At 44.9% G+C, this 72,089-nt stretch overlaps 1 protein-coding gene across 11 annotated transcripts; it reads left to right on the plus strand.

The window, feature by feature from the left end:
- The first annotated feature begins 15,314 nt into the window (after positions 1-15,314).
- SRRM1 (serine and arginine repetitive matrix 1) lies at positions 15,315-46,697 on the plus strand. 11 transcript variants are annotated; one of them, XM_040424483.1, is made up of 19 exons: positions 15,371-15,416; positions 20,371-20,460; positions 21,929-22,051; positions 22,269-22,393; positions 23,798-24,582; positions 31,105-31,208; positions 31,303-31,533; positions 32,567-32,746; positions 33,316-33,435; positions 33,589-33,860; positions 33,978-34,058; positions 35,063-35,149; positions 35,803-35,944; positions 38,349-38,390; positions 42,022-42,138; positions 44,226-44,729; positions 44,812-44,998; positions 45,243-45,410; positions 46,214-46,697. In XM_040424483.1, the coding sequence occupies exons 5-19, from the start codon at positions 24,427-24,429 to the stop codon at positions 46,316-46,318; spliced, it is 2,496 nt and encodes an 831-aa protein (XP_040280417.1). In that variant the 5' UTR covers positions 15,371-15,416; positions 20,371-20,460; positions 21,929-22,051; positions 22,269-22,393; positions 23,798-24,426; the 3' UTR covers positions 46,319-46,697. The 11 variants fall into 11 exon arrangements, with proteins under 11 accessions (XP_040280408.1, XP_040280410.1, XP_040280409.1 ...); XM_040424484.1 differs by having other exon boundaries at positions 24,412-24,582; XM_040424474.1 differs by lacking the exon at positions 22,269-22,393 and having other exon boundaries at positions 15,315-15,416; positions 24,412-24,582.
- Positions 46,698-72,089: the final 25,392 nt, after the last annotated feature.

The raw sequence follows: 72,089 nt of genomic DNA on the forward strand, positions 1-72,089 counted from the left end.
CGCATGCGCCGTGTCCCCACACCCACAGGGGGAGGGATCCTAAGGCAGCCAATAGAAAAATCGGGCGTCTGTGACATCCGATGTTGCCGAGGTCAGGGGGCAGATCCTGGCTATGGGAACGCCTCCCGCCCGAAGCACCAATCCAGGGCACAGGCGCCGGTAAGGTCTATCATTGCTGGGGAGAAGGGGCAATCGCCAGGAGAGCGAGGATCGCGTCCCCTCCGCAGCAACTGTGTAAACCATATGTTCCAGCAGCTAGAGAAAGGACCGGGGTGGTGATATAGAGCTGGCCAAGGTATATGAGGATTTCAACTGGCTGGCATCGTTGGTCAGGCGATTCCAGTTGTAACATGAGTCCCCATGTTGGGCTGTGGCCCCTACCCCAGCCCGCCCATTCCCCCCCAGCACCGCCTGCACTTCCCCCACCGCACAGCCCGCCGGCACATAAGAATGAGGGCTTCAGGGGGGGGGGTTAAAAATGAATAGTTAGGTCATTTTGAAGTTTCTGATCCCCGCGGTCCGTAACTTCCGAAAGCGCTGCAAACCGCAGGTCTGAATTGACCTGCGGTTTGCAGCAATCGCCGATACGGGATTATCACAGAGTGCCTGCTGAATGATTTCAGCAGGCACTCTGTTCCAATCACTGCCCGCCGCACGCCGGTGATCGGAAATACACAGGGCGTACAGGTACGCCCTGTGTCCTTAAGTACCGGGACATCAGGGCATACCTGTACACCCTATGTCCCTAAGAGGTTAAGCTTAAAATTTGTTACAAAGAGGTTAAAATTTACTTCAGGCACCCAAGTTGTGCGCCAACATTTACTTCAGAAACATATTCAAAATCTACAATAAAAAAGTGACATGAATGAGTGCGCAGAATACCAAATGGCGCGAGATTTCCCCAGGACACAGAGCAGGCAGAAGGATGCGAACGATGCCTGGCCCTGTCAATCAACACTTGGAAGGCGTGACTTGAGGTGGGAGATGGGAGCCTCTAGGTGCGGGAGCAATGCCCCCTCTGCTCCTAGAGGCTCATTTACATATTATAAAAGTAGGAATTCTACAGTAATGGTGGCACGGATAATCATTAGAAAAGCAGAGTTAGGTGCAGCTGACATTAGCACATCACTAATGTCAGCCAGTTTAATACTGAAAATTCTAGTGACAGAAATCCTTTAAAGCCCTGTAGCAGTAGGCAAGGGCTACACGGCAACACAGGTCAAGCGAAAACTGTCGCAGCCAGGATTGCTGAGTAGCGGTGATCCCATAGAAATGGCTGGATTTCTTGCGACTCCCGCTGTGATCCCATCCATTTCTATGGGATCACGGCTTCTCAGCGATTCTGGCCACGACAGGTGTAATGTGACCAGTGTCGCCGTGTAGCCCTTGCCTTAGGCCTCATTCACATGTCCATACAAGATTTTCAGTGTTATCTTCATAAAGATGTCTGTGAAGGGTCCGATATTGGTCTATGTGTCATCTCTATTCCACCCACAATGCTAGGCTGAAAACTGGGGTCATTTATCAAACTGGTGTAAAGTAGAACTGGCTTAGTTGTCCATAGCAACCAGATTCCACCTTTCATTTTCCAAAAAAGCTGTCAAAAATGAAAGGTGGAATCTGATTGGTTGCTATAGGCACCTAAGCCAGTTCTACTTTACACCAGTTTGATAAATGACCCCAATGATTTACAGAACATCTCTTACCAATGGTCAGTGACAAAACACAGGTGCCATAGACTTCTAAGGGCATGTTTTCTCCTCACCATGGGCTAGAGTAGTGCATGTCTCCTTTGTTTTTCCATTGACTCATAGTGAGTGGAAAGACATGGATGTGTGAATACACACGTGTGTAGTCCATGGAGAACACAGATTCACTGACATGTGAATAAGGCTTAGTTCACACTTCAGTGAATTGCTCAGTGATTTCCATCAGGATTTGGGAGTGCAAATCTTTCCATTATTTCCAGGATAACATTGGTATCATACTCAGCTCTCTGGGATCTAATCCCCCCCCCCCTCAAAACAAAAATGTAAAAAATACAATCCTATTTGCAAGCTAATAAATGAAAAAGTGTGGCACCACCATGTTAACAAGTAGAAAAGTAGTTTAGTGCTATTATTAAGAGAAAAAAGTGACACCGGTGGCGGGGAGCAGGTAAGTAATGTAATGTACACGAGGGGCCTTGGCATTGGGGGGACTTTGGATAACCCCTTTTATTGAAGTAGGATAATGGACCCGATTTAAAGAGGACCTTTCACCTCTCCTGATATGCCTGTTTTAATAGCTTCATGTATTCCCCATGTACTAACAATTCTGGAGCATCTATTCTTATGGCTGAACTGGTTACCACCCCCATATACCCTTACTGCAGACTGCTAGCAATTCACTCATAACTTCTAGTAGAAATAATAAAGGAGCGGCACATCATTGAGCCATAAGAATAGATGTTCCAGAATTGTTATAACATGGGGAATGCATGAAACTATTAAACCTGGCATGTCAGGAGCGGTGAAAGGTCCTCTTTAAAAATGTCCTTTTCAAATGTTGTAAATGCGCATCCCTGTCTGATGGGCTGGAACAGATACGATTATACCTGGTGGCGGGACTGTAGATGATGGATATTTTAATGTGCTTAGGGTGGAAGCTGTCCCCTTTGAGGTATGTAGGCCACTCAATAGGTTTACCATACAGGGATGTCTGTATTGAGCTGGTTTGAAGCTTTATGGTGGTGTCCATAAAGCCGATTTCTGTATTTGAATAGTTAAAGGGGTTGTGTCACTTCAGCAAGTTGCATTAATTATGTAGAGAAAGTTAATACAAGGCTCTTACTAATGCATTATGATTGTCGATATTGCTTCCATTGCTGGCTGGATTCATTTTTCCACCACATTATACACTGCTCATTTCCATGGTTACGACCACCTGTAACCCAGCAGCGGTGGCCGTGCTTGCATACTATAGAAAAAAGAGCTAGCCTGTGTGCGCTCCCGGCCACCAAAGAGGCTGGATTACAAGGTGGTCGTAACCATGGAAACAAGCAGTGTATAATGTGATGGGAAAAAAAATCAAGCCGGCAAAGGAAGAAATATGGGTAATAATACATTAGTAAGTGCCTTGTATTAACTTTCTCTACATGATAAATGCCACTTGCTGAAGTGACAAAACCCCTTTAAGGGTCAGTTTCATGGTGGGATGAAATGTATTGAATTGTTAATAGAATTGTATTAGTTGATGTGAAGAGTCAGTCCAGATTGTCAGGATGTCATCAATGAAACGGAAGTAGGCCAAGGGTTTGATGAGCAGGATAACAAGATGATACTTTCTAGCTTTGCCAAAAAAGTGTGGTGCCATTTTTCTGCCCATGGCAGTTCCAGTGCCTTGTAGATACACAGTTGCAAGAAAAAGTATGTGAACCCTTTGGAATGATATGGATTTCTGCACAAATTGGTCATAAAATGTGATCTGATCTTCATCTGTCACAACAATAGACAATCACAGTCTGCTTAAACTAATAACACACAAAGAATTAAATGTTACCATGTTTTTATTGAACTCAGCATGTGAACATTCACAGTGCAGGTGGAAAAAGTATGTGAACCCCTAGACTAATGACATCTCCAAGAGCTAATTGGAGTGAGGCGTCAGCCAACTGGAGTCCAATCAATGAGATGAGATTGGAGGTGTTGGTTACAGCTGCCCTATAAAAACACACACCAGTTCTGGGTTTGCTTTTCACAAGAAGCATTGCTCCAGTTAAGCTACGGCGGTTGTGGAGTGTGCGGTGGATGTGGTGTCCAGTGCGGTGTGGTCCTCGGCGCAAGCTAGGAAGCGTCCATTAACGGAAGCGGATCCGTTACAGTACCTATGACACTGGCTGACCTGTTACATGTGCGCTTGGCAGCTGAAGGCATCTGTGTTGGTCCCATGTTCATATGTGCCCGCATTGCAGTAATCTCTGCACTTTTATTGACAGGGCCAGGCAGTGAAAATGTCGTCACATCTGGCCCTGTCACTCAAAGTGGAGAGGGAGTGGCAGATGCAACCAATCAGATTCCACCTTTCATTTTCCAAAGGAGCTCTGAAAAATGAAATGAGGAATCTGATTGGCAAAAAAAGAACTGACTCCGACTCCTACTAGATTTAACCACCTCAGCCCCCCTAGCTTAAACCCCCTTAATGACCAGACCACTTTTTACAATTCTGCACTACACTACTTTCACGGTTTATTGCTCGATCATACAACTTACCACCCAAATGAATTTTACCTCCTTTTCTTCTCACTAATAGAGCTTTCATTTGGTGGTATTTCATTGCTGCTGACATTTTTACCTTTTTTGTTATTAATCGAAATTGACCGAAATTTTTCACTTTCAGTTGTAATTTTTTTTAAATAAAACTACATTTCTATATAAATTTTTCTCTAAATGTATTGTTCTACATGTCTTTGATAAAAAAAATGCAAAAGTGTATATTTATTGGTTTGCGCAAAAGTTATAGCGTTTACAACTTATGGTACAAAAATGTGAATTTCCACATTTTGAAGCAGCTCTGACTTTCTGAGCACCTGTCATGTTTCCTGAGGTTCTACAATGCCCAGACAGTAGAAACACCCCACAAATTACCCCATTTCGGAAAGTAGACACCCTAAGGTATTCGCTGATGGGCATAGTGAGTTCATGGAAGTTTTTATTTTTTGTCACAAGTTAGCGGAAAAAGATATATATATTTTTTTTTCTTACAAAGTCTCATATTCCACTAACTTGTGACAAAAAATAAAATTTTACATGAACTCGCCATGCCCCTCACGAAATACCTTGGGGTGTCTTCTTTCCAAAATGGGGTTACATGTGGGGTATTTATACTGCCCTGGCAGGGGGGTGATCAGAGAGTCTATATGGGGTGATCACCCCCCTGTCATTGATCACCCCCCTGTAAGGCTCCATTCAGACGTCCGTATGTGTTTTGCGGATCCGTGGATCCGCGAAACACATACGGACGTCTGAATGGAGCCTTACAGGGGGGTGATCAATTACAGAGGGGTGATCAGGGAGTCTATATGGGGTGATCACCCCCCTGTTATTGATCCCCCCCTGTAAGGCTCCATTCAGACGTTCGTATGTGTCACTACCAGAGCTTTGGGACGTTCTCACAGCTCTGTTTCTCCACCCCTGTGATGATGTCACTACTAGAGCTGGGAGGAGTTTTCTGTTTCCTTCCTCCCAGCTGTTTCTCCTCCGTTTGATTTCCCTGCCTTTATATTCCCCCTCCTCCTATTGTAGGTGTGGATTATATTTCTCATTTGGGTTGTAGCTCTTGCTTGAGTATCTTCCCTTGTATGCTATCCTTTCACTGGACCTGTGTTCTGCTGCAGCAAGTACTCCGGATATTGCCAGCCTGTCTTTGGATCCGTCTTCACTGCGGCTGCAGCCCTTCAGCTAAGTGTGCAGACATTGCTGTGTATCTATGTGTTTTCTGACTGGATCCGAGGCGACCACGGTTCCCTCCATATACTGAGCAGGGCACCGGTGGCCGTGCCCCTTCCACTATTGTAGGGGTTACAGTGGCCATCAGTCTTAGGTACGCGGGCATGCCGCCTTCCACCATTTGGATCCGGGCATGGGCTTAGCAGCATAGGGAGAGCTTTTGAGGGTCGGACAGGGGTCACCCTTTATCCTCCCTAGTTTGGGTCCGGTCAGTAGCTCTATTTTCTGTGCATGCTCTTGTTGCTCACACACAGCCGTGACAGTATGTGTTTTGCGGATCCGTGGATCCGCAAAACATATACAGACGTCTGAATGGAGCCTTACAGGGGGGTGATCAATGACGGGGGGGTGATCAGGGAGTCTATATGGGGTGATCACCCCCCTGTCATTGATCACCCCCCTGTAAGGCTTCATTCAGACGTCCGTATGTGTTTTGCGGATGCGCGGTGATCAATGACAGGGGGGTGATCAGGGAGTCTATATGAGGTGATCAGGGGTTAATAAGTGACAGGGGGGGTGTAGTGTAGTGGTGTTTGGTGCTACTTACAGAGCTGCCTGTGTCCTCTGGTGGTCGATCCAAGCAAAAGGGACCACCAGAGGACCAGGTAGCAGGTATATTAGACGCTATTAACAAAACAGCGTCTAATATATCTTTTTGGGGTTAAAAAAATCGTATCTACAGCCTGCCAGCGCTGGCAGGCTGTAGATCCACTCGTTTACCTCCGGTTCCTGTGAACGCGCGCTCCTGTGTGCGCGCGTTCACAGGAAATCTTGCGTCTCGCGAGAGGACACATCGGCGCGTCCAGGAGGAATAACAGGGCCGCCGCTAGGACGCAATCCTGCGTTCGGCGGTCCTGAGGTGGTTAAATTGGAATAAAAAATTTTAAAAGCAAGTTTAAATGTCCCAATTCACAAAAAGTTATAATTAATTACCGTATTTTTCGCACCTGCCCATAAGACGCACCTAGGTTTTTGAGGAGGAAAATAAGAAAAAAAATATGGGTGGGTTTTGAACTAATGGTGGTCTGTGGATGGCACTGTTATGGGGGCATCTGTGGATGGCACTTTTATGGGGGCATCTGTGAGACGGATCAGTTTTGCCCTAATGCATTCTGAATGGAAAAGGATCCGCTCAGTTTGCCTCCGTTCAGTCTCCATTCCGCTTTGCAGGCAGCGTTTTGCTGTCCGTCTGATGAAACTGAGCCAAACGGATCCGTCCTGGCACACAATGTAAGTCAACGGGGACGGATCCGTTTTCTCTGACACAATCTGGCACAATAGAAAACAGATCCGTCCTCCATTGACTTTCAATGGTGTTCAAGACGGATCCGTCTTGGCTATGTTACAGATAATACAAATGGATCCGCACCAAACGCAAGTGTGAAAGTAGCCTAAGCCAGTTTTCCTTTACACTAGTTGATAAATCCCCCACATTGTGTATTTATATGCAGAAAAGCCTCATGAAATCTGCAACAAAACTGCATAATAAAACGTACATAAATCCACACTATCTGGCCTCATGCACATGACTACAGTCAGGTCTATAAATATTGTGACATCGACACAATTCTAACAATTTTGGCTCTATACACCACAATGGATTTGAAATAAAACGAACAAGATGTGCTTAAGGCTACTTTCACACTTGAGTTCGGTGCGGATTCGTCTGGTATCTGCACAGACGGATCCGCACCTATAATGCAAACGCTTGCATCCGTTCAGAACGGATCCGTCTGCATAAACAGCTTTTTCAGATCTGAGTTTTCACATCGTGAAAACTCAGATCCGACAGTATATTCTAACACAGAGGCGTTCCCATCGTGATGGGGAAGCTTCAAGTTAGAATATACTAAGAACTGTGTACATAACTGCCCCCTGCTGCCTGGCAGCACCCGATCTCTTACAGGGGGCTGTGATCCGCACAATTAACCCCTCAGGTGCCGCACCCGAGGGGTTAATTGTGCATATCATAGCCCCCTGTAAGAGATCAGGTGCTGCCAGGCAGCAGGGGCCAGACCCCCCTCCCTCCCCAGTTTTTAATTCATTGGTGGCCAGTGCGGCGCCCCCCCCAATATTAAATTCATTGGTGGCCAGTGCGGCCCCCCCTCCCTCCCCAATATTAAATTCATTGGTGGCCAGTGCGGCCCCCCCCTCCCTCCCCAGTAGTAAATTAATTGGTGGCCAGTGCGGCCCCCCTCTCCCCCCCTAATCAAAATCACCCCCGCCTTCATCATTGGTGGCAGCGGAGAGTTCCGATCGGAGTCCCAGTTTAATCGCTGGGGCACCGATCGGTTACCATGGCAGCCAAGACGCTACTGCAGTCCTGGCTGCCATTGTTACTTAGCAATTTTAGAAGCATTATACTTACCTGCGCTGTCTGTGGCCGGCCGGTCGCTCCTCTTACTGGTAAGTGAAAGGTCTGTGCTATAAGCAATGTGCCGCACAGACCTTTCACTTACCAGTAGAAGTAGCGACCGGCCGGCCACAGACAGCGCAGGTAAGTATAATGCTTCTAAAATTGCTAAGTAACAATGGCAGCCAGGACTGCAGTAGCGTCTTGGCTGCCATGGTAACCGATCGGAGCCCCAGCGATTAAACTGGGACTCCGATCGGAACTCTCCGCTGCCACCAATGATGGGTGGGGGGTGATTTTAATTAGGGGGGGAGAGGGGGAGCCGCACTAGCCACCAATGAATTTAATATTGGGGAGGGAGGGGGGGCTGCACTGGCCACCAATGAATTTAATATTGGGGAGGGAGGGGGGGCCGCACTGGCCACCAATAAATGTAATATTGGAGAGGGAGGGGGGCTGCACTGGCCACCAATGAATTTAAAACTGGGGAGGGAGGGGGGTCTGCGGCACCTGAGGGGTTAATTGTGCGGATCACATCCCCCTGTAAGAGATCGGGTGCTGCCAGGAAGCAGGGGGCCGTTATGTCCACAGTTCTTAGTATATTCTAACTTGAAGCGTCCCCATCACTATGGGAACGCCTCTGTGTTAGAATATACTGTCGGATCTGAGTTTTCACGATCTAACTCAAATCCGATGGTATATTCTAACATAGAGGCGTTCCCATGGTGATGGGGACGCTTCAAGTTAAAATATACCATCGGATTGGAGAAAACTCCGATCCGATGGTATATTAATAGGGACTCCTGACTTTACATTGAAAGTCAATGGGGGACGAATCCGTTTGCAATTGCACCATATTGTGTCAACGTCAAACGGATCCGTCCCCATTGACTTGCATTGTAAGTCAGGACGGATCCGTTTGGCTCCGCACGGCCAGGCGGACACCAAAACGCTGCAAGTTGCGTTTTGGTGTCCGCCTCCAGAGCAGAATGGAGGCGGAACGGAGCCAAACTGATGCATTCTGAACGGATCCTTATCCATTCAGAATGCATTGGGGATGAACGGATCAGTTTGGGGCCGCTTGTGAGAGCCCTCAAACGGATCTCACAAGCGGAACCCCAAACGCAAGTGTGAAAGTAGCCTTAACTGTAGACTGTCAGCTTTAATTTGAGGGTGATGCTCTGCCAGGCCTCTACTGCAACTGTCTTCAGTTCCTAAAACCCAATATATGCCCCAACCAGGGAATCTATTGCTACTCAAAAAGTAAACAACCAGCATAAGCCTATGCAGGGCCGTCTTTAATATTGATTGGACCCTGGGAAAAAATGTACTTGGGCCCCCTGGATCCCGCCTTCCCACACCCTAGTATTCAATCACGCCCTCCACCACAACACACACACAAAAAATCCACACATCTGGTAGAGTACAGTGAATGACTGTAAATACTTCCAGTTCTGAAGACTCCAGCGGCTCAGGATCAGTGCTCTGGGCAGCTGGGCTCAGGCTGGAAGTGGGCACCGCTCTGCAGGAAGGAGACCAGGGCTCGGCTCACCCTAGTGTTACAGTGCACCCCAGCACCCCACAGTATGCAGTATAGCATCCTATAGTATACAGCAACCCACAGTATGCAGTATAGCACTCTATAGTATACAGCAACCCACAGTATACAGTATAGCACCCTATAGTATACAGCACCACACAGTATATAGTACAGTATAGCACCCCACAGTATATAGTAGAGCAGTATAGCAGCCTACAGTATACAGCACCCCACAGTATACAACACCTCACAGTATACAGTAGAGCAGTATAGCACTGTTGTGGAAATTTTATTAGGATGTGTATTTATTATATTGTGTATTGTCACCATGTCTCTCAGTGTCAGGGTAAACCATTGGAGTGGATATCTCCCCGTGTATGTCCTGTCACAGCTGCTGGGCGCAGAGGTCTCCGTCGGCGAATGGTCCATGTGCTATGCACTGGGCTGTGGGCCGGGGGAGACTGATGTGTTCAGCAGAGCAGTGTTTTGTTGGCTGATGTATGGACGCCGGCTAGGGCCCCCGCGCAAGATGCAGATTTATTGGCTTGGCGTGGATGCATTTGTTAAGAGAACAATATATGAAAGGAACGTGCGTTTGTTGTCTCTAGTGCGCCTGATCAGCCGCTGGAGATAATGACGTTGTCCTGTAAATAAACATGCATGAGGATCATAGTAACTTTATCTGGCATTGATCACTGAGCAAGGCTAGATAAAGTTCGCTCCAGTGGTTATTGTATACATGTGTTTGTGAGCTGGCTATGTTCTCATCTTCCTATGTCATCCCTTCCTGCATCCTTGTTATGGCCAGCCCCTTTTACACCTTTTGTGAGTAAATAAAAGAAACAGACTGGGCAAGGGGAAGGAGGAGTTGCTCAGAATTCAAGCAAGATGGTAACACCTGTGTCAACCACTGACTGTGGTTGAGATTTTTGCCTTTCCTTACACAAAGACATTGGAGAGCGGATTACAACTATTAATATTTCTACAACAGGACCTCACCGTATACAGCACTCCACACTATACAGCCCCCCACAGTATACAGTACAGCAGTATAGCACTCCACAATATACAGCACCCACAGTATACAGTATACAGCCCCCCACAGTATACAGTACAGCAGTATAGCACTCCACAATATACAGCACCCACAGTATACAGTATACAGCCCCCCACAGTATACAGTATAGCAGTATGGCACTCCACAATATACAGCACCCACAGTATACAGTATACAGCCCCCCACAGTATACAGTACAGCAGTATAGCACTCCACAATATACAGCACCCACAGTATACAGCCCCCCACAGTATACAGTACAGCAGTATAGCACTCCACAATATACAGCCCCCACAGTATACAGTACAGCAGTATAGCACTCCACAATATACAGAACATACAGTATACAGCCCCCAACACTATACAGTACAGCAGTATAGCACTCCACAATATACAGCACCCACAGTATACAGCCCCCCACACTATACAGCCCCCACAGTATACAGTACAGCAGTATAGCACTCCACAATATACAGCACCCACAGTATACAGTATACAGCCCCCCCCACTATACAGTACAGCAGTATAGCACTCCACAATATACAGCACCCACAGTATACAGGCCCCCACACTATACAGCACCCCACTATACAGTAGTTTACAGTATATTAGCATAACAGCCCCTGTCACCTTTTTCTGATGTAATCTTCACAAAAAAAGCTCCACAGTTAAGGCAAACTTCTCCTGCAACACTCCTGGTAGAAAGGACCTTGATGACCTCATAGCCATGTGACCAGTAATATTGCTAGGTTACTGGTCACATGGTGATGATGTCATCTAAGGTCCTAAAGAATCACAGCTCTCACAGTACGCTGCCTAAAGTGCCGGCAGGCATGGCAGCACCCCCTGTGTAGCTGACAGCCTGACACCCGGGGCAGTGGCTAGCAGGGCTCAAGAGGCAGCTGCCTTAGGCCCCCCAGGAGCAACTGGGCCCGGGGCAGCTGCCCCTTTTGCCCCTTGTTAAAGACGGCCCTGAGCCTATGGCAAAACACCATGATACAAAACCTACAAATGACTACCAGACCGCTTATAAATGAATGTCATTTTATTACATGATTAAATATATTACACAAACATGATTAAATCAATCCATCTGTATAATATGATAGAGGATAAAATGCAAGTGCAAAAAACATGTCATTCACAATCAAAGGACATTGAACGGTTACCCATTTTTTATGTGTGGTGATTGGTTCGCTGGTGTATTTAACCTGTGCCCCCTAGTGATGACGCCACCCTCAGACGAAGGTTCACCGAAACGAGCGTCGGGGTTGACGCCATCCTGGAGGAGGCACAGCATGGGTAACCATTCAATGTCCTTTGATTGTGAATGAACATGTTTTTTGCACTTTATCCTCTATCATATTATACAGATGGACTGATTTATGGACGTAGTATCCGCTGTGTTTATCCTCCAGATGATGTCTCTTTTTCCCTGCACCCATGTTCTTTTAATCATGTTTGTGTAATATATTTAATCATGTAATAAAATGACATTCATTTATAAGCGGTCTGGTAGTCATTTGTAGCTTTTGTGTCTTCAGTTCCTGCTTGTTCTTGGGGCATTTTCCCTTCAGTTTTGTCTTCAGCAAGTGAAATGCATGCTCAATCGGATTCAGGTCAGGTGATTGACTTGGCCATTGCATAACATTCCACTTCTTTCCCTTAAAAAACTCTTTGGTTGCTTTTGCAGTATGCTTTGGGTCATTGTCCATCTGCACTGTGAAGCGCCGTCCAATGAGTTCTGAAGCATTTGGCTGAATATGAGCAGATAATATTGCCCGAAACACTTCAGAATTCATCCTGCTGCTTTTGTCAGCAGTCACATCATCAATATATACAAGAGAACCAGTTCCATTGGCAGCCATACATGCCCACGCCATGACACTACCAACACCATGCTTCACTGATGAGGTAGTATGCTTAGGATCATGATCAGTTCCTTTCCTTCTCCATACTCTTCTCTTCCCATCACTCCGGTACAAGTTGATCTTGGTCTCATCTGTCCATAGGATGTTGTTCCAGAACTGTGAAGGCTTTTTTAGATGTCATTTGGCAAGCTCTAATCTGGTCTTCCTGTTTTTGAGGCTCACCAATGGTTTCCATCCTGTGGTGAACCCTCTGTATTCACTCTGGTGAAGTCTTCTCTTGATTGTTGACTTTGACACACATACACCTACCTCCTGGAGAGGGTTCTTGATCTGGCCAACTGTTGTGAAGGGCGTGTTCTTCACCAGGGAAATAATTCTTCGGTCATCCACCACAGTTGATTTCCGTGGTCTTCCGGGTCTTTTGGTGTTGCTGAGCTCACCGGTGCGTTCCTTCTTTTTAAGAATGTTCCAAACAGTTGTTTTGTCCATGCCTAATGTTTTTGCTATCTCTCTGATGGGTTTGTTCTGTTTTTTCAGCCTAATGATGGCTTGCTTCACTGATAGTGACAGCTCTTTGGATCTCATCTTGAGAGTTGACAGCAACAGATTCCAAATGCAAATAGCAAACTTGAAATGAACTGTGGACCTTTTTTCTGCTCATTGTAATTGGGATAATGAGGGAATAACACACACCTGGCCTTGGAACAGCTGAGAAGCCAATTGTCCCATTACTTTTGGTTCCTTAACAAGTGGGAGGCACATATGCAAACTGTTTTTAATTCCTACACCGTTCACCTGATTTAGATGTAAATACCCTCAAATTAAAGCCGACAGTCTGCAGTTAAAGCACATCTTGTTTGTTTCATTTCAAATCCATTGTGGTGGTGTATAGAGCCAAAAATGTTAGAATTATGTCGATGTCCCAATATTTATGGACCTGACTGTATATCTGCTTTGTGATCTGCAAATGGCGGATCCACAAAATACAGATGCAGTCTGTGTGCTGCATTTTGTTCCTAGACCTGTTGTTTTCAATTGGTCTGTGTTCCACGTTTTGCGGACATATTATTTTTGTGGAATGGACATACGGATGAGCAAAGCACTCAGACGTTCCATGTGCTTTCTGCCTCCATATGTCCTTTCTGCAAAGAGATAGCACGGGTCCTAAGTAAAAGTCAACGCGTCCGCAAAAAATGCGGATCCGCCACGAACTACATCAGGTATTTTGCAGATTGAGAATTGGTGGACAGCAAAATGGAGTCGTGCACATGAGGCCTTTATCGTTGTTTCAGTTCAATTTTTGTGGGAAGGACCTTTCATTACAATAAAAAATCTAAACTAAATATGCTGACATGGAGAGCGGCGCCCAGGGATCTCCCTGCACTTACTATTATCCCTGGGCGCCGCTCCGTTCTCCCGGTATAGGCTCCGGTATCTTCAGATTTTCGGCTCAACTGTGAGGAGCCTGCTCTTGTTCTCCTGGGCGTCTCCTTCTCCCAGGAGAAAAAAACCTCTCAGGTTATGAGCTGAGCGCTGCGATTGGCCAGCGCTACAGCCTGGGAGAAGGAGACGCCCAGGAGAACAAGAGCAGGCTCCTCCCAGTTGAGCCGAAAATCTGAAGATACCGGAGCCTATACCGGGAGAACGGAGCGGCGCCCAGGGATAATAGTAAGTGCAGGGAGATCCCTGGGCGCCGCTCTCCATGTCTGTATACTTAGTTTAGATGTTTTATTCTAGTGAAAGGTCCTCTTTAACAACCCCAGTGATGTCTATGGGAAATTGAGGTGCTGTGTGTGGCAGCAATATATATTTTTAATGCAACCTGCGCTAAATTGCTAAAACTTGTCCTTTTAAGGACTATAGTTGTATCTGGCAGCCATATATATTTTTAGCGCAACCTGCGCTAAATAGCTTGCAATTGTTTGGCAACTGGTGACAGTGACATTACCTACGCTACATCTCCTGTAAAACGTTTGCGTATCCGAAATATCAGTGACATTCAGTCTAATTTTTTTCGTCACTGGTGACAGCGACATTACCTGCGCTACATCTCCAGTATAATGTTAGCGCATCCGAAATATCAGTGACATAGTGTAATTTTTTTCGCCACTGGTGACAGCGACGTTACCTACACTACATCTCCTGTGTAACGTGTGCGCATCCGAAATATCTGTGACATCCAGTATACTTTTTCCGTAGACTGTCGGCTGCGGACAGTTACATTACCTGCGCTACATCTCCTGTATAACGTTTGTTATCCGAAATATCAGTGACATTTAGTCTAATTTTTTTTTGCCACTGGTGACAGCGACATTACCTGTGCTACATCTCCTGTATAACGTTTGCGTATCCGAAATATCAGTGACATTCAGTCTAATTTTTTTCGCCACTGGTGGCAGCTATATTACCTGCGCTACATCTCCTGTATAACGTTTGTTATCCGAAATATCAGTGACATTTAGTCTAATTTTTTTTCGCCACTGGTGACAGCGACATTATCTGTGCTACATCTCCTGTATAACGTTTGCGTATCCGAAATATCAGTGATATTCAGTCTAATTTTTTTCACCACTGGTGACAGCGACATTATCTGCGCTACATCTCCTGTGTGCACAGCCTAAAAATATCAGTGACATCCAGTATACTTTTTCTGTAGACGGTGTCCGCTGCGGACAGTTACATCTCCTGTATAACGTTTGTTATCCGAAATATCAGTGACATTTAGTGTACTTTTTCCCTCGGCCGTTCACATTTCTATGCAAAGTGTAGGTACGGTTCTGTATTTTATTTTTACATGAAAATCCACGTGTGATTTGTAAGGCAGGCACGTACCCTGGTGAAGTAAAGCTTTGGGTGGCACTGAGGCTATTTTCCAGCCTGTGTGCACGGTGACGGCAGCAGTGACTACCCGCCAGCAGTGACTACCCGCCAGCACTCAGGCGGCCGAAACGTCGCTGTTACTACTGCTGACGTCACTCCCTGCCTGTTTCCAATTCACCACGTGACCGTGAGACCCCGCCTTTTTACCTCTCGCTGCCTTGTGGGAAACGGGGAGCTAAGCTGCGTGAGGAGGCGAGAACGAGGCAAGATGGACGCGGGCTTCTTCCGCGTGAGTACGGGGTGTTCTAGGCGGGGAGGGCGGTACAGGGAACATTATGGCGGGACGTGGGCTCGTGTACGGGGTGTGGATCACACCGGCGCCTGTACAGCCTGCGTTATCGGGCAGAGGCCTGTGAGCGGAGGTCGAGGCCTGTTCTGGTGCGCTGGACGGACAGGACTGAGCCTCGTGTGCTCCGTGCTGTGGTAATAAAGCCAGCACTGGGACAGGAATGTGGGGGGTCCCGGGGGTCCCTGCCTGCACTCTGCCGCATTGGCCGCTGCTGGCAGCTGTAGTGTGCTGCACGCCGAGCGGGAATCCAGAGCTACCACCTCCCCCCGAAAATATCAAATGATCAGATGCCCGGGAATCCCATCACTAAGGGCCAGCACAAGTATTCCTCTAAGTGGGGGAGCCGTTCAGGTGAGGACTGACTGTAACTGATCCTCCTTAGGTCCCTATGAGCTCACACTTCAATTGGTCAGTGATTGTGATCAAAAACAGGAGGAACTCTACTTTTTCTTCAGGCTTCACTACAGGTTTTGGCTCACAATAACAGATGGCAGTTACAGAAGTGTGAACTTGACCATAGACCAGGGATGGGTAAACTCATTGACAAAGAATGAGGACAAAACGGAAGCGTTTTTTCTGGTATTGAGCCCCTAGGACGGATCTCAATACCGGAAAATATTACCGCTTTTGTGAAAGTAGTCTAAGCTAGTTTCATATAGCCAATTAAATTCCAGTATTCTCTTCTGGCGTAGGAACAGACGTACTGGAATTGTTGGACCCATTGTATGCTGGACACACCTGGCGCCATTCACTATAGGGGTTATATGACAGATCCCATCCACGGCAATGGGGTTTGCGTGTTTTCCAGCATGAGTACCGCCATTCTGCTGGACAAAATAGCACTGTATCAGGCATCGGCAAGCTCTGGTGAAACTACCACTCCCAGCATGCACACTTGCTTGTCTGTTGTCAGAAGTCACATAGAAGTGAGTGTGGGGCATGTTGGCGTGCCGGAGGTTGCTGATCTCTGTTCTGGAATCTCGGAAACTCAGTCAAACAAGGGGGCAGCTTTACTGGCAGAAGCGCGGTGCCCTGAATGGAGGACAGGGGGCAGCTTTACTGGCAGAAGCGCGGTGCCCTGAATGGAGGACAGGGGGCAGCTTTACTGGCAGAAGCGCGGTGCCCTGAATGGAGGGCAGGGGCCCACGGTGCATTGCATAAAAAAAGCATTTCTCATTTTCACAAGAACGGTATGGTTGTTTTTTGGGGGCACCTACCCTACATGGCGGTATGCTTACTTTGGAGGTGACAAACTCCCTAAAAGTTACTATATCCTGGGTTTTCTTGCTTCTAAATATTGTTGGCCTGTCCTCAGCATAGGTCATCCATATCAGGTGTGCAGGGGCCCCTGCCAATCCGCTGTTTGAAGGGGCCACAGCGCTCCGGAGTTTCAGCCTCTTCTGTGTGTACCTGCATAGTAGCGGTGCTGCAGTGTCATTATTGTGGAAGTCTGCCCCATTCACACGTGCTATAACATCCACAGTATGTTCCTCGCTTGCGCGGTTTGCATGTCTGAGAGCTGAGGGTCAGCTCCAGTGAATTTAAAGGGAGAGAACTGGAGGGAATGCCTGTGACAGGTGCCGGATACATGGCCCTCTACGTAGTTACATCCTCATACAATCAGATTGCACTGGGCATGTCGCCTCCCTCGGCCTGTGATTGGCTGAGAAAGCACTTCCTGTGTTCCCGGGGGATAAGAAAGTACAGAACAGCAGGAGATTGGTCAATACCTCGTTGTGAGCTGGTCACAAGACAATCCATTTAATTAGCTTTCTACAAGTGTGCTTGAAATGGGGAAATTGCATTGTGGGCATAGTGAGATCTGTACAGCACTGTGTGTTATCTTGGCAGCATGAATATCTGCACCTAGGGCTTATTATAGGGAACGTGCGCTCCCAATAACTGGTCCATACAATCAATCAGCTAAGTGGTGGCTGATGGGGCCTGTCATCAGGATGAGGATGCCCGCTTGTCTGTGACATGTGTAATCAGGGGTGTGGCAGCATGGTGGCTCAGTGGTAAGCACTGGTGCTCTGCTAATGTCTGTAAAGCATAAAATAATCAACCGGACTGAACATGGGAGGGATGACTCGGGTAGCATCGGGTGTTATCGTCCATCCGCGCTCACACTGCCAAACACAGAGCTGTTAAGAGTTGTTGCTGGCGTGGCGTTTAGTAAGGTCCTTCATTGACACTAGAAGGAAGCAACCCTAAATGTCAGGTGCCAGTGGTGGGTCTCCAGCCTGTGCACTGTATGAACCAAGGACATGGCGAGGTGCTGCTTACTAATGAACTGTGGATGGGTCCGGAAAATGATTAGTTTCGTGCAGTCTGCCGCCTGTTAGTCATTGGGCACTAACTAGTCACAAGTCCTCTGGTACATGTATGTTTTCAGCTGCTTTATGGAAAGCATGTGCTCATACATGTCTCTTGAGTTGACTTGTGTCGCACGGCTGGTAGAATACCCGCATCCACCGTACGGCCTAAACTAGCCATCAAGTCACTGCTCATGCTGGGCCTGTATTTCTGTGGAGCCACTGAAACATTCAGACGCCAGAACAGAAACGGAGCTTCTGAAGAGCTAAATAATGAATATCTTAAAGTACAAAAATTCTAATCGCCGCACTCTCCATGTATTAAAATGAAACAATAATAAGAAATAATAATTTGCAGCGCTGTTGTCCCAAAACGCCCGTTCTATGTAAATGTATTTGACTTGTCTGTTAGGTTGGGTGGATGACAGGTTGATTCTGGTAAGTTGGCTCTGCAGCGTCTCCTGTATCAGACAAGGAAATGAATAGCTAAACATTGGCAGGACCAAGACACTGTCTGAACTCGGGTGAATCTTCTGCGTAGACGTTAGGAAGGAGTGGCATTCTCCACATGGGCGGATTGTATTACATTCTGTGGTACTGGCTACGTACTCCGTGTTTTCACCTTTTGGATTGTGGTATTGGGAAAACATTTAGGGTCCATTCACACGTCCGTATGTGTTTTGCGGATCCGCAAAACACGGACACCGGCAATGTATGTTCCGCATTTTGCGGACCGCACACAGCCGTCACTCTCATAGAAAATGCCTTTTCTTGTCTTCAATTGCAGACAAATACGACATGTTCTATTTTTTTTGCAGATCCGCCGATGCGGACATCACATTTCAGCCTCATTGAAAATGAATGGGTCCGCACCTGTTCGGCAAAATTGCGGAATGGATGCGGCTCCATTTTGTGGACGTGTGAATGGACCCTTAATGTCAAATTGGATGAAAGTGAAAAATCTAAATATTTATCCCCGTCAGTGATCACTGTAACGGAAAAGAATCGGCTGGTTCACTGTTTTTCTTTGCTTCACCTCCCAAAAGAATTGAAAGTGATGAATAAAGACTACAGGTTGCTTGGGACAAGCTCAGTACATGTAACTAAAAAGTTATGGGGTCAGAATATGGCGATGCAAAGAAAAGCTCAATTCCTCCATAGTTTTATGGGTTTTGTTTCTATGACGGCCCCTATGAGGTTAAACTGTCCCTTCATTTTCTGGGTCAGTACGATTACAGCGATACAACATTTAGAACGATTATCTCGCTTTAATACTAGAAAATAAAAACTTTGGAAAAAGTAAATTTTTCTTTTCCAGTTCCACCCAATTTGGAATTATTCCCCACTGCATTGTATGAAATATTAAATGGGGCCATTACACATTACAAAGTCCCACAAGTTGTGGAATGAGAATAGCGAGAACACGCCAGCACCGCCTGGACGACTTCTGGTGCAAGGACCCGGCCCAGTCCGCAAGTAATCCAGTAAAAGGAGGTCGTTGGTAGCGTTACCGCATATTCTGTGGAGATGCGTCGTTTATATTAATGAAAATAAAGATTGGCGACTCCTAGTGGGATGCATGATTTTGCTAAAACACATGGACACAATCACTGGGTACACTAGTAACTGGACCACCAATGATTACTTGTGAGCCACGGAGCGTGCGTGAGAATACTGAGCTAGACGAGAGGGTGTATAGAGCAGGGGTCGGCAACCTCCGGCACTCCAGCTATTCGGAAACTACAACTCCCAGAATCCTCTTCACTTCTAGGGGGAGTTAAAGAATAGCTTAGTAAGTGTGCATGCTGGGATTTGTAGTTTCACAGCCGCTGGAATGCCGAAGGTTGCTGATCCCTGGTATAGAGCATAGTGGTGCCAGCCCCTCGGTGTGCAAAATAACTGATTTGCATATTAATTAGAGATCATGGCAGTGGTTCACTCTAGAAACAAAAGGTATCCATTTAATCAGCATGATCAACTCTAGCATATGCCAGGTTTTAGTAGGGTTGGTCAGGTTGACAGACGCTCTTTAATGTGTCTTTTACACAGCCGGTATCTCCATAGTCGTCTCAGATCTGCATTTATAGTCAGTTTGACCTGGACAACCAGTGACGGGATATGAATATACTGCAGGCACTGATTGTCTAGTGTCTCTGTGCAAGAGCTTATTCACACCACCATTTCTCTGTTATAAAAATGTTATTCACACGTCCGTTGATTTCATGGCTCCTTTTCCCTAGTATGAGAAACTCTGTGCATATCCTATTCTGGTTCATTGTTGTGGATTCGATTCTCTCCAAGTATGAGAATGTGCTATCTGTTTTAACACGTATGGAAAATTGGACATGGTTGTGTGAAAGTGCAGTCCGTACACTTCAGGGGCATTGCCGGGTTCCATCAGATTTCAGTCGATTGCTTCTTATCACTAAAAACATTTAAAATGGGCATCCCATTTAGGCAAAGAAGATGACAAATCTACCTTCCCAATCCCAGGTCTGCCCAAAATAAAATGTGGTAATTGAAGTACAGCTGTTGTCTTGCTGCCCTTTTTGAATTTTCTTTTCTCCTCTGTTGCACAGGGCACCAGTGCGGAGCAGGATAATCGTTTCAGCAACAAGCAGAAGAAGCTCTTGAAGCAGCTTAAGTTTGCAGAATGCCTGGAAAAGAAGGTAAGCATCCTCAATGGCGCATAGTATTGATGAATTGATTTAAATTAAAGGGTTTGTAATCAGCAAAATCGTTATGTATCTGGCTGACATCAGCGATGTGCTAATGTCAGCAGAACATAACTGTGTGACTTATATCTCCCTGTCTGCCGCCATTCGCGCAAAAAATATTAATACTTTTATAATATGCAAATGAGCCTCTAGGTGCTAGTGGGGCGTTGATTCGGCACCCAGAGGCTCCGTCCTCTCACCATTTGACGCCCTTGTAAAGATGATTGACATCCTCGGTCTCCTTGGTGCCCCGCAAATCACGCGCCTGCGCCGTCCATTTAAATCGGACTTCCCTGCCTAGCATTAAAGAGGTTTTACCATCGCATACAATGGGGGCTTATCGCTAGGATATGCCCCCATTGTCTGATAGGTGAGGGTCTCGCCTCTGGGACCCGCACCTACAATGAGAACGGAGCGGGGAAATGAACGGAGGGCACACTGCGCATGCGCAGCCATCCTCCATTTCTACGGGGCTGCCAAAAATAGCTGAGCGCTGGCTCGGCTATTTCCGTCTTTCCCAATTGAAATGAATAGGAGCAGGGGCCGTGCGTGCCCAGTGCGCTCCTATTCACTTCTATGGGAGCAGCGTTTGGTGGTGGACGGACCCTGGGAAATCCGGGGTCCACCAGCCACAGCTCTCCCCGCTCCGTTCTCGTTGTAGGTGCAGGTCCCACCTCTGGGACCCGCACCTTTCAGACAATGGGGGCATATCCTAGCGATATGCCCCCATTGTATGTGATGGGAATACCCCTTTTAAAGGGGTTATCTGAGGATTTATATTTCCTCTGGATAGCTCATCAATATCACATCAGTGGGGGTCTGACTCCTGGAACCCCTGCCGAGCAGCTCTTAGAAACGGCCGGCAGTCCGTGAACTCTGGAGAGTGCGGTGCCTCCCTGAAACAGCTGATTGGCCGAGGACAGGTCATCATTAACCTGATTCCTTTGCTGGCTTGATTAATTTTTCCATTACATTATACACTCCTCATTTCCATGGTTATGACCACCTTGCAATCCAGCAGCGGTGGTCGTGCTTGCACACTATATGAAAAAGTGCTGGCCTTTCTGGTGACCGGGGCCGTGGGAGTGAGCCTAGACTGGCGCTTTTTCCTCCGTTGCTGGATTGCAGGGTGGTCATAACCATAGAAACAAGCAGTGTATAATGTGATGGAAAAATAAAGCCATCCAGCAAAGGAAGCAAAATAGAAGCACGATACATTAGTAAGTGCCTTGTATTAACTTTCTGTACATGATAAATGCCCCTTTAAGCTTCCTTTTCCTCCTCACTGCCATAGCGCTGTGTTGAGTAGGAGCAGGGGACTCGGTATGTCCATTCTAGTTATTGGTAGCTTTCTAGCTTTTATAGTAATTATGTCTTTGTAAGTGCAAAACTTTTTTAAAGGGTATATCTTCTGTTTCAGGTGGAAATGAGCAAAGTAAATCTGGAGGTCATAAAACCTTGGATAACGAAGCGTGTGACAGAAATATTGGGCTTCGAGGATGATGTGGTTATAGACTTTATTTTCAACCAGCTGGAAGTGAAGGTATAACTCATTGAAGGTTTCAGACATTGATATCTGTTTTTTACTTAGCATGTACATTGTGTGAACATTCAAATCGTTTAAAAACCATTGTCGTGGCTTAAGTTTAGATGGTGGTACGTGGTATTCAGACTGCAAGTCAGGAAGACGTTTTTGTTTTGCTGTGTGAAATGGGTTAGATGGCAGTTTTCTAATGATGATGTGATTTATGATTTAAAAGGCCTGAACCAAATTGGAAGTTATTCCTTTCGTGTGACGTATAGCACCATCAACTATTTAGGGCACAGCAGAGTGAGTGTCCAATGTCGCTCTGACCCAACTCTTGATGCAGTGTGTGTTCTGGAGGTGAGTTGTGTTACAGTGGATGAGCAAAGGCACAGTAAAACTATGTACCATTTATAAAGGGGGAGAAGAATCCATACTAAAATTACACTCGGAAATGAAAAGTTTGGAGAGAGAATATTGTTTTGTGGCGTAGTGCTGCTAACCTCTGAACACAGAGCAGATGGGGCGGGCAAATGATTGTTAGTCACCTAGAATAAGCTCAATAAAAAGGATGGGGACATCGCACAGAGTTGGGTAGCTTTAAAAAAAAAAAAAAAAAGCTTGCACTTGGCACAGGACAGTAAAAGTTTAAAGTATCCTTCATACTTGTGCCATTTATTTTATAAAGAACAATGTCCATTTTAAATAATTCTTATCTTAAAGGGATTACTTTTATAGCTAGAATACCACATTATGATCATTGGGGATTCTGACCTCTGCCCCCCACACACACTGATCCATAGACTCAAGTGGGTGCAGCACTGAGTCGCCTTTCATTGAGAATGAAGCAGCACAACTGTCGGGTGTCTGGGAGTACTACTGTGCAGAGCCAAGCAAATAGTGAAGGGAGTGCAGCACTTAATTGGTGCAATATGCAATCACTTGAAGGGATAGTCCCTTAAATAGTCCCACCATAGCAAAGTATACCTTCTCCACAAGATAAGTGATGGGTGTTTAATCGCTGGAAGTCCCACTGCTGTGCTTCCCACTGATCGAGAAAAGGGGTCTTGTCCAAAGCCGCCCCCCCCCCCCCCCCCCCTTCTTTTGAATGGAGAGGTGGTCCATTTGCTGTCTGGGACTGGTGGATATGGCAAGCACAATTCTCTGCCATTTTATCAAGTGAATGGAGTGGTAGTGCAAATGCATGGCCACAGCGCTTGATTAGTTATCAGCAATTTCGTCGATAGGTCATGCATTTCTGTGTCCCTTCTGAGTTTTTTTTTTATTTTTTATGTTGGCTTTTAGTTTTAACTTTTTGTTATTAGGCCTCCCTATTCCTTAACCGGTCCACTCTTAGGGCTGATTCACACGACCGGAAAACACAGCCCATGTGTCAGCCGCATGTCCTGAGCTGCAGTCAGTTTGGGAGATGTGGCCGACACACAGGCCTCTGTTCCTGGACCTAGCTAGTCGTCTAAATCAGCCCTTAACCCATATAAAGTGGTTGTTTGGATCTAATTGTAGCACCTTGCGTGCCTGTTTTAATTTTGAATAAGTTAATTTTTTTTATGCTCTATTCTGCACTGCCACCAAACAGCAGTCACGGGCTGCAATCATCACAGGTCTGATTTAATTGGGTTAGTAGAAAACTTTTATACATTTCTGTTTAAACTCATGCTTTTGAAATAAAGAGTAGATCTTTGATAACCTTTTTATATTTGTGGCTGTGTACTCATTATTGCTTGTTCATTTTTTGCAATTTAGATAAATGGTATAACATTAAACTCAAGGTGGTTGAGTTGCTGTAGGCAGTCGGAAGCAAGCCAAGCGAACGCCTTTCTCTCCAGGGGAACTTGGAGATACCCAAAACCTCCCCAAGGTTCCAAGAAGAGGCTGAAGACTGCTGGAATCTGTGCTTTGCTTGTCACAAGGACCCCTATTGCTTCACTATGCAAGCGATGTGTGAATTTGTCCAGTGTTGAGAAACCTTTTAAGCCTTTGTGGACTATAACTGTTCTGAACGTGTCACCCACCAGTGTAGTCTATGGACTGTGTACGTTGCAGGGGAATGCATGAAACCCATTCTATTATAGCAAGTGATTTCAGTAAAGAGTACCACTTCTTAGTGAGTAGGTAGGATAGATTCTAAGTAATTTTTGCATTTTACTGCAAGCTTTGCCAACATCCACAAAGGATTAACAGGCAATATAATAAGGCAAAATATTCAATCTTTGCCAGACTATAAGCCACAAAGACATAGGGAAAGCTAAACTGCTTCTCACAACTGTACAAAACTAGATGCATATAAAAAAGCACACTCTCTGTAAAGTAATGCTTTTAGTACTCACCTGTAAATTTTCCTGTGGTTTCTTTTGCAGAACCCAGATTCCAAAATGATGCAGATTAACTTGACTGGCTTTCTAAATGGCAAAAATGCCCGGGAATTTATGGGAGAGTTGTGGCCGCTTCTTTTGAGTGCACAAGAAAATATTGCTGGCATTCCTACTGCATTTCTTGAATTAAAAAAAGAAGAAATAAAACAGAGACAGGTATGTTGATTGTGATGGCAAAGGTTACATGCAAATGCTAGACTCATTTGTGTGCTATGTCTGTGTTGGGGCATCAGAACGTTTTTGATGACAGATATTGGAGATATTGTGCATATTGGGTTTATTCTTTGGTCCTGGATTCAGCCCAGTCCACAGTGTAATGTTCGGAGCTAGTTACTGCAGCACTGCTCTAGGGCGGCAGCTAAAGATTATTTTAGCAATCGAGTATTCTACCAATTTTTTTTTTTTTTTTTTTTTTTTTTCCCATTTAATTGAGTACTCCTAATGAGAAAAAGATAAAAAATTAATAGACTGTTTTCCTTTATGAAAACTCATCAGACCCCCTGCCATCAGTCCCCAACACCCTTCATTCCCCCCAGTGCCATCATCTCTTCCCCACCCAGTGCCATCTCTCCCCTAAGGCCAGGCCACTCTTCAGTTAAACCACGGACGCACGGTCCGTGAAAGCCTAGCCTGCCCTCCTGACACCCGTGTCATTGGTTGCTATGACGCTGTGCACTTCGGGCGCCCGGCCATAGTCGCGGCCCCACCTCCTCGGTGTCACCAACTTGCATTTCCAGCATGGGCGCAGCCGACACAATCGTTCCGCGCTTCTCTGGGCCTGACGTCACACACTGTCAGGTCACGGCGTGCGTACGTCAGGGTGTACAGAGCAGGACCATGGACGTGCTGTGGAGTGTCCGGAGGCCCCCCTGCTGGAAAGGGGTGAGTATTCACTCCTGCTCCATGGTCACGTGGCACAAACAAATCCTCGATGCAAAAAATTTGCATGGAGAATTTTTTTTGTTATATATATTTTTTTTTTTTATAATAAATCTTTATTACATTTTTCTAATTTTTACATAATTGTTCAATAATCATCTTATTCTTACATTATTACATTACATATAAATATTTCTCGCCGATTCTATTGGGGGACACAGACCATGGGTATAGCTTAAGCCACCACTAGGAGGAGACACTATGCAAATAAGAAAAAACAGCTCCTCCACTGGCTATACCCCCCATGCTCCAACAGGAGGACCCCAGTTTTAGCTTAGTGTCGGATAAGGAGGTGACATTCCTGCTCCTGCAGGGTTGTCCCTGTAGTCTTTTTCTTCTCTGGTTTGTTTTTTTCTAAACAGAGGACGCATGGTGCATACCTGGTCTCTCAGTGGAGCAAGCGCCGGGGTCGAATGGACGTCCCCGGCTACCTCCCTTTCCCCCCAGAAGATAAGTGGAACCGGGCTCGACCTGCAGCTCCGGTGGCCTACCAGATCCGGGGTCACCTAGTCCTGCCCTCTATCCAGTGCACTGCCACTCCTTGTGCCAGATGACTGAAGAGGTGACCACATGCTGGTCCGGAACAGAGGGGGAAGACTGCAGGACTCGGATAAGTACATCGGCTCTCCTGCAGCTCCCCCTCCCCCCGTGTTCACACTGTGACATGGTTCTTCAGGGCTTACCTGTGGATCTGAGAGGGCCTTCTGGCTGAGAGGGAAGAGGGATTCCTTCTTGGGGCAGTGGCTATTCGCAGCACCATGCTGCTGCGCCTTTTCCCGTTTTGTTCGGAGGACTCGTTATACAAGGCAAGCTGGTAGCTCTGTTGTACCCCATGTCCAGTGTTCAAAGCCCCTTTCAGACTCTAAAATATTTGCATCCTGGCGGCGGGTGCCATTTTCGGAGCCGGGGTCTGCCTTTCTTCATGTTTCCCGCGCGCACTTTTTTTACCGCGGGTTTTTTTTTTTTTTTTTTTTTTTTTGCGCGATCTGTGACGCGACTGGGGCTCTTCCACTTTGCCTCAGCACTTCTCCACGCTTGGCTGCTACTCCAGCTCCTCACAGGTCACAGTAGGACAGATGGTGTTCCTCAAAACTGTAGGAGACCCTGACTCCGGGATTGCCGCCGTCATGCCAGGCCGGGCGCCCCCCCAAAAATCTATAGCGACACCTCAGGTCCCACTGGGATCCTGTAAGGTATGCTGCTTGCCACTATCGTTTACAGGCTCCTGTGACTCTTGCCCTGCCTCGGGACAGCATCATCCATCTCCTCCTCCCCCCTCCATCAAACCAGCCCAGTCGGAGCCCTCCTGGGCCTTTGCCATAGCTAGGGCGGCCGCGGACTTGTCCCAAGTCTCACGTGGCCATGGCCTTTATGGAAGGCCCCCCACAGAGGACGCTCGACCGTTAAGAGGCAGCGTGCACAGCAGCATCCCTCCTTGGATGACTCTGCTTCTCCCCCTCGCCTGGAGGCGTATTCAGCCTCTCCCCTTCGTGGGGAATGCAGGTCTGAAGGGGAAAGGTCCGGCTCGGACGAGGACACGGAACCGGAACCCTCGCCTAAGCTCTCCACCATGGTGGCAGACTTGGTCACGGCGGTCCGTGACACCTTTGACATACAGGGGGAACCTCCTTCTTCTAGTAGCCAGGAATTCCCCCTTTTCCACTCCAGAAGGGGTGACGCACCAGAGGCAGTGACATTCCTCATTCATGGGAGTCGCCAAGGTCCTTTCTACGGGTACTTTCACACTAGCGTTTTTCTTTTCCGGCGCTGAGTTCCGTCCTAGGGGCTCAAATCCGGAAAAGAACTGATCAGTTTTATCCTAATGCATTCTGAATGGAGAGTTAGGCCTCTTTCACACTTGCGTTGTTGGGATCCGGCATGCACTTCCGTTGCCGGAGGTGCCTGCCGGATCCGTAACAACGCAAGTGTACTGAAAGCATTTGAAGACGGAACCGTCTTCCAAATGCTTTCAGTGTTACTATGGCACCCAGGACGCTATTAAAGTCCTGGTTGCCATAGTAGGAGCGGGGGAGCGGTATACTTACAGTCCGTGCGGCTCCCCGGGCGCTCCAGAATGACGTCAGAGCGCCCCATGCGCATGGATGACGTGATCCATGTGATCACGTGATCCATGCGCTTGGGGCGCCCTGACGTCACTGGAGCGCCCGGGGAGCCGCACGGACGGTAAGTATGCTGCTCCCCGCTACACTTACCATGGCTGTCAGGACTTTAGCGTCCCGGCAGCCATGGTAACTATTCAGAAAAAGCTAAACGTCGGGTCCGGCAATGCGCCGAAACGACGTTTAGCTTAAGGCCGGATCCGGATCAATGCCTTTCAATGGGCATTGATCCCGGATCCGGCCTTGCGGCAAGTCTTCAGGATTTTTGGCCGGAGCAAAAAGCGCAGCATGCTGCGGTATTTTCTCCGGCCAAAAAACGTTCCGTACCGGAACTGAAGACATCCTGATGCATCCTGAACGGATTACTCTCCATTCAGAATGCATTAGGATAATCCTGATCAGTATTCTTCCGGCATAGAGTCCCGACGACGGAACTCTATGCCGGAAGACAATAACGCAAGTGTGAAAGAGCCCTAATCTGTTCAGGATGTCTTCAGTTCAGTCTTTTTGACTGATCAGGCTTTTCAGAAAACCGTAGCATGTTGTATTTTTACCTCCGGCCAAAAATCCTGAACACTTTGAACGCCGGATGCGGCCTTTTTCCCATTGACTTGCATTAACGCCTGATCCGGCGCTGTGTGTTCCGTCAAACCGGATCTGGCTTTTGCATGTTAAACCCGAAAAATGAGAAAAAAAAGTTAGTCCATAAATGGCGGGTCCGTTTTTTCCAATGCATTTTTTCATTGTGATCAAAATCCTGATCTCCTTTCAGCTAGTCTGGAGAGCTCACGTTCGAGACGCCTGGACCCTGAAAATTGTAACTTCTGGTTACAAGCTAGCATTCGCTTCCAGACCTCCGGAACGTTTCTTCCCTTCTCGGGTTCCGAGTGATCCGGCCCAAGCCTCGGCCCTTTTACAAGTGGTCTCTTACCTTCTGATCCGGGGTGTAGTTGCCCCAGTTCCTCTGGAGGAACAGGGTTCTACTCAAATCTCTTTGTGGTGCCAAAGAAGGAGGGATCTGTACGTCTGGTCCTAGACCTGAAGCTCTTTAACAAGTCCCGTCGGGTGCGGAGGTTCCGGATGGAATCCCTCCTCTCCGTTATTGCTTCTCTTCTTTCAGGGGAGTTCCTTGCGTCAGTGGTCATCTGGGACGCCTATCTGCATGTCCCTATTGCAGAATCTCACCACACATTCCTGCGCTTCGCCATTGGCGGCCGTCATTATCTCTGGTGCCCTACCTGGGCGACATACTGATAAAGGCTCCCTCTCGTCCCCAGGCTGAAGACAGCGTCAGGTTCACTGTTCAGACTCTGAAGCAGTTCGGCTGGCTGATCAGCTTCTCGAAGTCCTCTCTCCAACCTGCCCAGAGGGTGACCTTCCTGGGGATGATTCTGGACACCACTGCAGCCCGGGTATTCCTTCCGGATTACAAGTCGGATACGGGAGCCGGTGTCTCGCCTTCTGCATTCTCTGTGTATCTCCATCAGGAATTGCATGCAGGTTCTGGGGCTTATGGTGGCCTCCTTCGAGGCTGTTCCCTTTGCCCAGTTTCACACTCTGCCTCTGCGACAGGCGATCCTGTCCTTCTGGGACAGGACATCGAGGGGTCTGGACACTCAGATCCGCCTACCGCATCGGGTTCGCATGGGACTCCCGTGGTGGCTGTCCCCTCAGAATCTGGCTTCAGGGAGATCCTTCCTCCCAATCGCCGATGCTAGTCTCCAGGGTTGGGGTGGCTTTTTCCGGGCTCGGACTGTTCAGAGGGTGGGTCAGAAGTGGAAGACCGCCTTCCGATCAACATACTGGAGCTCGGAGTAATTTTTTTCTGTCTCATTGGACCCCCCTCCTAGCGGGTCTCCTGGTAAGGGTCCAGTCGGACAATGCCACAGCTGTGGCCTACATCAATCTTCAGGGCGGAACCCGCAGCCGGACAGGTGATGCAAGAGGTGAAAAGGATCCTCCAGTGGGCGGAAGCTCATGTTCCAATATGGTCTGCAGTGTACATCCCAGAGGTCGAAAACTGGACGGCAGACTTTCTCAGCTGCAACAGGGTAGATCCGGGAGAGTGGTCTCTGCATCAGGACGTATTCGAGGACGTCTGTCGCCGTTGGGGCTGCCCGGACGTGGCGCTGATGGCGTCCAGGCTCAACAACGAGGTTCCTGGCCTGAGCTCGGGATCCTGAGGCGTACGGGGTGGACACTCTGGTGTCTCCGTGGCGAGACTTCGCGCTCCTCTGTCTTCCCACCACTGCCGCGCTCCTCTGTCTTCCCACCACTGCCTCACTCCCAACGGTTCTTCGCAGGGTCGCGGCGGAAGGGATCCCGACCATAATCATCGCCCCCGTTTGGCCTTGCCACGCCTGGTTCTCGGAAGGCACTCGGATGCTGGCAGACATTCCCTGGCCTCTTCCTCTCAGGGAGGACCTGCTGTCTGTGACCTCCATCTTGAAGTAGAGGGGCTTCTCAGACTCTGTCGTGAAGTCCATGATAAGAGCCAGGAGACCAGCTTCCTCCCAGATATACTATCGTACCTGGAAGGCCTTTCTTGCCTTTTTGCGAGAAGTTAGGTGTTTTTTTCACTTTGTTTCTCCGTTCAGGTGATCCTTTCTTCTCTCCAGTCGGGTCTTGAGATGGGAATGTCCCTGAGCTCTCTGAATGGTCAGGTCTCTACTCTGGCCATTTTCTTTCAGCGGTCTCTGTCTCTGCTCGGTCCGGTGAGGACCTTCCTACTGGGGGTGGCGCATTCGGTCCTTCTGTGTGTCCCTCCCCCCCCATGTCCAACTATGCATTTCCTGGCTTGGAACAGTAGTTTAGTCGCTACCTCCCTATGTTGTTTTTTTTTTTTTTGGTTTTTTTTCATATTACTCGACAATTTAATCGAGTACTCGTTGCAGCTCTACATTGCTCCCATTCACAGTAACCAGCTCCATCCGTTTCTGAAGATATTGCAGAACAGCTGATTGGCAGTCTGACTGCCACCAATCTATTGATGGCCTGCAGCAGAGTTTTGATCTGTCTTCTTGATGTAAACTTCCTGCTTCCCACTTTCTAGGACTTTACTATCATACCAGATCTAAACTCTACCTGTAGGAAGCATTTAAAGTCATGATAGATTAGAGATATCTTCGGCAGTGAAGGGGTTCAAACATGGTTACATGGGTCTCTCCAGGTGTTTTTTTTTTTTTTTTTTTTTTTACAGATAGTTTATTAATTTAACATGCCTAGTTCTAGTAATCAGAATGATGCATCATAGCAGACTCGCAGAAAGATCTCTGCAGAGTCTTATATACTGTAATAAGTGCACAGAGCATTGCCTAGACTGGGAGCAGTTATACAACAGACAGAGCTTTCTGTTTCTGCCTCTCTTTTTTTTCTTTTTTTTTCCCGCACTTGCTGAGAATAGCTAATCACTGGGGGTGACTGGTGTTGGACTCCCGCCCCACCGATCTGAGCATAGGTCATCCCTATCTAGACCTGGACAACTCCTTTTTAAATAAGTCTTAAAGCATAAACTGATATTGTTTGGTATCTTCTCGTCCATGACAACCTGTACTATACGGTGTGTGTGTGTATCTATTCATTCTCTCCATTAAAACACTGATCTTGATTTTGTGCCTAGATTGAGCAGGAGAAGTTGGCAACTCTGAAGAAGCAAGACGATGATAAAGATAGACGAGATAAAGAGGACAGAGATAAAAGAGATCGATCTAGAAGTCCAAGAAGGTGACTTTTAAATCAACACTCATTTGTTGCTTATCTGTGTGGTCTAAAAGTTTAAGCCGTTATAGAATTGCCTTAACTGTTTTATTTTCTCTAGGCGAAAATCTAGGTCATCTTCACCAAGGAGGAGATCATCCTCACCGCGAAGGAGGTCTCCAAGTAGAAGAGAGAGAAAGAGAAGCCCCTCTCATTCTCCACGGCACAAAACAAAAAGCCCTAGTCCTTCTCCTCCTCCTCCAGTTCTTGACCAGGGAGAGCCGGAAGTTCAAGAACCTGAGCCATCTCTAAAAGTAAAGGAGCCATTTGTACAAGAGGCAACATCATCTAGGTAACTATGAATGAACTGACCTTTTTGTAGCCCTTTTGGTACGTCCACATGTGACTGAAATGCAGCAGATTTGCTATTGTGGATTTTTGTGAATATATGCACAGCTTTGTACAGTACCAGGAATTCTCATCCATGTGTTGCAAAAAAATCCACAGCAGAAACTAATGCAGTGCATATTTTAGTAATGCTAGTTAGCGATCATCTGGCAGTGTAATACTGCCGATTACACAGCGCACACTGCCACGGACAAACTATTTTTAAAACTAAAAAAGATTCCAATTGCCCAATGAACGAGCGTTTGCTTGTTAATCAGGTAATTGGAAAAATTTGTCGGTGGCAGATTGTGCTGTGTAAGCACTATCTGCTGCTGGAAACTGATTTAGTATGGGGACAAACGATGGCATAAGATCGCTCCTTCCCATACCGTGGAGGAGATTGCTGCATATAATAGCAGCAGTCTCCTCCGCTAGCGAGCAGGCAATTGCCAGAAGGAACACATCCTTCCCGAAAAATGGCCTGCTTAAACTGCAGGTGTATTAGGGTCCTTAGAATGGTAAATAAGACAGGATCCAATTGATTGTCAGAGCTTATCCTTTCTTTGTACAATGACCTCTGCACAGGTCACAGGGCATGCCTAGAAAACTCCCATAGAAGTCAGCCTGCTTTGTAAATGCTGTTAAGAACAGCTCAGGCAAGATGGCCGCCCCCATAATCATGTTCAGGTAATAAAATAAAAAAATCTGCAATTAGAAACTGAATTTACCACTGCTTCAGACTCTAATACGAATACTTGAATTTGCTCTAAAAAATAACAATCTGTTTAATAGTTTTAGTGAATTGTGTATGCAGTTTATACAAAAATTGTTAGTATTTTTAAATAGTTTTTTTTACTTAAAGTGAAATCTGTTGGACCTTGCTGTGGACAGCACTACTGTTTTTGTGCATGAAGCCTTTCATAGACGTGTCTACCTAATTTCATGCTTTCCCTTGGAGCAAGCTTTGGCATCCATGTGTTTTTGTTCTCTTCTTCCAGTGACATAGTTAAGATCTCTAAACCTGATTCTGCACCAGAAACTAAGGATGTATCGCCAGAGCCAAATTTGCGGAAAATTAAAGAGGAGCGACATCGCCACAGGTCTCGTACACGTTCAAAGTCCAGGTCTCGTTCCCCTTCCCATTCTAGACCACGGAGACGGCATCATTCGAGATCTAGGTAGATGTTGAATCTTTTTGTGATTTTAATTTTTTATTTTTCCATTCTTAGTGCTTTGATTATTAAGGTGATTTTATTTAACTTGGATCTTTAGTCTTATTAAAGATCTTAAAGGCTATGTACATCTTTGGAGGAAACCTTTGTTTGCATTTTACTAATTTTTGACAAAAAAAAAATCATATTTTCAATTGGCCTTTATTAACAATTGAGCTGTTCTGTCATAAAGGGTTAACTGTTTTTCTAACTGGTACTTTCACTTTTCTCTTTGTGTTGTCATCTAATAAACCTTTTCTCTAAACTACTAAGTGGTCATAAACATTGTAACTACATTCTTATTAGTAACTGAGCTATTATGAGTGTTTATAATGTCAGAGCAGAGATGAGGAGCCCGGACGGAAAAGAGAGAATCCAGAGGCTGCTACAAGAGCATCTCAGCTATGTACAGGAAAAAGGCTCCATATTTCTAATAATGACCAGTTGAAAAAATGATTCTTAGCTCATTAGTATGCACTAATAAAAATATGCCCCCAAAGGTGTACATTGCCTTTAATACAAGGTTTATATAATAGGTCTTACAGTCCAAGGAGGCGTCCTAGCCCCCGACGTAGACCATCTCCTCGACGGAGAAGCCCCCCTCGACGAATGCCGCCTCCTCCTAGACACAAGAGAAGCAGAAGTCCTGTTAGACGGTATTTGCTAATCTTTTGTTCATCTTTGTTAATGGTGATTGTCATTGTCAGTTTTTAGTATATACATGATCTGACATTTATTACACTGAACAATGGCTTTTTAAAAAAATAAATATATATATATTATGACTTTTTTTTTCTTCAAATGCTCAGTAGGAGACGTTCATCAGCATCTTTGTCTGGAAGTAGTAGCTCATCATCTTCATCCAGATCACCGCCACCACCTCCTAAGAAGCAACCCAAAAGAATTTCTTCCAGCCCACCACGTAAGCCACGCCGCTCATCTCCATCTGCTAGTCCTCCACGAAGACGATATAGACAGTCTCCACCTCCAAGTCCTCCACAGAAAAGGCGTTCCCCATCTCCACAGCAGTCATTACGTTCAAGAAAGCCTAGAGGGTCCGTTTCACCTGCTCATACTTCAGGTAATCACAAACATTTGGCATAGTTACTAAGCGATACCATTCAGTACCCTGCTGTGTGCTGTAATCTATTTGTTGCTGTCCTAGTTTATATTTAGGTTTTGGTGTATTTCTTTACAGCATCAAAGCACAAAATTATAGAGAAGCGGAAAACGCCATCACCTCCTCCAAAACCACGCAGAAGGGAAATATCAGAGTCTGGTAGGTCATAAAGTTTACATTAGTGTCTATTCCCCAATATAATGTATGACTTCAGTTTTATATTAATGGTAGAGCCTGGCCCCATTGGTTGAGAGGTACCGCATATCTGCATCTATGGCACCAACCTTGTAAATCTGTCTCCTGTAATAGAGGGCAGTTGTTTATTGGGCCCTATTAAACCGGTATAGGAGAAGTTGTCTTTGTTTTGCTTGTATTATCTGAAATGCTGCGGATCTCCGTCGTGGGTTTTCATGAGGCTAAGGTCTCATGCACACGACCGTTCTGGTCCGCATCCGAGCCGCAGTTCTTGCGGCTTGGGTGCGGACCCATTTACTTCAATGGGGCCGCAAAAGATGCAGACAGCACTCCGTGTGCTGTCCGCATCCGTTGCTCCGTTCCGAGGCCCCGCAAAAAAAATATAGCATCTCCTATTCTTGTCCGTTTTGCGGACAAGAATAGGCATTTCTACAATGGGCTGCCTGTTCCGTTAAGCAAATTATGGAAGGCACACGAGCGGCTTCCGTGTTTTGTGGATCCGCAATTTGCGGACAGCAAAAAAAAAAAACTGAACGGTCGTGTGCATGAGCCCTAATCCACAGCGTACTGTACCAGCAAAGTGAATGCGTTTTTAGCAGTTATAATCCATACTCGTTTCATTGTGGCTTTCACCCTTTAAAGTGTAGAGCTAAATCTTTGTCAAGTCTTGCCACAGTAACTATGAAAAGTCAAGCAAGACTGCTTGCTGTGCTAAAAGTAGAATGGAGTGACTTCAAAGAATTTTATCCAGAAAAGCATCCGCTAATCTTTTATTGTTGAAAAAATAAATAGAATATTCACATGTGGATGGTGAATAATATTTTTTAAGATTGTCCCTTTTAAATGTCATGCTACTCTGCTCTTTTCCCTGCATTAGGTGACTGCACACTTACTGCCCGCCACTCTCTGCAGAACATATATATATATACTTTCCAATTTGAATTTTAAGACCCACTTTGATTTTGCAGATGATGATAAGGGAGGCAAAATGGGAACATCTGATTCCGTACAGCAGCGTCGTCAGTATAGGAGACAAAATCAGCAGTCCTCATCAGGTAATTGTGTTATGGAGAAAGAGATAGTGATGCTCTAAAAAGTAAACATTGTGAAAAACTTAGAGGACCTTTCACTTGTAAAAACAATGTGAACTAAGTATGCTGACATATAGAGCGGCGCCCGGGGATCTCACTGCACTTACTATTATCCCCGGGTGCCGCTCCGTTCTCCTGCTATGCCCTCCGGTACCTTTGCTCTGTAAGTTATAGTAGGCGGTGTCTTCCCTTGTCCTGTGGGCGTCTCCTTCTCCTAGGCTGCAAAGCTGGCCAATCGCAGCGCACAGCTCACAGCCTGGGAGGTTTTTTTCTCCCAGGCTGTGAGCTGTGCGCTGCGATTGGCCATCGCTACAGCCTAGGAGAAGGAGACGCCCACAGGACAAGGGAAGACACCGCCTACTATAACTTACAGAGCAAAGGTACCGGAGGGCATAACGGGAGAACGGAGCGGCGCCCGGGGATAATAGTAAGTGCAGTGAGATCCCCGGGCGCCGCTCTATATGTCAGCATACTTAGTTCACGTTGTTTTTACAAGTGAAAGGTCCTCTTTAAGTACTGCAAGTAGAAATTGATGCCTTTCTAGAACCTTGGCTTGCTTCACAGATCTTTTCATTTAAATGCAATGGAAACCTCTGAATAATATTATTGCATTCTAGATTCTGGGTCATCCTCCTCATCAGAAGATGAACGGCCAAAGCGCGCAGGAGTAAAGAATGGGGAAGTTGGCAGGAGACGTAGGCAGTCTACATCAAGAAGTCCATCCCCTTCTCGAAAACGGCCCAAGGATCCTTCTCCACAGTGAGTACCTCTGTAGCTGAGTTTTCTTCTGGCAATACAAGTCTTATACCTGCTGCTAAAAATGGAAATCTGAAAATGCTCATAAATATTTCTTAGCAGTTTAGGCCCCAATAACATTTAGTGTAAGGTTGTGCAAACCGCAGAGAATGTCAGGCTCAGGCAACATTCTAATGTGTATGGGGACCGTTTCTGACCATTGTGTTTTTTTTTGTTTTTGTTTTTTTTTCCTCATCCACTCCTTTTTGTTCTCCTAAAAATAAGCCTATGCAACTTTTATCCTCTATTCCCACTGATTAAAAACACACACTTGGCAGCACCAAATTTGTGTGTATATGGGAGAGCACTGTCGGTTATGAGACTATAGAAATCTTTTAGACTCTGTTCACACTAACATCTTTGGTTTAGAACAGATCAAAGGAGAATTTTTTTTTTTCTGTCCTTCCTTCAAAAAGCCACTAAGAAACTAACTGAATTTATTCCAATCAGAAAGTATAATTCAAATGAACAGCCCATTTTTAACAGAAGTGCTTCTTTACGTTTTTTATAAAAGTGACCAAACCGATTAAGCGTTCATTCACACATCTGTGGAATGGGTCCGCATCCGTTCTGCAATATCCAGAACGGGTGCGGAGCCATTCATTCTCAATGGGGCAGAAATGGATGCAAAGAGCACACTATGTGCTCTTCGCATCCGCATTTCCCGAGTGCGGCCCCGATCTTCCGGGCCGCAGCTCTGGAAAAAAATAGAACATGTCCTATTCTTGTCCGCAATTGCAGACAAGAGTAGGCAGTTCTATGTGGGTGCCGGCCAGGTGTATTGTGGATCTGCAATGCACTACAGACCTGTAAATGGACCCTAAGGCCCCTTTCACACGGGCGTTGCGGGAAAATGTGCGGGTGCGTTGCGGGAACACGTGTGATTTTATTTTTTTTCTCCGCGCGAGTGCAAAACATTTGTAATGCGTTTTGCACTCGCGTGAGAAAAATCGTGCATGTTTGGTACCCGAACTTCTTCACAGAAGTTCAGGCTTGAGATCGGGGTTGTGTAGATTGTATTATTTTCCCTTATAACATGGTTATAAGGGAAAATAATCGCATTCTGAATACAGAATGCATAGTAAAATGGCGCTGGAGGGGTTAAAAAAAAAAGAGAATTTTTTAACTCACCTTAGTCCACTTGATCGCGCTGCCCGGCTTCTCGTCTGTCTCCTTTGTTGAACAGGACCTGTGGTGAGCATTTATGACAGGAACAGGACCTGTGGTGAGCATTTATGACAGGAACAGGACCTGTGGTGACGTCACTCCGGTCATCACATGATCCATCACATGATGGTAAAAGATCATGTGATGACCGGAGTGACATGACCACGGGTCCTGTTCCTGTAATGAATGCTCACCACAGGTCCTGTTCAACAAAGGAGACAGACGAGAAGCCGGGCAGCGCGATCAAGTGGACTAAGGTGAGTTAAATATATTTTTTTAACCCCCTCCAGCGCTATTTTACTATGCATTCTGTATTCAGAATGCTATTATTTTCCCTTTATAACCATGTTATAAGGGAAAATGAATGATCAGGTCTCCATCCCGATCGTCTCCTAACAACCGTGCGTGAAAATCGCACCGCATCCGCACTTGCTTGCGGATACTTGCGATTTTCACGCAACCCCATTCATTTCTATGGGGCCTGCGTTACGTGAAAAACGTGCAAAGAGGAGCATGCTGCGATTTTCACGCAACGCACAAGTGATGCGTGAAAATCAACGCTCATGTGAACAGCCCCATAGAAATTAATGGGTCGATATTCAGTGCGGATGCAATGCGTTCACCTCACACATCACATCCGCGCAGAATACTCGCCCGTGTGAAAGGGGCCTAACAGTTTAGCTGGGTTCCCATCACTTTTTTTTTCCCCCATCCGTTCACCGTAGAGTTCCATTTGTGAAGAAAAAGTATGCATTTTTTTTATTTTTACCATTGTAAAAAAAAGTTTTGTTTTTTTTTACCAGACTGCAGGATACAAGAATGGTGTGCTGCGTTTTTTTAATCCCTTTTTTTTTAGGTCAGAGGCATAAAACCTGATGTAAACCAACCCTAAAAAATTGTCAGTGAGAACATAATTTAATTATGAAGCGCAAGTCTCTTGGCTTCTGCTTTTTTGGCCTCCAGCTGTGTACCTGTAGCTGTCAGGGTGCTGCTGTTGCCAGGCATTTTGGCTTTCATGAGGCAGATTTTCCCTGGCATCCAAAAGCCAACAATGCTAGAAGGGTCCTTTTTGTTAGTTGGTCCCAATGAGAGCCCTCCACCATCTTTGGTGTGCAGAAGGATGCTGTGTTTTTTTTTTTTGTTTTGTTTTTTTTATAAATGCGCTTGAACTTGAATCTGTTTGTTTCCTCCTTGCTGTCAGGATGCAGACTGTGAAAAGGTGGCAATCACCTCCGCCTAAAAGGTTGGTGTAGGTCTTTATAATAGTCTACTACTAGATGTAGTCGATTAGAATTTGGTACTGTTTTTACTATGGCAGTCTGTGCCTTAAAATGAAATCTGACAGCTCGGAGCCTCAGAATATTAATTTTTTTTTACACCAGTTTCTGGCATAAATAATGAATGTGCTGTGGCTGATGGCCCCATCCTTGCCACCCCCCCTTTTCAGAAACCTGGGAAGGGCTGCGTAAATATGCCAGTTGTGACAGTCACAGTGGCATTTAAATTTGCAAAACTAAGTTTTGTGACTATTACGCCAAAAAACTGGCATTGGAGAATTATAAATTCCCCCTTTGTGTTTCAGTTCTTTGTTTGTTAATGAATTAAAACTATCTTTAAGGGTCTGTAAAATGTTAGACTGAAAATGGATCGCACATCCTCAATACTATGTTTTCATCGAATAAATGCTTCTCAGCATAATTAACATCGCTTCTCAGCGCGATATATAGTATACCTAACCCTATGTTGCATACTGTACATGATATTTACAAGTGATCCACTGGACCCAGGAGGTCAAGAAGTACGGTTTCAATAGTCTGGGACTATAATTCCTGTTTCTGGCCTTTTCTCTAATTTTTAAAATATAACTTTTATTTCTCCTTTAATAAACGATATAGCCACAAAAAAACATATAAATTTAAAACAACATATGGAGGGCAATACGGTTAGGGGACTATAGGCTTAGCATCCACTGCTTGTCTATAGGTGAGCTGAGATCTTTATTTATCTCTTGCAAATGATTGCAAAGTGCGTGTCTAATGTCAGCCGACATCAGACACCTTGCAGCTGACGCTCGTAGGATTATTACCCTACCTACAGTGCTATATTTGTCCAAGTCCGATATATTTTATCAAGCACTCATAGCGGCTCCTACCGCCCGCACTTGTACCTATTTTCTGCCCCTATAATATACATGTATAAGCGGCGTCTGCAGATCGCCGTCCAATTAATCATTCTTTTGCCCTGCCATAATCATTAAAAACGAATGGTGCAGCTCCCCCGACATGTTTCACCGCGAGATGCGGCTTCTTCAGGGGGGTAAGGAGCTACTACCCCCCTGAAGAAGCCGCATCTCGCGGTGAAACATGTCGGGGGAGCTGCACCATTAGTATTAATCATTAGTATTAATCATTGGTGGCAGTGGCCACAGGGTCCCCTCTCACCTCTTCCTCACTGGCAGCTTCTGATCGGAGCCCCAGCTGTGTAAGCCTGGGGCTCCGATCGGTTACCATGGCAGCCAGGGCGCTATTGAAGCCCTGGCTGCCATAGTCTGCTGCCGTGTGCACAAAGCACAGGGCAGCAGGGAGAGTGTGAAGTCCTATTCACTCTGATAGAGATCTATCAGGGTGAATAGGACAAGGGTTCTAGTCCCTAAGGGGGCTAAAAGTTAGTTAAAAAAAATATTAAGTATAAATTAAAAATATTTACAAAAAAATATACAAGTTAACGATAAACATTCATTTTCAGCAGATTTGTGTAGGATTTTTTTTTTTTTTATATATATATATATAAAAAAATTCACAGAATATCTGTATAAATGATCGGCTATCGGCCTGAAAGTTCCCAGATTATCGGTTCTAAAAAATCAATATCGGTCGTTGCCTAGTAGATACTATAGGTTGCGCTGAGAAGCGATGTTAATTATGCTGAGAAGCAGTTATCAGATAAAAGCATAGTATTGAGGATGTGTGATCCAGTTTCATTCTTACATTTTACATGTGTAAGGGTCTGTTCACAAGTTCAGGATTTTGTGGGGGGAAAATGCAAACATTCTTCATCTTGTGCATATGAATGGGGTTTTTGCAACCCATCTCAGTGGTACAGAAGGTTTCTGTGCAGATTTTTGTCCATGACACCGGAAATGAAATCTGTAAATCTAAGAAGCATGTGGCTAATACTCTTGTGGATTTATGGCACATTGGCCTCTAATTTCTTCCTTAGATCCTAAAGTAAATATGGAAATCTAAAACATGTGAACATGACCTTAGTTATTGCTGCGACCAGACTTATTTTTATCCTTTATACTTTTTAAGCATAACATATCCTCCTTGCCTAATGATTCACAGTAACTTAAAGGGGTTGGCTGGTTTCCTATCTTCGATCGGTCTCCTATCTTCAGAACAGGTCATCAGCAGGGCCAGACTACCAGCACCCCTGACGATCAACATTCTCCAATGTTTACCTGCTCGTCGTTGACATTGCAGCGAGGAGCAGTGTAATTACAGCTCCTCCATCCCATTTACTTGAATGGGAAGGAGCAGTTACACTTCGTCTGCTCCTTTCCATTGAAGTGAATGGGATGAAGATGCTGTAATTACATCTGCTTGCTGCTGCAATGTTGACGACAAGCAGGCAAACGGTGAAGTACGAGCGCTGCTTTCTCATCAAACAGTTGATATCGGGGGTGCCATGTGGCTGTTTTGTAAAGCATATCTCTAAATGCCGTTAAAGAGGACCTTTTCATAGTTTTTTTTTTTAAATCTTTTTTAACTGCGTATTTTTACTTACATGGGGAGTACCCTCTGCCCATGCTGCCAGAATTTCTTTTTTTTTTTAAAGACTTCTGCTATTAGACCGCACCACAACCAGGAAGAAGGAGACGCCCACTCAGAAATACGAACGTCCCCTCCTCCCTGTACCGATGCTCTGCATCAAAACATATTGGGCGACAGAAATTCAGTGATCGCAGTGGGGCAGACCACAGGTCTTTTTCAAAAAAAGAAAGTTCGGCAGCATCAGCAGAGGGTACTCTCCATGTAAAGGTTTTAAAAAAAAAAAAAAAAATGTTTGGTCCTTTTTAAGAACCGCTCGGGCAAGATGACTGCCCCCATAATCGTGTTGAGGGAACATTTTGCAATCGGAAGAAAAACTATTAGAAATGCAATTAGAAAAAAAGGATGTGCGTCACAATCTGGTTTTAACTGACAGAAAAAATATACTGGCATTCCCTTTTTAAACATACCAATATTTATATATTTTTTTTTAAAACTTTTTAATAGTATAGGTGAAAATGATGGACTCTGAAATGTTTATGCACTGGTTAGTACTGTATGAAACCATCCAGACAGATACATAAAAAAATGCTTAAAGTGGCTGTCTCATCATGGACAATGGGGGCATATCGCTAGGATATACCCCATTGTCTTATAGGTGTGGGTCCCACCGCTGGGACCCGCACCTATATCAAACGGAGCCCCGCAAGTGAAGGAGGACGACACTGCGCATGCGCAGCCACCCTCCGTTCATTTTCTATGGGGCCAGTGAAAATAGCTGAGCGCTGGCTGGCTCAGCTATTTCCGTCGGCCCTATAGAAATGAATGAGAGCGGGGGCCCGCGCATGTGCGGTACACTCCCATTCACTTCTATGGGGAGCCGGCTTGGTGGTTGGCCAGACCAGAGTTCTCCAAGCCACCGCCTTACGGGGCTCCATTCTCGATATAGGTGCAGGTCCCAGCATTGGGACCCGCGCCTATAAGACAATTGGGGCATATCCTAATGATATGCCCCCATTGTCTATGATGAGACAACCCCTTTAACTGCAAAAGGAAGGCGTGTTTAAGTGAACTGGAATTTTAATTATTATTTTTTCCCATTAGCCGCAGGCGGAGGAGCCCATCACCACCTCCACCACCACCCCCACCCAGAAGGCGACGCAGCCCTTCCCCTGCCCCACCCCCGAGGAGAAGACGTTCTCCTTCTCCACAGAGGCGCAGGTAATGATTGCAGTAACATAGTTGCAAAATGGTTAATGAGTTGAATAACTTAAAATTACTTCTACTCCCTAAATACAACCACCCAGTTGATTTATAGGGCCCCTTATGGAAAGCGCCACAAAAAAAAACCACTACTTTCATTTTCAACAGCGCTCAAAATATGTTCATATGTACCATTATTGTAAGCATTGAATGTAACTTTGTTGCAGTGGACCTCGGTGAGTGCATCCTTCAATAGCCAGTGAGAGAAGCTTATTTTCCACTGACACTCGTTAGATTGTTAGTTTGTGGAGGGGATTTATGTAAGCAAATAGACATTTATTCATCTCAAGTAGACTTGGTTTTCCTAATCATGAGCTTAGTGACCACTGATGTGCTCTTTTTGTGGCAGTCATTAAAAGGGGTTATCCAGGAATTTATATTGACAAACTATCCTAAGTATAGGTCATCAGTAGAAGAGGCCGGTGCGTCGAGCGCCTCTCAATAGGCGATGTGACGTCACCGTACATCGGTCACATGGCGTAGTTGCAGCTCAGCCCCATTCAAGTTTAAGGGGCTGAGCTGCTAAGCCATACACAGCGGCTGTCCAATGTACCACACATTTCTGCGTTGCGTGCGTATCGCAGCATGTTCTATATAGAAGTGAATGGGGCTTCTGATGGTTGTCAGGATGTTTGTAAATCTTTATTTATTTATTTTTTCTCATGCGTGTGAAAGCATCAAAACTGATTGCACCCGCGTGGAAAAAACAAACACTGAACGCAATTGCAGACAAAACGGACTGAACTAGCTTGCAAAATGGTGCGAGTTTCACTGAACGCCTCCTAACACAATCTGTATCGTTCGTGTGAAGAGGCCTTACAGCAGTCTACACTAACTGTTGTACAGGTGTCCCGTGTCTGTAAGAGCGGGTGCTTGGCTTTCCAATGACTGCTGGGCTCCTGATCTAATGGCCAAGGTTCAGAGAGCCTTGCGATCCTGGGCTTTTCACCCCTTAGATGCCATGGTCAATAGCAACTTCAGTATCTAAGTGGTTTTCACAGAAAGGTGGTTTCTCTGTCAACAATAAATTTGGTATTGACACAGAGTAAATCGCACTGTTTAAAGGGATTATCCCATGATTAATGTAAAACATGAACATCAGACACCGTATAGGACATGACAATCTCTAACAAAGCTAGAAGCAGCCCTGTACCTCACATGGATCCAGAGATCTCCACATTCATTGCTCTGCTAGATTTATATCAGGCTGGCAGGTCAGGGGGAGTGTCTTTTCTGCTGCAGCTCAGGAGGCAGTTGCAGGATGATACTGAGCATGTGCAGCCTTCTCAGTGAGCAGGTCGAAGAAATGAGAACAAAGAACAGCAAGTGGCGCTGTACAAATACATTTTATTGAATATCTCAGTGGCTATGCTAGATTTTTAATTACATGCAATTACAAAAGTATTCAGATCCAGGTGCTGGTTTGAAAACTGTAGAATGTTTTGTGGGACAACCCCTTTTAAACTGGACAGTTAGGGAAAAAAATTTAAAAGAATGCCAGGCTTAACAGTTTTTTTTTTGTTCATTCTGCTCCCAAAGAAAGTACTAAAGCATAACGAAAAAGTAATGGTGCCAATAAAATCTATAGCTCATCCTGCAAAACACAAGCCCTCATTCAGCTCCATCCACTGAAAAATAAGTGTAGTGGGTCTGAGATTGTGGTGTGTTTGTTTTTTGTTTTTTTTGTTTTTTTATTGTGCGAGAATGGTTAAACAAAAAAGAAATTGTCAATGGAATCCTACTGAGCCAGAGAATAAAGCTAGTTTATTTTATACTACCCCCTGAACACCATAAAAACAAAACCCCCAAAACTTTTTTTTTTTCCTTTCCACACCTTCAAAAATAAATGTATTTTAAAATTATTCCATTTAAAAAAAAAAAAAAAAAAAACTCTCAAAAAAAGGGCCTTACACAGCTATGTGGAATGTGGTATTGAAAAAAGAATTGCTGGTCATTAGGATTCAATATAGACCCAGTCATTAGGGGGTTAAATTTATTTTATTTCACAGTTTAGCTGAATAAGTTACTTTTTGTAATTTACTCAGGTCCCCTTCTCCTTGTAGGCAGTCTCCCTCTCAAAGACGGTACTCACCACCAATTCAAAGACGATACTCTCCTTCTCCACCTCCTAAAAGGAGAACTTCTTCACCACTAGCTCAGCAGCCTTCAAAACGCAGAGTATCACAGTCACCTCCTCCATCAAAACGCAGAGTATCACAGTCACCTCCTCCATCAAAACACAGAGTATCACATTCACCTCCGTTAAAACATAAAGGATCTCCTGGAGGAAAAAGACGGTCTCCATCTGTACCATCCAAGCACAGAAAAGGATCATCCCCAAGTAGATCTGGAAGAGAGGCACGTTCTCCTCTACAGCCTAAACGTTTATCACATTCTCCACGTCAAAGAGTTGCACGTAGCCCTGAGAGCCCTCCAGTACATAGGAGGGTACCATCTTCTTCACCTCCAAGGATCCAACAGTCCCCTTCTCCAAGTACACGGCCTATTCGACGAGTGTCCAGAACACCAGAACCGAAAAAACTGAAAAAGTAATAATTTTTTTTAAAGTTGCCTACTTTTGTTTTATTTTATTAATTTAATATTAATATGCCTGTTTTCCTCCCTTTGCAGGGATTCTCCCAGTCCAGGTCCGATAAGAGGCTCGTCTTCAAGATCTGTTTCTCGATCCCCTGAACCTGCTCCTAAAATTCAAGCTGTGTCACCATCTCGGTCTCGATCACGCTCTGCCAACTGGTCTCCAGCTCCAGCCCCAGCTAAGAAAGTCAAGAGTGCCACACCAAGCCCATCTCTTGCTCAGGTATCCAGATTTCCTCCAGAGCTTAGTCATTTTCCACATATGGTTAATTTTTATACTGTCAATAGGCCCATTTCCATTTAACTTTGTGGTTCCATACCTAGCTTCTAGTTTGCTACTATTTGTTTAGGTTTTCCATCACATAGACAAGAAATCGGTTCTATAGCTTAGTAGTGAGAGATGCAGGAATCTTCATTTTTTTTTTTTATTTGCTGCTACAAATATACCATATCTTTCTACCTTGTAGACATCAGATCAAGAGGGCGGTGGAGGAAAAAAGAAAAAGAAGAAAAAGGACAAGAAACACAAAAAAGAAAAGAAGCACAAGAAACACAAAAAACATAAGAAAGAGAAGGCTGCAGCAGTTGCTTCTCCAGAGGTCACTGAGGCAAATGTGGAAACTGAAGCAAAGAAGGTAAGGTTAACCCCTTCCTGTCAGTGGTCTCCATTTAGCATCAAATTATCTCACTTAGGGTACTTTAACACTAGCTGCAGGACGGATCCGACAGGCTGTTCACCCTGTCGGATCCGTCCTGCCGCTATTTCGCCGGACCACCGCTCCGTCCCTATTGACTATAATGGAGACAGGGGCGGAGCTCCGGCGCAGCACAGCGAAAGGCCGCTGGACTAAAAGTGCTGCTTGTCTGACTTTTTAGTCTGGCGGCATCTCACCGCGAACTGCCGTGCTGTGCCGGAGCTCCGCCCCCGTCCCCATTATAGTCAGTGGGGACAGAGCGGCGGCACGGCGAAATAGCGGCAGGACGGATCCGACGGTGAACAGCCTGTCGGATCCGTCCTGCCGCTAGTGTGAAAGTACCCTAAGGCCTTATGCATACAGCCGTATTTTTTTAAACTGATGGCACTCTGACCCATACAATTTTTTTTTTTTTGGGAGTAAGAAAAAATGAAATGCACATGGAAGCTGTTTTTCAAGGATCCTATGTTTTAAATGTTGTTTTTTTTTTTTTTTTTTTTTTGTGCGGACTGAAAATCTGATACGGGTCAGTGTGCATGAGGCTTAGAAAATTTTTTTTTTGCCTTTTTCCTGCACGCAATAACTTGGGTGGTGGGTAATGTAGTGGGCCCCATTAACTAGTTTTGGTCACCAATCACTGTTCTGCCTCCTTTTCTGTCTTCTGCTGCAGCGTAATAAAAATTCTACTGATGCCGGGCGTGTACCTCCCTAAACACAAATCCTATACATTTCCCCCCCACCAGGAGACTGAAAGTGACGGAGAAGAAACTCTAGACGATTTGGAGAAGCATTTACGAGAGAAGGCTCTGCGTTCCATGAGAAAAGCGCAAGTTTCCCCTCAGTCCTAATTCTGTTCACGTCTCATTTGCAAAGTGTAAATTGTATTTTGTTTTGTTTTTGTTTGTTTTTTACATTTTTTTTTCTCAGATGGCTTAATTCATTTGGAAGGTTAGATTATTCCAGTTATTAGGTTGGGATTTACTACATTTTCCTGATCATTTCATACAGTGATGGGAGAGGTTTAACACCTGCAGCTATAGTGGGAGTGGAAGTCAACTGTTTGTGCACTCGTTGAACATTTGTACTTTCTCAATCCTGTACTGTCATGGTTGACATTTGATTGGTAAAATGTTCCCCTTTTTCTGCTTTTAATATTTCCATTGTCATGCCACGAGTTTTCCAGATTTAATAAATTGTACAGACTGTTGTTTATTTTCATTACATGAACAGCATATGATGTGTTAGAAGGTGGCTTCGGAGTAGGGTTGCAATCTAAGGACAGTTATGTGAAACCATTAAAAGGGTTTTCCAGAGTCAGTTTTTTTTATTTTTAGTAGTATCATTGATTAGGTCCTGCGCATTGGAATCTCCAAGCTAAAGGAGCCTCCCATTGCCCACTCTGAGTAGTTCCTGCACACATACATTTTCTCACCAATCTGGGGAGGGGGTGTCAAATGCTTAATGCACACTAATCACTCAAAACACCACAATTGGACCGGTATAAAGTATTTCTCTGGGAAACCTCTTTAATAAACATATTTGTAATATGGCCATGGTTTTCTATTGTATATGGGGCTGTTTAAAACCAGTTTACATTAAAATCTGCTATACTCCACACATGTTCTGTTCTCCACTCTTGTGGACACATTTTGTTAAATAGACCATAACATGGAACACTGGAATTTCACTTTTATTTTATTAAAGTTTTTTTTTTTTAAGGGATGGGTTGTTGCCTAAGTTTCTAAAGTTGCATAACTTCTGTCGGTATAGCCCATCCTTCATCCACACTCCATGAAATGACTTATGCACAACCTTTAGGTAGCTCTTAAGGAAAAGGTAATTCCAGTATGTACATTTATAATCTCAGTACCAAGGCTTTTGGTATATTTCACATACCAAATTTGTATGGCCACCTTTAGTTGGTGACTAGGGATGAGCGAACTTGTGTTTTCAAGTTCAGCGTACAAGGTTTGGGTTATTTATGGATTCCGCTACCACGGACCATAACTTATGGTCTGTGGTAGCGGAATCCTTGCATAACCCAAACACAAGTTCGCTCCACACTATTGGTGACCTTTTTTGTTTTTAAGGCATGCCACTATCTTGCAACCTCTGGCCCATACATTTAAGGTCTCATGCACATGACCTAATTTGCCTTCATTGTGCCATCTGCTTTTAAATGGATAGCACACTGCCCATGTAGGTCAGCCCTTCCTATTGATGGGAGTGAGGGAAAAGTGGAATGCACACAAGTTGATTTTCAAGGATCCGTTTTCTAGAATGAAAGGTGGCTACGACTGTTCATGAATCTTGAGAAGCATGTTTGGGATGCGGGATCCACTGAAACCAAACATATATTGTCTGCTCGGAAGGATCCATTCTGAGCACAAGCAGATAATGGAAGTATTCTCTAATCTTAACTTGGAAAATGTTTACACCTTCTCGTCCTTTTGCTAAGATGGAATTTTGGAATGTGATGTGCAGTGGACCTTAGAGGTCCATTTTGCCATATTAACATATAAACAAATTGAGGTGACATAAAGCAGACTATAGTTGTCAAGTTTTTTGCCTCAAATGTATTATGGTCTTTACCCAAACTCTCTATTGCTTTCTAAGTCTCTCGTGGTTTCTGCATATGGAATCCAGAGAAAACCATTGGAGTGGATGTCAACCCTGTGCTAGTTTTGGTTGAATGGAATCTCAGCAGTTTTAACCATAGTAAACTACTCATAGCACTGTGTAGGGCAGGGGTTGGTAACCTCCAGACAAAAAAGAAATATCAAGGAGCTATTGGCTCCTAACTTGAAAAATTTAGGAGCCAAATTTAAAATGCATATATTATAGCTGGGAGCATGGTTTTTCTAAGCTATAGCCCACGCAGTTAACCTGTCAGACTACCCAGATTTGCGTTGGTAATCCCTAGGTGCTGGGTCCTGGCTCAATCACTTCCAGGCCTCTGCTGCTTGTCTGCTTTTTTTGAGAATCTCAACCAAACAAAAACTTTCCTTGACAGAGTAAGGGCTCATGCACACAAATGTATTTTCTTAAGTTACTGTGTGCTGGCCGTATTTCCGTTTTGCAAAAAAATAGTACATGTTTTATTATTGTCCGCATTACAGACAAGGATAAGACTGTTCTATTAGGGGCCAGCTGTTCAGTTCTGCAAAATACGGAATGCACACAGAGGGTCGTGTGCATGAGCCCTAAAGCACATATTTTAGATTTGGATGCTATGTTCTCCTCGCCAACCTTTTAGCCACTAAGAGGCGCTGGGGTACATCCCTTCTTTCCCTCAACCAGGAGTACACCACCAAGCTACACTGACACATTGTAACAAACCCACAGCTCTGTCACCGGATTGGGTTTTCAGCCTCTACCTATGCATTTATTCACTGTGTTACTACCTCACTATTTTCAAACTCTGCTTGCAGTCAGCCACTGGGACACTGAAAACTATCTTAACCTTTTACTTATTACAGCTGAGGTTCCGTTACAATGTATCAGTGTAGATAAAGCATGGCATTTACAACTGGACATCTTCAATTTGACGCAGTGTGGCAAGAGGAAAGGGAGGGAGTTCCATTTTGAAGATAAAGGTTGGTCTGGACAGGTCAGCGTCAATATACACCATTACAAGCACATGTCACTTTTTGGCCAGTTCCCTTTTCAGGATCTATGTGCACGCCAGCTGGGACAACACACAGGTGACTCTTGTTCTGCCCACCACACTCGCAAGCCAATGAGAGAACAGGACACAGGTGGAGACTCACAACCGTCCAATAGAAACAAGCGTTTGTGCAGTAGCGAATACACGTGAAGGGGGCGTTGACCGCACAAGTGATGGCTGAGATGTGGGAAATTACTGGAAGCTGGAGCCCAGGATGTGGCAACCTGATCCCTGCCCACCCTCTATGGTGGATCTTCACCCAGCAGCGTGTGTCTGCTGGATGAAAATTTTTAGAGGCAGAGCGATGGCGAAAAGACTACAAAGTTGTCACCATTTTGAAATTCTAAGTCTCATTGGCGACCATTTTGGTCGCCATCTGGAGCGCTGAGACCACATTTTGCTTGCATGCCAGCTGTCACCAAATGACGGCACTTTTTCAGTCTTGTCACCATTTGTTACTTGCTCTGCCGCCACGCTGTATATTAATGAAAAATAAAATAAAAACTTCAGTTGAGTCACACATGACACGTCTTATAGGCCCACCTCTCACCCCAGCCTGCACAGAGGAATGATAGCTAGTGTGGGACTACACTACTACTCTCTACTTCGCTGCTGTGATGCTCCTCCTCAGGACTGCCACAGAAAGGTATGTGAATTGACTGGGGATGAAGGGAGCTTGGGGGACATAGGGGAATGAGCTCTTTGACTAGTTTTGGGGTGTGGGGAGGAAGGTGAAATGGGGGAATGAGCATTGTGCCTAGCTGGGTGTGGGAGAAAGATTGTGAGAGGGGAATGAGCATGCTGACTAGTTTGGGGATGTTGGCAGGATGGTGAGATGGGGGAATGAGCATTGTGACTAGTTTGGGGATGTTGGCAGGATGGTGAGATGGGGGAATGAGCATGGTGACTAGTTTGGCGATGTTGGCAGGATGGTGAGATGGGGGAATGAGCATTGTGACTAGTTTGGGGATGTTGGCAGGATGGTGAGATGGGGGAATGAGCATTGTGACTAGTTTGGGGATGTTGGCAGGATGGTGAGATGGGGGAATGAGCATTGTGACTAGTTTGGGGATTTTGGCAGGATGGTGAGATGGGGGAATGAGCATTGTGACTAGTTTGGGGATGTTGGCAGGATGGTGAGATGGGGGAATGAGCATGGTGACTAGTTTGGCGATGTTGGCAGGATGGTGAGATGGGGGAATGAGCATTGTGACTAGTTTGGGGATGTTGGCAGGATGGTGAGATGGGGGAATGAGCATGGTGACTAGTTTGGGGATGTTGGCAGGATGGTGAGATGGGGGAATGAGCATGGTGACTAGTTTGGGGATGGTGAGATGGGGGAATGAGCATGGTGACTAGTTTGGGGATGTTGGCAGGATGGTGAGATGGGGGAATGAGCATTGTGACTAGTTTGGGGATGTTGGCAGGATGGTGAGATGGGGGAATGAGCATGGTGACTAGTTTGGCGATGTTGGCAGGATGGTGAGATGGGGGAATGAGCATTGTGACTAGTTTGGGGATGTTGGCAGGATGGTGAGATGGGGGAATGAGCATGGTGACTAGTTTGGGGATGTTGGCAGAATGGTGAGATGGGGGAATGAGCATGGTGACTAGTTTGGGGATGGTGAGATGGGGGAATGAGCATGGTGACTAGTTTGGGGATGGTGAGATGGGGGAACAAGCACTGACTAGTTTGGTGGGGGGGGGGGTGAAATGGGGGATGCTTTATTCTGATTTTTTTTCTATAAAGCTGGAAACATCTTTAAACTGTGCAGTCAGGCAGTGTTGTTGAGAATTGTGGGATGTTGCTAATAAATACCTGGTTTATGTCACAATTGGTTTTTATGACTTTGTATGGCACGGCAAACTGAGTGCTTCAGCTTAGATTTTTTTTTTTTTGCCCTTTTCCGGGGCTGTGGAGAGAAGTACAGACATGGCTTTTATGGAACTTTTTCTTATGAGTACTAGTGTGAATATGAAGGTTCATTCTGCCAGATTATGCTCATTCGAGCACTGGAGCTTTACTGTCAAGTGCTCAGCACTGAGCTGCTTCACAGTCCTTCCCCACTGCTCAGCTACATCTGTAATATCAGGGGCGGACTTGGAACCTAAATTGGCCCATATTGTAGGGCGGGCCAAGTTGACAGAAGGTAGGACAACACAAGTAGATGGGGTCAGCAATACCATATCACAAAATACTGTCCCATCATACGTATACCACAGAGCAGCACAATATATTGCCCCAAAAGCTGTTCCTCTGTGGTGGCCATTAATAAATGCCATTTTCGGTCCTCCTCCTCTAGCTGTCTCTGATTAAGATATGGAGCAGGGGGCTTAGGGCAGGCATGGCCAACCTGCGGCTCTCCAGCTGTTGTAAAACTACAACTCCCACCATGCCCTGCTGTAGGCAGTCTGGGCATGCTGGGAGTTGTAGTTTTGCAACAGCTGGAGAGCCTCAGGTTGGCCATCCCTGGCTTAGGGGGTGAGATGCAGGTCACAGCAGTTGAACTCAGGAGGGTATGTGTGGTCGCTGGCCGATTACTTGAGTACCTGATTCTCACAGCGTTAATTACCACTCATTATATACCCAGCCAGCAGCAGAGAGGTGGGCTTGGGCGGCCCCCTGGGCGTCGGCCCAGCAGGAAATCTCCCTGTAAGGTCTATGGCCAATCTGCCGCTGTGTAGCATCCACCTAGGAGACTACTACAGCTGCTGTAGAGAGCACTTCACAGTGAAGCTCTGCATTCTGGTCCCTTGCAGGAGCAGAACTTCATATTCACACTACTCCCAATTATAAAGGTTCCACAAAGGTTTGCACTTTTACCTCCGCCTGCATACTCATTGTGATAACTCTAGTCACCACTAGAGGGACTTTACTGAAACCGTTTTATTAAACGGTATACTCCTAAGCCTGACAGAATTGGATCTACTATTGCTGTTTAGCTGGGTATAAAAGAAAAAAATGCTCTGACCTGTATAAAGATACAGTAAGGCCTCTTTCACACTTACGTTGTCCGGATCCGGCGTGTACTCCACTTGCCGGAATTACACGCCGGATCCGGAAAAACGCAAGTGTACTGAAAGCATTTGAAGACGGAACCGTCTTCCAAATGCGTTCAGTGTTACTATGGCACCCAGGACGCTATTAAAGTCCTGGTTGCCATAGTAGGAGCGGGGAGCGGGGGAGAGGTATACTTACCGTCCGTGCGACTCCCGGGGCGCTCCAGAATGACGTCAGAGCGCCCCATGCGCATGGATGACGTGATCCATGTGATCACATGATCCATGCGCTTGGGGCGCCCTGACGTCACTCTGGAGCGCCCGGGGAGCCGCACGGACGGTAAGTATGCTGCTCCCCCGCTACACTTTACCATGGCTGCCAGGACTTTAGCGTCCCGGCAGCCATGGTAACCACTCTGAAAAAGCTAAATGTCGGCTCCGGCAATGCGCCGAAACAACGTTTAGCTTAAGGCCGGATCCGGATCAATGCCTTTCAATGGGCATTAATTCCGGATCCGGCCTTGCGGCAAGTGTTCCGGATTTTTGGCCGGAGCAAAAAGCGCAGCATGCTGCGGTATTTTCTCCGGCCAAAAAACGTTCCGTTCCGGAACTGAAGACATCCTGATGCATCCTGAACGGATTTCTCTCCATTCAGAATGCATTAGGATAATCCTGATCAGGATTCTTCCGGCATAGAGCCCCGACGACGGAACTCTATGCCGGAAGACAAGAACGCAAGTGTGAAAGAGCCCTAAGAAATTAATTGACAGATAATGTTGGATCTAAACTCATGAGTTGAGAGGGAAATTCAGTTTAAAGGGCATATACAAGTTTTCCTGCTGAAGCGAAGATTTGTGTTCTTCCTGTATAAAATGGCACATGATCTTATGTCCTATGTCAATGTTGTCCATCTTTTCATTATTTTTTTTTTAATCAAATCTAGCTTTTTTTTTGTTAACTGTTGTATTCAAAGGGTGAATGGAGCTATCCAGTAAGGCTACTTTCACACTAGCGTGTCTGCCCAGACGGATCCGCTCATATAATGCAGACTTGGGATCCGTTCAGAACGGATCCGTCTGCATTATATAGTAGAAAAAATTCTAAGTCTGAAAGTAAGCTTCAGATGGATCCGTCCAGACTTTACATTGAAAGTCAATAGGGGGCCGGATCCGTTTGAAGATTGAGCCATACTGTGTCAACTTCAAACGGATCCGTCCCCATTGACTTACATTGTAAGTCTGGACGGATCCGCTTGCTGAGCGGAGGCTGAACGCTGCCAGACTGATGCATTCTGAGCGGATCTGCATCCACTCAGAATGCATTAGGGCTGGACGGATGCGTTCGGGGCCGCTTGTGAGAGCCTTCAAACGGAGCTCACGAGCGGACACCCGAACACTAGTGTGAAAGTAGCCTAAGTTAGTGTACCTCTCCCTAGAACAAGCCTATTGAGCTATTTACATGTTTGCACGGGTCAAACTGCCAACATTCAGAAACTGCTTTTCTTGAAGTACACACACACGGCCAGATTTATCATTACACTTACATCTTACTCCACTTTTACATAAGTCCAAAGTCAATTTTGGCTAAGTCAGATTTATTAATGGTCCTTTAATACTGTGATAAATGGGGGCGTGGTCTGGCTGCCGAGGCGCGCGGATGTAGTGTGGTACAGCTCCGGAGCTAGCACTGCATTTCAGCGACCTACACAGCGACTAAATCCACGGTGGACACCTAAATACTGGAAGGGAGAGTTACTGAACCCTTCCTGAAGATGACGGGTCGAAAGAAAAAGGCGGTGAAGCACCCGAAGTTGACAAAATTTTACTTCACAAGGGAAGCGGGAAGGTCCCAAGATGGCGCCGGAGACCGGAGCGCAGCTACAAGCGAACGCACGGTCGCCACCCACTCAGCTAATGGCTCGGACCCAGACAGAGAGCTGGCTGTAGGGAAGATACCGAGACCTGTACCCGACGAAGGAGAATCCTCTACAGGGCAGGAGAGTGAGTGCGATGCGATCACTTCTATCCAGGCGCAGGGGAGAAAAGCGGCAACAGGAGCAGCAGATTCCCCACATTCCCCACAACGCATCAGATCTCCGGAACGGGAGGTTACCCAAACAGGTACTTTGGGAACAGATGGGGACTTACAAGATACAGGGGAGGCAGAAATTTTAGCTTTGCCAGTTACTAACATGGCCCTGACGGACACTGTTATGAGGGACATGCTGCTGATACAGAGGCGCTCTCTCCTGCATGATATGCGCTCCATAGTGGCCCCTTTGAGATTAGAGGTGGAAGACCTGGGGGCGAGAACGGATCACTTAGAACGCAAATTTGGGGACTTTGCAGGCTCCCATAACGACCTCATCGACGCTCACTATGCGTTAGAAGCTGAAGTGGAGGCCTTGAAAAATAAAATGGCGGATATGGAGGATCGCAGCAGGCGTAACAACATAAAGCTAAGAGGGATACCAGAAAGTGTTGCCTCCAAGGACATTCCCTCATATGTAAGGGTGCTGATAAAATGCGTCTTGCCTCAAAGCAGTGACAAAGACCTAGAGATAGATCGGGCCCACAGAGTCCCGCGTCCCAGGCATTTGGATGAAAACGTTCCTAGAGACGTCCTGGCCAGAGTCCACTTTTACTCTATCAAGGAGCAACTAATGTCCTCTGCTAGGCAAAATGGGGGACTGCCAGCTCCATACCATCATGTTTCGTTATATGCAGATCTATCGGCTGCAACACTTAGGCAAAGAAGGGCCTTGATACCTATTACAGCGGCACTACAAAAAGCCAAGATTCAATACAGATGGGGATTCCCGGAGCGCCTCATGATCCATCAGGACGGGAAATTCTACGTTATAAAGTCTATAGAAGAAGGCAAGGATTTGTTGCAGAGCTGGGACATCCCAATGGACTTAATAACGGAACAACGCCGGGCTCCACCTGACAAAATCCAGAAGGACTGGGATACTGTCCGTTAAACAAGGGTTCACCAGAAGGTGGAATTGATCTCAGTGCTAATGCCGGGGTTGAGTGCCTGTCCAATTTGGTCACTACTTAGGCTTCAGACAGGACTTTTATACCCCGAGTTCTTTTAGGTTTACGGAGAGCCTGTTGGCTCTTACGGGTATACCTATAAGTTATGATTTTAGTTATGTGTTATTATTATGTTTTACTACTGTTATATGATGTTACATCCATGAATAGTACCATACGTAGGCCTGTACAAGGGTCCACCTCCTCCGTGTTCTGGTGGCGGGCGCGCTGGCTGGGAGGCTTCCTGCACCTTTTTTACAGTATATTATGCGATTTCTTTACCTTACGCTTTAAACTGCTTTATTATGGTAATATCTTTTGCAAGCATTAATACAAACGGTTTGAACAGTCCAATGCGCAGATCTCACCTATGGAGGGAGGCTAGGTCTCTTAATTGTGATGTTCTAGGGGCACAAGAAACCCACATACTAGCTAAGGATGCTCATAGATTACAAAATGCACAATTTCCCCACATCTTTCAAGCCCATTCCAACTCCAAAACAAGAGGGGTGATGATAGCTATAAAAAATTCTCTAGCATTCACACTAATAGAGCAAATCAGCGACTCAGCAGGGAGATATGTAATTCTAGTGTGCACTTTAAACAACACTCTTTTCACTCTGGTATCAATTTATGCTCCTAATAAGGGTCAAACTCGGTTCCTAAAAAAAGTATTGAAAGTAGTTAGTAAGAAAAAGAAGGGGCAAATTTTATTATTTGGGGATTTCAATCTAACTACAGACCCAGAAATTGATACATCCTCTTCACCAAGTAGAACCAACCAGTCCCTAAGTGATACCTTGTGGAAAGCAGAATTGTTTGACATTTGGCGTATTAAACACCCATCAGATAGGGATTTTACGTTTCATTCAGGGGTACACATTGTTTATTCCCGCATTGATATGTTCTTGATAGAAAGGGAGACACTGACAAAGGTTATGGATGCAGGAATAGGGCAGATTAAGTGGTCTGACCATGCTGTAATAACAATGAAATTGTCAGAAGAAAACAATTACTCCCCAAGATATCTTTGGAGGAGCAACCCCATCTTATTATCTTGTCCACAGCATGGTCAGCGTATTGAATCTGACCTGAAAGAATTTTTCCGTCTTAATAAACTAGAGGATACTAATCCGGTGGTACTATGGAATGCCCATAAGGCATTTATAAGAGGGACGTTCATCCAACAGGGGGCGGTGCGAAAGAGGAAATTAGAAGAGACCATAACACAGTTGCTCGACAAATTGAAACAATTGGAAGATAGGAATAAGAATAATCCCTCACTCTCCGATAGGGAAGCCTTAAAACAGATTAGGCAGGATCTGAGGAATCACATGTTAGAAACCTTTGAAAAAGGGCTCCGGAAATCTAAGGCACGCTATTACTCCCAGGGAAATAAAGCAGGGAAACTTCTAGCGGCCAGCCTTAAGGCAAAACGAATAAAAAGTAGAATACCGTATCTCTTACATCCTAGTACACAAACAAAAATGTATTCCCCATTAGATATAGCAGAGGGGTTTCAGACCTATTACCATGATCTTTATAATCTGAAGGACTCAACTCCATCTCCCCCAGACCTGATCACCAAGATAAGAGGATACCTTAATACTCTTAACTTACCTACTCTAACCAGGGAGCAACTCTGCACCCTCAATACTCACATAACAACTGAGGAGGTCGAACGAGTGATAACATCTTTGCCTCAAGATAAAGCCCCTGGCCCAGACGGGTTTGCGAGTCATTACTATAAAAAGCTCTCACACATCTTAAGCCCCTTCCTACGGGACTTTTGCCAATCCGCCCTGAACTCTGGTAATTTCCCTGAAGAAAACTTACAAGCCACTATCATCACTTTACCAAAACCGGGTAAACCAGCGGATAAACCCCAAAACTTTAGGCCCATATCTTTATTAAACCAAGATATTAAAATCTATGCTAAACTTCTGGCTCTTAGGTTAGCTGCAATACTCCCTTCCATAATTCACACTGACCAAACCGGTTTCGTCTCAACCCGCCAGTCCTATTACAACACTAGGAGAATGCTGGGCATTTTCCACCAAGTCAAACAGCAGAAGAGTCCTATGTTGGTTCTGGCTTTAGACGCCGAGAAGGCGTTTGACAGAATAAGATGGTCATTCGCATTCTCGGTGCTCTCGAGCATGGGATTTAGTGGCCCAATCATGTCCGCAATAGAGGCCTTATATAGTAACCCCACGGCTAGGGTATATGTAAATGGGGCCTTGTCAGAGTCGTTTAGTTTAACAAACGGCACTAGACAGGGTTGCCCACTGTCCCCTTTGATCTTTATTATAGCCATGGAACCATTAGCTCAAGCTATAAGAATGGACCCCCTCATCCCGGGGGTTATGATTGGAAGCCAGGAGCATGTAATTTCACTTTACGCAGATGACGTTTTATTGACTCTATCATATCCAGAAACGTCCTTAGCAGCGGTTATGAGCCAAATAGAAATATATGGAAACATATCATACTACCATTTAAATTCCTCCAAGACACAGGCATTGCCGATCAATATCCCGGACACCTTAACTAGGTCCTTTAAAGAGAAATGGGACTTTGACTGGTGTACAGACAGTATTAAATATTTGGGAACTAGTATGACTCCCTCGTTGTCCAAACTGTATAGTCTTAACTATGATTCCCTACTAACAGAAGTAGGTAAAGACCTAGACAATTTCCATAAGCATGAAACATCATGGTTAGGTAGGATTGCTGCTTTTAAAATGTTTATCCTCCCCCGTTTTCTATACCTATTCCATACGGTCCCCATTCCACTACCAAAAAGGTTTTTTAGCAAAGTGCAACTCATAATATCCAAATATATATGGAAAAACAAGAAACCAAGGGTGGCTAAAAATATTATTCAGAGACCCAGAGATAGGGGTGGCCTCGCGGTTCCAGACATGAAAGCGTATTACCTGGCCACTTTGGTATCCATGCTTAGAAGCTGGAAACGAGAACTATTGGAAATCCCTTGGGTGCAAATAGAACAAGCACAGGCGGCTCTGTTTAGTTTGCCAGACTTATTCCATTTACCTTTTTGGAGCATTCAGATCCCTAAGAATATGAACCCGATAATTGTTGCATCTGTTTCAGCTTGGCAACAATTTCATAGTATAGATAATGAGGGACACCCGCCTACAGTGATATCACTGCCATTTTCTTTCATAAAAGCCTTACTTCCACACGTGGATCTCTCAGGGTGGGTTTTGAGGACTGAGGGTACAATTGAACTATTGTATGAGAATGGAACGCTGAAAACCTTCCAAGCATTGCAGGAACAGTTATTGGTTCCCAAGTCTGATTTTTTTTAAATACTTACAAATTAGACATTTGCTACAATCACTTCGTCCTGCCAATCTGAATTACAATCGAATAGGCATGACATTTATCTCGGGTAATTTTAAAGGGATTAAGACACTATATGAGGCATTACTTCAGCCAATCCAATTTAAAAAATCTCACCCCATGCGTAAATGGGAAAGGTCTTTGAATATCAGCATAACTGAGAAAGATTGGCAGAGATCAATCAGAGTGATCCATTCACATTTGCAGTGCTCCTCTCACGTAGAATCAGCTTTAAAAACAATCTTGCATTGGTATTATACTCCAGAAAAATTGCAACATATGTATGAGGGGGTGTCCGACGAGTGTTGGAGGGGATGTGGAGGAAGAGGGACGCTTCTTCACATTCTCTGGCAATGCCCATTGATTTCAGAGTACTGGGAGGCATGTGGAAAGATGTTGGGCCTACTGTTCCCACAGAGGTTGGTATGGTCACCGCAACTTGTTCTACTACTGATTGGAGTGGCGGATATCCATGCGGAAAACAGGAAATTGGTTTGTGTTTTCTGTGTCCAGGCTAAATTGATGCTATTGCAGAGATGGAAATCTCGGGATATTCCACATCTGAGAGACCTAGTGTCAGCAATTAATACTACCTTTGCCTATGAAAGAATTATAGCCTTAGGGAATGGCACTTTTCAAAAATTCTTGAAAGTGTGGCAAATATGGATGTCATCTCCACATTGCAAAAAGTGATGGGAAGGAAAGAGGGAAAACATTCCCTGAAACTTACCTTGAAATTTAATTAGCAGATACAGATTCATGTGAGCGTTGGACAACCAATAAACAATAAAGAATAAATTTTCAGATTATAAAGTAGGTCGAGTGTAATGGGGAGGTGGTGGATACTCTTTTCGCATGCTTCTACAGCGGGGGCCTATGGTTCGGAAAACATAAAGGTTTCGGCTTACGGGCTGAATAGGCTTTAACATGGATGTCATCTATGGAATTTTGTTTACTTTGACAATGGTTATGTCACTGCACTATATTTGTTATAAACAACTCAACTGACAATGCAAGAATTGTAATGCATCTTTATTGTATTGTGTATTACATTGAAATGCCAATAAAAACGATTGAAACAAAATACTATGATAAATGTAGTTTGACGGTAGCAGTTTATCCTTCAGTAAGCAGCTTTACAAAAGTCGCACGTCTTTACGAAAAAGTCCCTTGTTCTATTAAAAAGCCGCATAAGATAAGCATGGTTCCCACTGAAGTGAAAGTCGCAATTTTTTGCGCAGTTTTAGCGATTGCACAAAAATTAGCGACTTTTTCACTCCATTATTTTGACTTGAGCTAATGATAAATCTGGCCCACAGTGTTTTTATGTGAAAAATCAACTTTCAATATGTACTGTAGCTAGTGAATGAGGAGAGTCACCGTGTCATGCTCACCATCTCATCCACTTTGCTGTTCTAGACCGGTCCTGTCTAGGCGTGCAAAATATTGTGTTGGCGCATAAGACCTCGTTCCACTGCCGGGATCCTGAGCGTATACATCTCGGCTTCAAGCGCTCACTGTGCATGGTGCAATGGATTTCTGTGTCTTGATCTCTATGGAAACTGCTATTTCTACTTAATCTGGTGGCTCTACTGGTTTGCTAGTAGGGCTGCAGTAAACGATTATTTTAGAAATTGAGTAATCTGTCGATTATTTTTACGATTAATCGAGTATTCTAATAAGAAAAAAAAGAATTAATAGACTGTTTTCCTTTATAAAAACTCATCAGACCCCCTGCCATCAGTCCCCAACACCCTTCGTTCCCCCCTGTGCGATCAGCCCAAGTGCATCAGTTCCCCCCAGTGCCATCAGCTCCAATATCCCCCAGTGCCATCAGCTCCGTTCCCACAGTGCCTTTAGCTCTCTCCCACCCCAGTGCCTTCAGCTCCACTCCCCTACCCCAGTGCCATCAACTCCACTCCCCTACCCAGTGCCATCAACTCTCCCCCACCCCAGTGCCATCATCTCCACTCCCCCACCCCAGTGCCATCATCTCCACTCCCCCAATGCCACCAGCTCCCCCCACTGCCATAAGTTCCCCCCACTCCCCCTCCTAGCTATCAGAACCCAGCCGCAGCGCCAGTGAACTAAAATGTCCTGATGATGTGTGTAGGTCATGATCCAGTGCACCATTGTGCGAGCAGGCAGGTGACCACGGAGTGTGAGTAATAGCAAGCTCTTCACTTACACTCTGTGGTCAAATGGCCCAAACGAATCATTGATTTGAGGATTTTTTGTGTCGAGTTAATCGATTAATTTGAGTAATCGTTTCAGCCCTATTTGCTAGTGATTACAGTAAAATCTAAGTGTGTCCTTGAATTCACTGCATTTTCACCATGAGTACACATAACACCATGGCTAAATCCTGGCTTTATGCACTCTAAGGCCCCTTTCACACGGGTGAGTTTTCTGCACGGGTGCAATTTGTGAGGTGAACGCAATGCACCCACACTGAATCCGGACCCATTCATTTCTATGGGGCTGTGCACATGAGCGTTGATTTTCACGCATCACTTGTGCGTTGCGTGAAAATTGCAGCAAGCTCTATTTTGTGTGTTTTTCACATAGAAGTGAATGGGGCTGCGTGAAAATTGCAAGCATCCGCAAGCAAGTGCGGATGCGGTGCGATTTTCACGCATGGTTGCTAGGAGACGATCGGGATGGGGACCCGATCATTATTAATTTCCCTTATAACATGGTTATAAGGGAAAATAATAGCATTCTTAATACAGAATGCTTAGTACAATAGGGCTGCAGGGGTTAAAAAAAATTAAAAATAATTTAACTCACCTTAATCCACTTGTTCGCGCAGCCCGGCTTCTCTTCTGTCTTCATCTGTGAGGAAAAGGACCTGTGGTAACGTCACTGCGCTCATCACATGGTCCGTCACACGGTCTGTCACAATGGTGATGGACCAAGTGATGAGCGCAGTGACGTCACCAAAGGTCCTTTTCCTCCCAGGTCCTCAAAGAAGAAGAAACAAGATGAGCCAGGCTTCACGAACAAGTGGATAAGGTGAGTTTAATTTTTTATTTTTAACCCCTCCATCCCTAATTTACTTAGCATTCTGTATTAAGAATGCTATTATTTTCCCTTATAACCATGTTATAAGGGAAAATAATAAAGATCGGGTCACCATCCCGATCGTCACCTAGCAACCATGCGTGAAAATCGCACCGCATCCGCACTTGCTTGCAGATGCTTGAAATTTCACGCAGCCCCATTCACTTCTATGGGGCCTGCGTTGCGTGAAAAACGCACAATATAGAGCATGCTGCGATTTTTACACAACGCACAAGTTCACCTCACACATTGCACCCGCACGGAATTCTCGCCCGTGTGAAAGGGGCCTTATACTACTACTACGCAGTCCTTTGGTGTAATGAGGCTATCACTACTGCTCTTTTAGCACCTAAGCGCCACCCATTTCTGTGGCCAGCCAAGCCTTGGCTGCTTTGATTGACTGGCCAGGCTGTGACAAGGCAGCGAGCAAGGGGCTGACCCTAGAAATGAATGGAGCTTGGGTGCAGCAAGAGCAATGGTCGCACCAAATGCCTAATTTGCATATTAAAAAAACATGCCTGAGCCTGAAATCAACAAAAGTCACTGGTGACACATTCCCTTTAAAGCTACATAGTTTAAAAGATTGAACCACCAAGTATAGCAATCAAAAATAACTGCAATATATGCGGAAATATCATCACCAAATCAAAGACTCACATATAATATAACACCATAGTTTATTGATAAGACAAATCATACAACAAATAACATATCACATAATAATTTAATTAGCAGCAATATATGAAGGTACTATGACAGTATTAGACCGCACTGTTACATCTATGTAGGGTATATTGTGCCAAAAGGTGTTGGTCCTTCGTGTCACTAATATCCTATAAGGCACACATGTACACCCATCTAGCTACAAACAATAATGCACAATTCCCATAAGCAGCAGTGCCAGTGACTGCAGTAACGTTTCAGGAAATGTCCCAACAGGGAATAAACCTGATCAGCTGGAGTAACTACACCATATAATTCAGTATAGGGCAAAACAAACATCCATGAACAATTAGTGCAAAGGTAGAGAACAATACAGACCATGAGCCAGGAGAGGACTCCCCTGCATAACGGAAACGGGACGGATGCGTTTTGCAGTCCGTAGACTTCTATTATGAAGAAATGAATAACGGAATGCTTCTAAAGGCATTCCGTTATGCATTCTGTCATAGAATTGCGTTATGGTCCGTGGTAACGGAATCCATAAAGCATTTCTACTTTTACCACCAAATGAAGCCTGAACGAATTTCTAAATATGAAATTCGCTTATCTCTAGTGATATCATTATAGGCATAATTATAATGACAGATAAGACAGGATCCACCACTCACAATAGGTGACAGGTGGACAAGATTACAGAACCCTCTGGACCTTGATTATTGCTTTATACCTGTGTGTCTTATTCCATGTCACTTGCCTTGGCACACTATATAAATATGTACAGGTATATACAAGATGTGATCACATTATTTACTTTATTTTCCTTATTTTTCTTTCTTTTCCTTTTTTGCTGTAGTCTGATGAAGGCCAGTATAGGGCCGAAACGTCATGAATTGTACACAGCCGCACATGTCTATTAAAAGATTCTTTTTTTGCAACGCTATTGCTGGAGTTCTTATATTATTGTTGAAACGGGGTGGGAACCCGACTTCCAGCGGCAAACGGACGGCAGAGTGCCACGAAGTTTTGCTTATACACAATAGGTGATTGTCAGAACTTATCTATTCTTTCCTTGTACAATGACCTCTGCACAGGTCACAGAGCATGCCCAGAAAACTCTCCCATAGAAGTCAATAAGGTCCCCTCCAGACCATTGTGTCTATGGTTTTATTAATGCTGTGTAAATGGCGTTAAGAAAAGCTCAGGCAAGATGGCCGCCCCCATAATCCAAAATATCTACATTCATAAAATAAAAACTGATTAGAAAAAAAGCATACTTGCTACTATCTGGTTTTAACTGGCAGAAAACTTTTTGGGTGACACATTTCCTTTAAGTCTGCCTGAAGCGGAGCGGCTTTCATAGAACAGGACTCTATTCAGGTGCAAAGAGGGAAATCCTGAGTTGGAGGCCCTCTCTATAGCACTAAAGGGCGTATGGACAGGGCATGTTTTCAAGAAACCATGCCCTTTAAATTCTAGAGACATTTGTTCTGTTTTTTTTTTCCTTTCATCACTCTTCTGAGAGTTTACTATTATAGCACTGACTTGAGAAGAACATGAGTTGAAATTTCCAGACAGCACACAGCAGTGCGACACTAAATAAAGCAAGGGCTTGTTAGGAAACTGTGGCCAGAACTGGCATAGATGTTATTGTAGTCATTCCACTGTTTCTAAATCTGGCGCTTTATTTAAAGAAGACCTGCATGCGTAGTGTTTTTTTTTTAAAGCAATACAAGGAGAGGCACAAGTAGAGAAGTGGTGAAGGTTACAAAGTGCTGCTTTTTGTGCTTTGATTGTCTGTTTACCATGATTATATGGAAAGTTCCACCGTCTAGAAAATTAACTACTGAAACGTTGCATTTTCTTTCCTGTGTATTTGTGGCAGTACCATTTCTATTTGTAAAGGACTAATTGAATGCCTCCAAAACACACAAAAACAAATAGTAAAGAAGAATTAACCGTGCACATCCTTTCATATTTATAGAGCTTTGTAGAGCTTTGGAATCTGTACTCCAGCACACTGCTGACATCTATCCAGTGTACAGATTCCATTGTACTGCGGTCATACTGTACTGCTCCTGCCTGTGCCCACGCCGCTAAAAGCTCTGCATAGCACATCGTTGCAGGAGACCCTGTACTCATGTGCTATGCCAGGCTCCATTGAAGTTGGCACCGAAAGGAGCAGCAGTGTGTCCTCCTGCCAGTACATCGCTCACTGCAGCCCCTATGACCGCAGTACAATGGAATCTGTACATCCATACATGTCAGCAGGGTACAAGTAAGTGGATTTCAAAGCGTTATAGACACCGTGAAATTCAGGTGCCTAATTTGTCCATAATACAGTAAAAAAGTATGTTACAGAAATTAATTATTGTGCATTTAGAATAGTTTTAAATAAAACTGTACAAAAGTTTAGCTACATTTTAATAATGACCCCCTATAGTGCCCGAGAGATGTTCCCTATAGTGCCCATTTTTAAAAGTCCTCAGTAATGCTCTCTTATATTGTGCCCCAGTAAGTAATGCACTATAGTACTCCATTAATGCCCCCTATAGCAGTGGTGGCGAACCTATGGCACGGGTGCCAGAGCCCTCTCTGTGGGCACCCGCACCATGGAAAAAGTCTATGGTCTACCAATATGTCTTAGACTTTTCCTTCCATTCATCAGTGCAGGGCACTCTATGAACAGCACAGGCAGGACTCTGAATGTAGGCAGGCTATTATAGCTAAATGATAAAGTACATGGAAGATGTTGGCACTTTGCGATAAATAAGTGGCTTTTGAGTTGCAGTTTGGGCACTTGGTCTGTAAAAGGTTTGCCATCACTGCCCTATAGTGTCCCTACTATTAAAAATTCCCTCATAGTTCCTCCAGTAATGCCTCCTATAGTGCTCTAGTATTAAAAGTGTTCTATCAGTAATGTTTCCTATGGTGCCCAAGTAAAAAAAAATAAAAGATAAAAATCGAATACCTGTCCCATTACATGCCGCCTCCCATGGTGCGGGCCACAAGTCTTTTTCAGATTGGAGCTTGAGATGCATGCAGGCAATAGTGATGGCGTCATCGCACCACTTGCGTCCTGGCGGTCATGAGGATGTCATGGTTTTCTGAGCGCCTGTGCTGTTCTACTGCCACATAGATTTTAGGTCTGGAAGTCTGTAGGGTAAATGGCAGGGAGTCACCGGCTCCCATTCCCTGCCACAGTATTGGTACATTGTCCGCCCCTGGCCATGGAAAAATAATGAAAAGCTGTTGGAACGCAGTGAGGAGAAATGACGAATGCCCCTGCCTCCTGAAGACCAAAATTGGTTTGGGTCCTTATGGGTAAGAATAAAAAAAAAAATCATGTACTGTGGCAGTCAAAATAGAGGACATTTAAAAGTGAAGGGTACTTTATACTGTCACTGGATATATATACATATATGGATTTTTCATTTCATGTTTCCTAATGAATAATAACTATAGTAATCCAGTGTGTGAGTCACATAAGACAGGAAGTCCTGATCTCCTCCCTCTTAGTCACTGAAATACTTTTAGCCTTTGGACATCAACAGTGAGGTACACAATACTTGTAGATCAAAAAAAAAAGGTTACCAGCAACACCTTATACAGTGTAATGGTAATAAAAAGAAAAAGCTTACCCCTTCACGCATTGTCACGTACATGTATGTGAGGGAATGCTGCTTCTTGCCGCATCCTCACGTGCATGTACGTGATGTGATCGGGCGGGTGCCGGGGGATTAACCCTTTCACATGCCTCAGTCAGCGCTGACCGCAGCACTTACAGGGTTTAGAGAGGGAGGGGCCCCCACGTAGTAATTAATGCGCATGCGCCGGCTTCGCGCCCTTAACCCGCAGCATGCGCATTAATTACTGTGATGCCGTACAAGGAATGGGCATCGCAGTGCGCATGCGCCGGCCGACAGACTAAGTGCGGAGGCACGGGATCTCTGTGAAACAACAAGTTAGTAGATAGGCGGTCAGAAGGAAAGGATGGGCCGGAGGAGGGAAGGAAGGGGCGGGGGGAAGCGAAGAAAAGGCTGAGCTAGCAGGGCACCTACGAGGGTAACGCCGCCACTGGGCACTTGCGAGCCCTCATTTGCATATGCTACAGAGATGTTTTTTGCCGGTTTTATAAGTCCAGGATTGATGCTAAAGGTAACGTTTTTATTAACTGTAAGGATGCTAGAAACCTATGGGAAGGGTTACAAAGGTGAAATGTTGATGACAGACTCCCTTTAATACATATTAGACAGACACATAGATAAAAATATGTAGCAGCTCAGCATGTATATACAGGAAAGAAAAAGAACTATACATAAGTCACATATCAAACATCCAAGCTTCTTGATTATAATGCTCATATCCGTGTCTATAATGCCTGCGACAAGGTGAAGAACCGTGTAGGACTCACACAATTTGCCAATAAGTAAATCTCCAAATGAAGGGCAGGTGATTAATAGTAAAGAACGAGCATCACAGAAATGACATATACCACTATAATGTGCAAAGTGCCATAAGTACGGTAACAATATCAAGAAGAAATAATTGTGATAAATGATACCAACCCAGTAAGGCTCAAAACCCTGACGCGTATTTTGCGTGTAGCTTCCTTACTGAGGAACATCTGTTCTGTCAGTATAGTGCAATACAACCAGCAATAGAAAAATGGACCACCGAAATCCAAAATACATCCTAGTGCTTTTAAATCTTGCTGTGAACTGCAGCCGGTAGATAAATTACATAATTAGCGTCCATTTTCATAGTACAATATACGGAACTGTTTTTACAAATTATTTTGTCCTTCAAATCTTTGTAACAGAATTTTTTTTTATAATAAAGGAAAAATATACAGTACAGACCAAAAGTTTGGGACACACCTTCTCATTCAAAGAGTTTTCTTTATTTTTCATGACTATGAAAATTGTAGATTCACACTGAAGGCATCAAAACTATGAATTAACACATGTGAATTATATACATAACAAATAAGTGTGAAACAACTGAAAATATGTCATATTCTAGGTTCTTCAAAGTAGGCCAACCTTTTGCTTAGATTACTGCTTTGCACACTCTTGGCATTCTCTTCATGAGCTACAAGAGGTAGTTCCCTGAAATGGTTTTCACTTCAGTGTGTGCCCCTGTAGGTTTAATAAGTGGGATTTCTTGCCTATAAATGGGGTTGGGGACCATCAGTGGCGTTGAGGAGAAGTCAGGGTGGATACACAGCTGATAGTCCTACTGAATATACTGTTAGAATTTGTATTATGGCAAGAAAAAAGCAGCTAAGTAAAGAAAAACGAGTGGCCATCATTACTTTAAGAAATTAAGGTCAGTCAGTCAGTCAGCCGAAAAATTGGGAAAACTTTGAAAGTAAGAGCTATTTGACCATGAAGAAGAGTGCTGGGGTGCTGCGCCAGATGACCTGGCCTCCACAGTCACCGGACCTGAACCCAATCGAGATTGTTTGGGGTGAGCTGGACCGCTAGAGTGAAGGCAAAAGGGCCAACAAGTGCTAAGCATCTCTGGGAACTCCTTCAAGACTGTTGGAGACCAGTTCAGGGGACTACCTCTTGAAGCTCATCAAGAGAATGCCAAGAGTGTGCAAAGCAGTAATCAAAGCAAACGTGGGCTACTTTGAAGAACCTAGAATATTAACAATTTTCAGTTGTTTCACACTTGTTTGTTATGGTATATACTGTATATTCCTGCGTATAAGACTACTTTTTAACACATGAAAATCTTCTCAAAAGTCGGGGGTCGTCTTTTACGCCGGGTATGGCGGGCGGCTGCAGTGCCGGGACGCCCGAATTATCAACAGAGAGAGCCCGGGCTATTGCCTTGTATCCCCAGCAGCTGAGAGCTGCGATGTAACCCACGGCATATGCCCCCCGCGCTGTACCTTGTATACCGCCCCCTGCCTCTGTACCTTGTATGCCTCCCCCTGCTCTGTACCTTGTATGCTCCTTGTACCACCATCCTTCCCGGCCACTCGCATCTCGCTCCTACGCATGTGCGAGATTTCATGCGGCGAGCGTGGATACACGGATCCTCACGGCCGGCTCGCATCTCGCTCCTGCGCATGTGCGAGATCCTCCGTGCGGCGTATCTAAGTGCGGCGCAGATGTGCATATGTGAATGTGAAAATGAAGAATAACATAACAAAAACATGTTCAGGGTATAGGTGGCACATGTTTAGGGTCTGGGAGGCAGGGAGGGAGGACAAGGAAGGTGGTGGGATGCAGGGATGGTGGTGATACCATGGGATGGCGGTGGTACATAGGGATGGTGGTGGGATGCAGGGATGGGCAGTGGTATCTAGGGAATGGTGGTGGGATGCAGGGATGGTGGTGGGATGCAGGGATGGCAGTGGTACCCAGGGATGGTGGTGGGATTCAGGGATGGCAGAGGTAACCAGGGATGGTGGTGGGATGCAGTAATGTACTGCTGTGTGTTGAAAAAGGGGGTAGTCTTATACGAGAGTATATCCCAAACTCTATATTTTCAGTGTAAAAGTTGGGGGTCGTCTTATACGCCCAGTCGTCTTATACGCCGGCATATACGGTAATTCCACATGTGTTAATTCATAGTTTTGATGCCTTCATAGTCGTGAAAATAAAGAAAACTCTTTGAATAGAAGGTGTGTCCAAACTTTTGGTCTGTACTGTACATATATAATTTTTTTCCTAATGGCATGAAAAAGGTCTAAGTGGTCCAGTGGAAAATAATATCAATTATAAACATGTAGGTTGGCTCAGAAATTAAATACGGTAGTTATTTTGCAGTTAGATAGGCCCCTTGCTAAAACTGAAAAATTGGCCTGGTAAGGAAGAGGGGTAAACACTCAGCTAATGAATCAGTTAAAAATGGAAAGCGGAAGGGATTTGGTTTTATGTAAAGTCCTGTCTAAAGCCCACACTCTGGGAATATATTACGTGAGGGAAATTAATATGTGGTGTCACTGTGAGTAAAAATACATGTGGGAAAAGTAATAATGAAATACTAATAGGGATTTGTTATAAGCCAACTAATATAACTAATATGTGGCCTGGTCTAACCATGCAGAAGTCCTGAAAAGATCTAAATAGACAAATTAACTGGGTCCAGAGGGACATACTCCACCATATCCTAAAAGTAATGTAATAGAACCTTTTTTTTTTTATATTTGAAGAGGTATTCCAGTTTAATGATTGCATTTATTAGGAAATAGGAGTCAAACAATTTTCTAGTATCTATTAAAAATTTTGCTCCACGGAATAGTCAAAACGCTATGGCCTGTTTTAGTCCTGTAAAATGTATCCATAGGGAGAGCTGATTAGACTAAATATGGCATCAGTATGTGATTCTCACATGTGTCGTTTGACCTGGCTTTTCAGTTAACTGTCCTGGTACCTAATGGTGTATAGTAGTGAATTAAGGGAACAGAATAGACACAGTATATACAGTATTACTGCCTGTAGTAATAATTGTGTCAGTGTCTGTGTAGGTTCACGTGTGTTGTGTTTGTGTTTTTTACACTTAACTTTATGAACAACGTGACAACATCATCTAGAGACAGGGCAGCCATTTTATAACATTACCTAAAGACAGGCAGTCATTTTACAAATCACCTAGAGACAGGCGTCCATGGAATATACACAGTGATATAGTAATCAAAATAACTACAATAAAAAAAATCACGATTCCACCACTAGTCCCTATTTGGTTATCACATGGATGTGTCCTGGTGTGCAGGGCTAGCATATATATGTCATGTAACACTTTTTGTTTAGTGGCATGGTTAGGGTGAACATGACTGATGCTGTTTCAGTTAGGTCATGGATGTATTACATAGGACTGATACATTGGCTATACCATTCTACTGCATATAGGGGTCAACAGCCATGACATGTATATATGCAGAATTTTAACTACATGTACATTAGTAAATTGTATAATTTTCCTATTAAATAAAACCAAATAAAAAAAATAATCTGTGATACCCCTTTAAGGATTCTATAATGACAGGGGTCTGTTCCACAGGATTGGCGCTTAGCTATATTGAAAAAGAGGTTAAAAACTGAGCCCAGAAACTATAGACCTGTAAGGTTAACATCTATTGTGGTTAAACTGTTGGAAGGGTTTTCTAAGAGATGCTATCCGGGAGTATCTAAATGAAAATAAGTGTATAACGCCATATCAGCATGGTTTCTGAGGGATAGGCCCCTGTCAAACTAATCTAATCAGTTTCTGTGAGAGGTAAGTTCTAGACTGGACAGGGTGAGTCATTGGATGTCATATATCTTGATTTCTCCAAAGATTTTTGTACTGTGCCACATAAAAGGTTAGTACATAAAATGAGAATGCTTGGAGTGGGAGGAAATGTGTGTATGCAGGTAAGTAACTGGCTCAGTGATAGAAAACAGTTATTAATGGTACATACTCAGAATAGTGAATAGGTGGGAGCCGTCCCATTGAAGTGAATGGGATGGCAGAGCTGTAATTACACCGCTTGTTGCTGCAATGTTGACTGCAAGCAGGGTAAACAGAGAAGAGAGCACCGCACTCATACGAGCTCGGCATTCTCTTCAAACAGTTGATTGGGGGAAGGGGGTGCCAGCAGTCGGGGCCCCCTTCAATCTGATATTGTTTGTTTCCTCTCCCTCCGTACTCTGTATAATTAATACTCTGACCTCCTTGTTCCGTATGCTTGCTCCCCTGACCTCCCTCCGATTAACCCTCTAATTTTATTAATATGCTCCTACACCTGCGTCATGTTGGTTGCTATGGTTGATACTGTTGTAGCTGGTTTTTTGTTGGTCTCTTGTCTCCTGTATTACAACAAGACTGCTAGGATTTTGCTGGTATTTGTGATTTAACCACTCCATATCCGAGCCATTTATCCCGCTTCCTGAAAGCCTAATTTTTGCAAATCTGACGGTCATTCTTGTGTAATAACTTTGGAACGCTTTCATTTATCCAGCCATTCTGATATTGTTTTCTCGTGACATATTGTACTTCATGACAGTGGTAAATTTGAGTCGATATATTTCACCTTTATTTATAAAATAATCCAAAATTTACCAAAATTTTGAAAAATATGCATATTGAGTCCATGAAAGATGAAATTTTTGTCCCAAGTTAGCGGAAAGGGGAGACTTTGTGAGAGAAAAAATAAATAAATATCAATTTCTGCTAACTTGTGCCAAAAAAAAAAATTTCTATGAACTCGCCATGCCCCTCATGAATACCTTGGGGTGTCTTCTTTCCAAAATGGGGGTCACATGTGGGGGTTTTTATACTGCCCTGGCATTCTAGGGGCCCTGAAGCGTGAGAAGAAGTCTGGGATCCAAATGTCTAAAAATTGCCCTCATAAAAATGAATGTGGGCCCCTTTGCGCATCTAGGCTGCAAAAAAGTGTCTCACATGTGGTATCGCCGTACTCAGGAGAAGTTGGGGAATGTGTTTTGGGGTGTCATTTTACATATACCCATGCTGGGGTGGAGAGAAATATCTTGGCAAAAGACAACTTTTCCCATTTTTTATACAAAGTTGGCATTGACCAAGATATTTATCTCACCCAGCATGGGTATATGTAAAATGACACCCCAAAACACATTCCCCAACTTCTCCTGAATACGGAATACCAGATGTGTGACACTTTTTTGCAGCCTAGGTGGGCAAAGGGGGCCCACATTCCAAAGAGCACCTTCGGATTTCACTGGCCATTTTTTACAGAATTTGATTCAAACTCCTTACCACACATTTGGGCCCCTAGAATGCCAGGGCAGTATAACTACCCCACAAGTGACCCCATTTTGGAAAGAAGACACCCCAAGGTAT

This window comes from Bufo bufo, chromosome 3 (assembly GCF_905171765.1).
Source record: "Bufo bufo chromosome 3, aBufBuf1.1, whole genome shotgun sequence".
NCBI lineage: Eukaryota > Metazoa > Chordata > Amphibia > Anura > Bufonidae > Bufo > Bufo bufo.

Excerpts from the sequence above, each read along its gene's own strand:
- SRRM1 (XM_040424474.1), top strand. The coding sequence starts at position 15,396 with ATGGACGCGGGCTTCTTCCGC. Across the intron at positions 33,436-33,588 it reads AGCAGAAGTCCTGTTAGACG|TAGGAGACGTTCATCAGCAT; the intron begins GTATTTGCTAAT and ends TCAAATGCTCAG. Across the intron at positions 44,730-44,811 it reads GAACCGAAAAAACTGAAAAA|GGATTCTCCCAGTCCAGGTC; the intron begins GTAATAATTTTT and ends CTCCCTTTGCAG.